Raw genomic sequence first — 72,089 nt, 5'->3', positions numbered from 1 at the left:
TGTAGCAACCTATGGAAAGAGAAATTTCAGATGGAGGGAACAGACAGTCCACAGGAGCGTCTCAGAAGCCTGAGAAAGAAGACAGAGGCAAAGCGACTGGAGTGGGTTGGTGAGGGAGGATTTCGGAGGAGGAGAAATCAGACAAATAACTGAAAACCAGATTTTTTTTTTTTTTTTGACAGGCAGAGTGGACAGTGAGAGAGAGAGACAGAGAGAAAGGTCTTCCTTTGCCAATGGTTTACCCTCCAAAAAAAATGGCCACCGCGGGCCGAGCGCTGCGGCTGGCGCACCGCGCTGATCCGATGGCAGGAGCCAGGTGCTTCTCCTGGTCTCCCATGCGGGTGCAGGGCCCAAGCACTTGGGCCATCCTCCACTGCACTCCCTGGCCACAGCAGAGGGCTGGCCTGGAAGAGGGGCAACCGGGACAGAATCCGGCGCCCCGACCGGGACTAGAACCTGGTGTGCCGGCGCCGCAAGGCGGAGGATTAGCCTAGTGAGCCGCGGTGCCGGCGAAAACAAGATCTTGCGGGGCCTGTTGATCTTGGCAAGGTCTTTCCAATTTACCCTGAGTGAGATGATTTTGAGCAGGGCAGTGGCATAATATGACTTGAAAGACAGCAACAGTGGAAGCAGGGGGACCAGCACATAAGATCTCTCTCTCTCTCTCTCTCTTTCCCTCTCTGTGTGTGTGTGCTTTTTATGTATTTTATTTACTCAGTCTGGGTCTCCCGCTTGAGCCATCACTGCTGCTTCCTATTGTAGTCATTAGCAGGAGGAGCTAGAACTTGAACCCAGCCACTCCAATTTGGGATGTGAGTGTTCCAAGCAACATCTTAACTGCTATGCCAAATGCCTGCCCCAATGGTGATTTTAAATCAATAAGAAAGCGAGGCTGGCGTTGTGGTGCAGTGGATTAAGCCATTGCTTGTGATGCCCACATATTATTTCAGTGTGCTGGTTTAAGGCCTGGCTGCTCTGCTTCTGACCCAGTTTGCTGCTAACGTGCCTGGGAAAGCAGTGGGTGATGGCCCAAGTGCTTGGACTCCTGCCATCCATGTGGGAGACCAAAGTGGAGTCCCTGGCTCCTAGCTCCTGGCTTCAACCTGGTCCAGACCAGGCTGTTGTGGCCATTTGGGTAATGGGCCAGTGGATGGAAGTTTCTCCCTCTCCCTCTCCCTCTCCCTTTTCCTCCCCTCTTCCCATCTCCTTGTCTGCAACTCTGCCTTTCAAATAAATGAAAATAAAATAAGCTCAAGTAGATGTACTTTTCTCCTGTTGTGCTCAGATGCATGGGTGCAATGATGGAAGAACTGGGTTTAACCAGGGTTGATTTTGCTAAGTGAGCATGATGCAGGAGAAATGAGGTGTATCTAAGAGAATGATTTTTAATGAGTGTCCACAGCACTAAAGTGGGCATGGAAAGAACTTAGAGCATGGAAAGGATTAGGAAAATAAATGGGTGGGAGAATCGATACCACAATTGAGAACTGAGGTATTAGGAGTGGATCAGAAAGAAAGAAATTACTAGTTGAGAAATGGGCTGCTTGAAATTAAAATAATTGTTAAGGGATTTCAGCTATTGATTATGACATGATTAAGGGTGTGTCTGTGCTTGAAAGGATGGTGAGAACGAACTGACTTGAGTAGAGGGTGTTAAGGAACTGAGAGCAGAAAGATCACCCATGAGGGTATTTAGATGGGTAAGAATTTTGAGAGGACTTGTTGGAGAGTGTGATACTTAACAAAGGACTGAAGTCTTTAAGGAATTGACTGGGAGTGAGGAGCGGGGCTGAGTAGATGAGTGCCATGAAGCGGGTAATTGCTTGCATACAGAGGGGATAGAGTGCTTGCAGATGGTTGAATGTGACCCCCCAGCAGACATAGTGAAAGGGTTTCCAAAGACACAGATGGGTAAGCCAAGGGGCTAGAGAAGGCCAGGCTTAAGTTGAATAGCAATCAGAATCAAAGAAAAACGGTTGGTATAGGAGTTCCAAGCTCCCTGTTTGATGTAGGAAGTAAGATTAGCTCTGAAGGTCCCAAATCAGAACCAGAGAGGGAGGCTGTGGTGCTGAGGGGAGGGGCGTGCAGGGAGAGTTTCCAGGAGCATGCCGTGTTCTGATTCCCGCCCAACTCCTTGTGATTCCATCCGGTGGAGATGTAGAACCTTGAAGAGACGCTCTTACTCCAACTTGGAAGCTCTCTGTGTTCCTCCAACAGCGGCAGAGGCAGGGGCAGAGGATAGGGATTCTGTCACTGAACTTCTAGGCAAGTGCTTGTTCATGTGTCCCTGAGCCTGCCGAAGGTCAATCATTCCTTCAACTCTGAGCCTGCTCCAGGTTCCAAGGTCCCACTGCGGGCTGCGTGCTCTCAAATGAAGACACGCTAGTCCCTGTCCAGCTGCCACTGTGAGCTTTGCACATGGTCCCTGAAGCTCTCCCACCTTTTCATCCCCCCCACTAATACTCAATCCAGTTCCAGTTTGGGAAAGAATTCTCTCTCTCTCTCATTAAACATGCAGCATATTTTTCCCCATTCATCTCTAGAACAGGGTGATGGAACGATCTAGTGTGACAGACTAGAGGGCGGGGGTAGAGTGAATGATGTTACCTTCCTCTCTTCCCTCATCAGTGGTATGTTCTTTTTTAAAATGAAAAATTATTTATTTGAGAGGGAGGGATGGAGGGAGCGAGAGAAACATGCTCCTGTCTGATGGTCTACTCTCCAAATGCCCACAATGACCACCACCGGGCCAGGCCAATGTTGGCAACTCAGCCTCCCAGGTGGGTTCAAGCACTTCAGCCATCACCTGCTGTTTCTAAGGATGCAGTGGAAAGCTGGTATCTGGAGTACAGCCAGGACTCAAACCCAGGCACTCCAATATGGGATTTGGGCGTCCCAAACAGCAGCAGTAACTGCCTGGCCAAACATCCACCCCTAACGATATTACTTCCAAATCTTGGTCACAGAGAACCAACTTCCCAGAGCCAAGAGGGCCATTCTTTGTTCAAGGATTTCTAAGTGGCTGAATCCTCATGTAAGCTTTTAAAATCCATTTGCAGGAAGTAATAATTCTTTTCCTCATTTTTATTATTCAAAGCAAGTAAAATTGAGTGTGCAATAATGAGAGCAAACAGTGTTTAGGAAACAGCAGACAACAATAAGTAATAGTAAACTAATTTATTTAATAATATGGTGAATGGTTTTAGTTTCATCATGTATCTTCTTCAAAAGCAATATAACTATCTCTAAGAAGCTCTTTGAACTGTTGAATAGAGTCATCAAGCTCCCATTAAGATTTTGGGATTTCAAAGATCCCCAGTTAGAGAGTCCCTGTGGTATAATTTAAATGTGTACACAGAACGCATTCTCTTATATTACTGAAGAACAGATCCTCATATTCTTTAGTTGCCCTGAAGGGACCTGACAAAGATGCAGAGGTCTATATTTGAAGGGTTGAAAGGAAAAGGGACACCATGAGAGCATTAAGTCATTCGGGATAGGCTTAACAGATAGGGCTACTCAAATGAAAGCCGTGAGAGAAAATCAACTACTAACAAGGCAGGAGGTAAGAAGCAAATTTCACCCACTTTATTATATGTTGCTGAGTAGCATCTTTTTATGTGTAGGCCTAGAAACTAACAGAAAAGTCTATAGGTCTGCTGTTCAGTTCCTCTCAGATTATCACCAAAATCACGACTTGTGCTCTTGTGACCCAGCATGAGTTTGAATATTTGGAAGCATGGCTACAGTCTTACTAAAGTTTGTTCTTATCAAGTTGTGATAGATGACAGGGTGCCTTTGTTCAAGCAATATTCTAAGGAGGAATCTCCAACTTGGACTGGGTATTAGGGTGGGCAAAGCAGTCATATTTAGATATTCATCTTGGAGAAGCATTTCTTTTGCTTTATTGAGGCCAAATTAATATATTAAAAAGCTGCATATGTTTACTGCATAAAACTTGATGAGCTTGCACAAATGCACACAGCCATGATACTATCCCAACAATCAGGGACGTAAATTTCTAAAATCTCCAAACACTTTCTGTGTCCTTTTGAAATTTAGTTTATGTAATTTTTGTGTTAAGAATTTTCACAAGAGATTTACTCTATTAACAAATTTTATTAAAATTAAAAAAAATTATTTGAGAGACACAGAGAGAGACAGAGCTCCCATTCACTCCCATCTACTCCTCAAATGCATGCAACCACTAGGGATGGGCCAAGGCCAAAAGCCAAAGTTGAAGCCACCATCCAGGAACTCAATCCAGGTCTCCCACATGGTGGGCAGAGATTACTTAAGCCCTTGGTGCCTCCCAGGGGTTGCATTAGCAGGGAGCTGGAGTCAGGAGCAAAGGCAGGTATTGAACCCACGCACTGTGGTGTGGGAGGTAGGTTTCTTAGCTGCTAGGCCAACTGCTGGTTCCCCCAACAAATTTTGAAGTGCACAATATTGTGTTGTTATTTGTGGACATTATGACAATCACAACTCTATTTTTCTGCTTCTGTGAGTTTAACTATCTTAGATACCTACACTGAAGTGGATTCACAGAATATTTGTTTTTCTGATACTAGCTTATTGCACTTAGCACAATGTCATCCACATTGTTGTGAATGATAGGATTTCTTTCTTTTTTAAAGGCTAGATAGTATTTTATTGTACTTATACACCATCTTTTAAACATCCACCTGTAAGTGGACACTTGGACTATTTATACACTTGAGTTATTGTGAAAGTTATTGTGATGAACATGGGAGAACAGATATATTTCAGAGAGCCTGCTTTCAAATCTTTTGGAGATTAACTCAGTAGTGATATTGTTGAATCATATGGAAGTTTTATTTAAATTTTATTGAAGGACCTACATGTTATTTTCCATAGTAGCTACACCAAAATGGTGTCATGATGATGTAATGGTGGAAAAGTACCTTCCCACCAGCAATGTACAAGGGTTTTAGTTTCTCCATATCTTAACATGTGTTGTCCTTTGGAGAAGTATTGATTCTTAATTTAGATATATTTCTTGAAAAAAGCAAAAAAAAAAAGTTACCTTAATGGAACAAATCACACAAAGTCGATCTTTATCAAACTGACTTGGCATGAAGAAGGGCTTCTCCACCTAGAGGACATAGTTCCAACAGAGCAGAGTGTGGGAATCTGAGCAGAAGAAAGTATGAGATTTTTAACCTTTATAGAAAGAGGGGAGGAGGTAGGAGAAAACAAGATTGAATAAAATGGATCTAAAGCCAAGCAAAGTTTCCTAACAGAATATTTAAGAATATATTGGGAGGGGGAGGTGGAAAGCAGCTGTCTCTTGCTTACTGGCAAGATGAAGTAAGAATAGATTAGCTTGAAACATCCAGAGGTTCACAACATTGAAGCCTGAACTGTTCTGGGGAGCAGAGTGTGTCACCACAACTAACAGTCTGTCAGTTTGGATGCTGGTTAGAGGCCACTGAACTCTTTTGAATTCCAAGAGTTCACCCCTGGACTAATTGTGGTGAGGTTTTTCAAAAGAACATTTTGCCACCTTCTCAAATTCTGCTTTTTTTTTTTTTTTTTATTGTTGCAGTTCTTGTCTGTGACTCCTGTGTTTAACCCTCGAGGAAATTCTTCATTTCTCAAATTGCAAATGCTTGTGTCATAGAAAGCTCTGGAGAGAATTTTACCTGATCTCGTGTCACCTGTGTTAGGTTAGCCTTTGAGAGTACTTCCTTCGATTCTTTGCTTTGCTTTACATTTGCTTTTGGGGACAGAAAAGGTGACTGTCCCAAACTACTTCTCACTCCAAGTTGTGACCAACACTGTGAAATAAACATTTTGAACGAAATTCCTCAATTAAATGCAGCTTCCTTAACAGTTATTATTTCTAACCAGATGAACCTGTGGGTCTTGATGTTCCTCTCAGCTACGAATAAAACTGATTTGTTGCAAGGAGAGAGCAAGCACCACTTAAAATATTGGAATGCTGGGGGAAATCTTGATTTCTTGGAAATGGTGAATGAGGGATTTTTCGAGGTCTGGGGTCCCTTCAGGGTTTGGGGCTAACCCTCAAGGGAAACAGCTCCATGCATGGAGGTTCCCAGCGAACAATGACTGCCCACGGGGCCTCCTCATGACTTTTGTCTTCCTAAATCTAATCCCATGATAAACCTCTGGTTTCCTACACTTGACGTGCCTCTCTTTTACTAGTCCCAAATCCATCAGACGCATTGTGGTGGGCTCATTGTGAACAAACACGACTGACAGTTTCCTTCCTCAAAGTAAACAGGACCAGTACTTAGCCACAGTTCAAAGGGTTTATCACCCCCATGTAGCTATTCTTTTCAGGTGGGTGAGTAGGGCCAGCTCTAACTTCTAACTAAACTACTTTTTGCGCCATCGACATTCCTAGTTTTTACTAGGAAGAAAAAGTACTGCAGAATGACAAAATCAGTGGCCTGTCCTCATAACCCCATTCTTCCACTGCGTTCTCATTGCATTAAGCATCACCTGCCCATCCTCCTTGAATTTTGTTGCCACTTGTGAACACACTTAATGGCAGGAGTGGCCTTGCTTCTGCCCTTATGGACATTAGATTTCTCTCTGTTTTAACTCTGAGGAGATTTCTCCTAATCCAGTCAACACAGTATTTTCTTCGGCCTTCTCTCATCTCATGGTTTCTGTTCTGTTGGTTCACTGAAGGAAAGATCAAGAGACGCGAGGGGCCTCCCCTGGCAGAAGGGAACATTGAAGGTGTATGATGTCATGCCAAGTGCTCAGAAAGGACACTCAAGGAAAACAATGTCCCCCCATCCAGCAGGAATCCACGACTGTCGGAATGAGGACGAGTTCTCAGGCTCTGCAGAAGGCAAACCATTCATATTTCCCATTGTTTCTTCGGGCACTTGCTTCCTTCTGTTTATTGCAGCTTTGGTAAACCAATGAGTCATGCTACCTATTTTTGAGTCCAAGTGATTTCCCCCTTCAGGTCCATTCCAAAAGCAGTCTCATCAGAGTTCTGAGCAGTGGCTCAGAGTTCTGAGTCTTCTTGGGGTTTGGCTCTACAGGCTGGGCCTCCTTTTGTAGTATAGAAACGTATCTGAAGGAAAGGCCTTCAAGCGCCTTTTGGCTTCTTTGGTGGCACACTGCTTAGAAGCACTGAACCAAATCCCCCTCTTTGCTTCGGGACTCTAAGCATCATGTTTGGGGCTTCAATAGCTGATTGTTAGTTTACTCTACTGGGGGGATTTTCTGAAGACAACATCTACTATTAAATGAGGCCCTTTAGCATCCTGTAGGTAAGTGCTGTAAATAGCCAGGAGCGTGGGAAGGTGTTCTATAGGATGTTTTCCCAGGCAGGGGTTCTGGCCCAGGCCAGCAGAGTTTGGAGAGACCTGGAGAGGCTGTCCAGGGAGCTTTTCTGCCTCATGGGTTTAGGAGGAGGGATTCCTCTACAGAAAGTAAGTGGGATGAAATGAGATGCACATTTTACATGCATGCTCTGTTTGTAAAAAGAGGAGATAGATTTCATTTTCAGAAAAAGCACACTTTTTTTTTTTCTTATTCAGGTTACAAGTACTGACCCAGGTTTATGTTTAACTGGCCAAGGAAAACACCAAATTGTTAGAGACTTTATTTCCTGAAGAGATTGAGCTTTGAGATGACTTTCAGAAGGGGTAGGAGCTGATAGTTCTAGCTTGGGGGTTTTCCACTTCAAACCCTTCTTTTTCCCAGGGCTATATTTATAGCACCCCATTGCTCTCCACCAATATCAAAATATCTTTTGGGTCTAGAAATTCTCTCCATATGTTTTCTATGACACATCAGAAAACCTGCGGGTTTGTCATCTCTCCGTCATTAACTTTGGGGAAATCATTTAACTTCTCCGTCCATGGTACACTGTCGTCCATCTGTGAAGTAGGGAGAAAAAGTCTGCTGGAGAACCACAGAGAACTCTTGGTCAGCAGAGGACATGCCATTTCACCTGCCCTTGAATGATGAGTAGACAGGACCAGGGGAAGCAGGTAGGAATGAGAGAAGCGGGCTAGGAGGGGGTATTCCAGGCAGAAGGCATGCGTGAGTGAAGGTGCTGAACGGAACAGGGAACCAAACATTCAAAGAAACCGCGGATGGCCATGTGGCTGAGGCCAGAGTAGGCTGTGGGGCCAGGGGAGAGAGGGAGCCCAGCGGAAAGGAAGGGGGCAGATGAGGGAAACAGAAACCAGATCAGAAGCTGCTCATGGAGTATTTTACCTAATTTGAAAAAAAAAATTTTTTTTTTTGGACAGGCAGTGAGAGAGAGAGACAGAGAGAAAAGTCTTCCTTTGCCGTTGGTTCACCCTCCAATGGCCACCACGGCCGGTGTGCTGCGGCCGGCGCACCGCGCTGATCCGATGGCAGGAGCCAGGTGCTTCTCCTGGTCTCCCATGGGGTGCAGGGCCCAAGCACTTGGGCCATCCTCCACTGCACTCCCGGGCCACAGCAGAGAGCTGGCCTGGAAGAGGGGCAACTGGGACAGAATCCGGCGCCCCGACCGGGACTAGAACCTGGTGTGCCGGCGCCGCAAGGCGGAGGATTAGCCTAGTGAGCCGCGGCGCCGGCACCTAATTTGTTATTAACCCAATAACAATATGGGGCTGCTGAAATGCTTTGGCAGGGAATTGGCTAAATGAGACAATCCTCAAGCCATTGACGTCAGAGAAGGTTGACTGAGGCATGGAAAACATTGGATTTCCTAGGCCCAATGCAAGCTTTAAAAAATGTGAGGTAAACATAATATTGCCACATAAAACATATTTGCCAAATAAGGGCATTGGTAAAAATAACAGGAAAATCTATTCTCATCATCGTCACCATCCTTTTTCATGTTTCCAAAGAGAAGGGGACATTTTAACAGTAAAGCCAAAAGGGAAAGACAGTGTCAGAATAATGGAGATGATTTACATTTAGTTGATCTGGCCTTATGAAGAAAAACTACATCGTTGTGGTTATTATTATTTTATTTTGACCTTGGGAAAGCTCTTTTCATAGCCTGGCATTCATGGTGTGCTGCCTTTTGGAAACCACTGTCTAGGTAATCCACCGTATTCAGTCCTCTGGAGGATGAGGGAAAATACTCTGCAGATGTGGATGACCTCACCAGGGAGAGGGTGCCGTGCTGGAGCTGAGGGTGCTTGGTTTGAGGGGGGAGGACGTCTCTACGAAACTCCCTAAGAATGCCTGCAGCGCAGTACGCTCTCAGTAAATGCCAGTTGAGGCTTAAGTTGAATTTGGCCGCAATAGTAACAGCTAATCTCTACGTCATGAATATGCTGCGTGCATTGTTTCATTGATCATTTTTGAGATAGATAAAAGACGCGTACTTGCTTGCCTTTTTGCAGGCAAGGAAACAGGGCATCTGAGAGGCTAAAAGACTTGCAAAGTGAACGTTTGAACTCTTATCTATTGACTTCAAGGAAAAGGAAGGGAAAATACAGTGAACGATGTCATAGTGAGAGATGAGTAGGTAGAGATGTAAAACGCAAGGGGTATAAACGGGGAGATTTAGTTTAGAGGAGAACAGGGAGAGAAAGAGAAGCACAGAGAAAAAGAATAGTTTTGCGTCCTTATTTCCCTACTGCTTAACTAGGAGAGCGAATTGGCTGATTTATTAAAAGACAAAATAAGATTTGTCTGCATTATGAGTCCATCTCCATGGATGGTATGAATAGAGCCTTTTGGGATTTAGCAAATCCTTTTACATTTTAACTATCTATTACTTATCTTGTCCCCAACTAACATTCAGGGCAAGACCGACTTTCTCACACCTCCCAGCATGTATTCCAACTGTCTCTTGTTCTTTGTGTATGTAGGTAAGTATTTGAAGGACAAAACCTAATTATTCATATGAGCTTTTCATCCCATGTGGCTACATCACCACAGGGTGAGAGTCATGAGACAGGAAGAGATCACAAGGCAAGAGAGAAAGCAAGAGAGACAGCCACACTTGCTTTGTGACAATCCATTCTTGTGAGAACTAGTCCACTCTGCAGTTCCAGCATGCATCCCTTCCAAGGGTGATTCCCTGGTGACTTAACCACTTTGTACTAAGCTCTACCTCTCAAAGGTTCCACCACCTCAACCTCATCTCACTGAGGACCAAGATTCTAGCACAGGAAACATTTCGTGGCTCACTCAAACCATATCCCAAACCACAGGACATATTTGTATGGTAAACAATCTCTTTTTGTTTTGGTAGAATGGTGTTTTGTTTTAAATGCTGGCAATTCAGCTTCTGAATGGATATGTTCTGTAAGTATAAAATACACAGTTAATTTTGAAGACTTAATATGAAAAAGAATGTAAAATATCTTAACCTTTTATATGAACTGCATATTGAAGTACTAGTTTGAGTATGCTGGATTAAATAAAATATATTATTGACATTAATTTCCTCAATGTACTTTTTAAGATGATCTTTTAGGATGTGTTTATATGTTAGGTACAAAAACAATGTAAATATGGGTCACACCAGTAGTTTCTTCAAACACTTTAATGCAGCATGTGATAGTCAGCTTTGTCTGACACATTTTGTCAATAAAAATTGAAATAAAGTGATAATCTTCATTGTGTCCAAACCTCTCTTGCTAGCATTTGTTGAAACAACACTGAGAAAAAGAAATAACAGTGTCAAAAGGTGAAATGAAAGAATTGCAAGACTATGAAGGTTTTAATGATTATGGCTTGAACAAGAAAGTTAGGGAAAGTGACGAATGAAGCCTGGATTTTAATGTGAGGGAGTTGATTGATTCTCTGTTTTAATTAATTCTCTCTGTTCTAGATACTGGCTAGAAATTAATACATTTCTTTTGTGACCTTTATGTTTGATCCATAGCCAATTATTTCTTCATCAATTAAAAAATGAAGTTGGCTTATACATTAGTCTCTATCTAATTTATCATGGTGTTGACAATAAATAATCTATCTAATTAGTTACTTATTCATTAAGAAAGCTCAGCAGCTCCATACACAAGTTTAGCTCTTTTTACACTGTAATCCTATTCAGAAATGGTTTGGAGAAATAAGCCCAGCTTTTGTGGAAATTCAGGCTATAAACACCAAATCCTTCTGGGAGTCCCCACCTGGGCAGGGTATAATGGATGGATCCCCTTGCTGTTTTTGGTGTTCAGACAAAGCTTGGTGAGGAGAAACAGTAAAACCTAACTTTTTGATGAAACTTTGAAATTCTAAGAAATTAGCTCTTAACGGGAGCAAGCATTTTTACTTTCTTGATGAACTATTTAAACTAATAGTAACATAGTATGCTCTTTGTATAAAATCCATGCACATGTCAGGCCGGCGCCGCGGATCACTAGGCTAATCCTCCGCCTAGCAGCGTCGGCACACCGGGTTCTAGTCCCAGTAAGGGCGCCGGATTCTGTCCCGGTTGCCCCTCTTCCAGGCCAGCTCTCTGCTGTGGCCAGGAAGTGCAGTGGAGGATGGACCAAGTACTTGGGCCCTGCACCCCATGGGAGACCAGGAGAAGTACCTGGCTCCTGCCATCAGATCAGCGCGGTGGCCATTGGAGGGTGAACCAACGGCAAAGGAAAACCTTTCTCTCTGTCTCTCTCTCTCACTGTCCACTCTGCCTGTCAAAAAATTAAAAAAAAAAAATCCATGCACATGTCACAGATTTAACCAACCCAGGTCTAAAATATTTGGAATATATATATATATATATATATAAAAAATACAAATGAAAGGATAAATGTAATATAGCAATTGTTTTACCCATCATTAATATTGCATTAGTTTATTCTAATCAAGCTAAAGCTACCTTAAAGTATACAGAAGAATGTGTATAGATTATATATAAATACTGTGTTATTTAAGGGTCTTGAACATCCATGGATTTTGATATTCATGAAAATCAATCCCCCATGAATATGGAAGGATGATATATAATATATCCAGACTATATATGCTAAAGCAATAGTATATCAAGGCTAAGGCCATGATCAGTAAGAAGTTTTTCTAAATGATCTTTAGCTCGCTCAACCCAATACTCTGCTGGTCACCATGGCTGACTTTCTGAGAAGCACCTGTAACTAACTGAGTCTGTACTTCTGCTGAGTGAAGACAGTTTACACATGACCGAAGTGGCTTCTGATGTGCTTTCTACACCATCAGAAGAGTTGTGTTCTAAAGTAGCAGTGAGTCAAATGTCACAGAGAAATGGAAGGGCGAATGTCAGTCCACCCACATCTTGTCTCTTCAGCAATGGATTTTTGCCATTCTGTAGCTGACCGTCTTCCTGCATTTGACACAATCTCCCTCTCCTTTCCTTCCTTCCAACCTTTTCTGCCATCCTTGACTGCTCCTTCTTGGAGTTCTCAGTCAACTCCTCTTCCATCTACAAGGTGGTTTTCCCCAGCTTCTAACCGTGAGCTTCTCTTCTCACTGCACATCCTTCCCGTGTGAGCTGGCAGGAGCAGATGCACCCCAACTCTGCATTTCTAGCTCAGGTTCCTCTCCTGAGTTCCAGTTGAATTGGTACAAATGCCAACTGGACAGTTTCACTTTAAGTTTCACTCTAAGACTCCAAATTTACAAAAGTCAAACTGAAGTTATGTTCCTTTCATATCTTCCCTCTTGTCCTTTCTTCATAGTGTTTTCTTGGTAAGTGGCATCAAAACTCCACCCATTGCCCAAGCAGAAATCCGAATCCTTCTTAACTTCTCCATTGCTTCCCACATGAATTCATTTCCAAATACACAGAGATGGAGTGGAGGAGAGAGAAGGCATCTGAGAAAAAGGATTCAATTCTGCACTTTGCACCAAGTAGGAGGCTAGACGTGCTCAGTTCTGTTCTGCAAAATGCCTTGAAAGTATTGCTCAGAACAGAGAACAGCTGGGGGTGGGGATCGCTTTGTCTGATGCCTGTGTCATTCTCAGTTATTCTGGGTGGCTGGTAGATTCAGTTGTCTCTGGAATTCTGGGGGTCCATTTGGATCCCAGATTTGGGAACTTCTGACTCTATACTTCTACTTGCTACCCTCATGTGAACTTTAATCACCCTGTAAAAATCCAACTTGAAAATAATTGCGTCACAGATGCCATTTTCTTCTTTTTTCTTGACTTTACCTGTAAATGGATAGTGGAATCGACCATCAGCATGATGTGTTGTTACAGAATAAGTGGAGGTCAGGAAGCTGAATGCAGCCTTCAGAGGGAACTGACTCACTCTCGGCAGTGAACTCTATGGGGACAGAGGCCATCTATTTCATTTCACTTCATTTCATTTCTTTTTTCTCTGAATCAGTCTTGATCCGGAAGTACCGACCCTCAGTGAGACTTTTATGTTCTGAAGTGGCAATTACAATTACCCATCTTGCTTAGTTCCTCTCCTCCTCTTCTCTCACCTTTGCCACTCTTTCTGTGTCTTATTTCTTATTACTTTTCTCTTGATGAGACTATCAAACAGACATTTGCTTTGGAAAGGAAAAAAAAAATGGTCAAAGGTGTGGGTTTGTGTTTTGTTCCTCTGGGCATGTGAGGCCTGGCAGGGAGCTACAGGGAGGACTTGGGACGGGAAGAGAAGAGGGTACGCAAAGGTAGGTCACTTTGCTGTGCCTAGAATTGCCTTGCCTGGGAGTGCTGGCAAGATAAATACCAGTGTTCAGGTGAATTACAGGGCTGCTGAGCCAGCCAGGTTCCTCAGGAAAATGTGTGCCCTTTGCTCCAGAGTCTTGGGGGCAATGAGCAACTTCCCTCTTTTGTGTTCCTTCAGGCCTTTAGTTGGAGGTAAAATCCCTGGCTTACCTCACTTACCCTCCGGTGGAAAAAGAACAGAGCATGAAGACATTCTGAATGTCTGAGCTATTTGCTGGAGGTAAGAGGAAGAGGAAAAACTGCCCCTCATTCTTGCAAACTTGTTTTGGTTTCTTCTGAGTGACTGAGATGTTGCTATAAACCTATTTTGTTATGTAAATGCGGCGTCAGCCCCCACTCTGCATGCTGCTTCCAATCCCCTCCAAAATTCCTAAGTTAGAGGAGAGGTAAACAGTAGTTAGAAGATGCCTGAATGGGACCTCCCATTCAGAGGACTACATCACGGTGCAGGTGACAATTTCTGAGTAACAATGAGGCGTGATGGGTGTTTGGGAAAGTCTTCTCTCTCGGGTTTTCTGACTGCATATTTGGATCAACCACTGTGGATGCAGGGTTTGCTCACCTGAGTAAGACAGGATGCTAACTGCTTGGAGGGAAAGGAAACAGTCTCCCCAGGCCTCTACCCTGGAGGTGTTTTCAGAATCCCTGCAAAGTCAGGGTCTGTATCAGAGTCTGCATTCCCAGTGCCTACAGGTAGGCCTGGCACCTGGGCTGCATTTTAGTATCCAGAGACTAAAGGAATAATTGACATCCACAGTACAAGAGTATGCATATATATGCTGTGTGCCCTGGAAGAAGGAAGCAGTCCCTGTGGGGTGGTCAGAGAAGCCTTCTTAGAGTATTTGAGATGGTTCTTGCAAGAGGGAAAATTTAAAAGGTGTGTTCGCTGGAGCTACAGATGGATGGGTCAACTGAGAATGTACCAGTCTGAGCTTGACAGAAATGTGCTGGAGACAGGAGGGATTGTAAATAAAAGATCAGAACACACCCAGAAGAGTACCACTTGGCTCAGGAGCACTGTAATTATTACTGTTATTTCTTTCTGTTGAAGGTCAACAGTGGGGTGAGATCAATTAACGCCACCATTCTTATTTATGACATGGACCCGGAATGACTCCAGGTCTGGTTGAACTCTTGTCTCTGAGCTTGAGTGCAGAGTACCTGCATGATTTAAAGCAGGTCAAGGCCATAACCAAGGAGAATAGAAGCCCATGCTCCACTGAGGGTGTGAATGGCAATGGCTTTATCTGGGAAGATGGTGTGTTTCTCCCTTTGAAGTGTTTTTACTAAATGTTGAAGTATATTCCCTTGTACTTGACTTCTTTGTTTTTTCTTTCTGTGCAATGGCTAAGTTAGAGAGTTCATTTGGTCACTATTTGCAATAAGGTACTCGTATTTTGCACACCCATAACTTGTAAAGTCGTCTTGGAGCAGCATTCAGCTCCCATCTCAAATGTTTGCATTTACAACATAGACAGACAGAGATAACACAAAAGACAAACCCATTTCCTCCTAGTGCTCAGTGTAACCCAAGGATAGACACCAGGAAGTCTTGGTCTTCAAAAAATCCCTTTGATGGGTCTCATCTTCTCCCTCGATCTCCCTAAACAGAATATTTTTTCAGAATATAATAAAATAGATTCAAGAAATAAATCAAAACTCAGGCTGAAGTGAAAGTAGCAAGACAATCCCTGTTTCCAAGGAGCTTATACTTGTAATTCATTGGGGATCTGGTAGAGCTCATCTATACAAGAGGGGGAAAAAAATCTACTTTTCCAACAGAGCAATATTCAAATATATACAAATCAGTTGGATGCAAATGAAGTTATGTGATTTTTGAAGGGACACACAGAAAAGGAGATAAAATGTATGCTGAAGGGCAAAACATCCCAAACATAGAGTGGCTTGAGTGGATGTATTTTTGTCAGTACATTTGGAGACCAAAAGGTTCTGACTCAGAGTGGAAAATGCATAATTTTTTTACGTACCGACAGGGCCGTGAGCTGGAAGGGAGGGGGACAGGAAGTAGGTTGTATACTTTGCTCCTCGTAACCTCTTGTGCAGAACACAGAAGGATTTACATTAAGCTTTGCTTTTCTATCTTGTTGATTGCTTTCAGAAATGTTAGATGAATCAGTCATGCCAACCTTTCAAATCTACGGAGGAACAGATTCGAAGACAGAGCAGAGATTTTTACAGCTCCACTGGAGCTCGCTGGATTAGCAGAGCTTCGATGCTGATAGTATTTCTTATTTAGCTTCCGTGACAGCTTCCTATGAGCCCAAAGCATCTTATAAGACACTATCTCATTAATTTTTCAACATCCTAGCGAGGGAGGTGGTGCCAAGGGTAATTTGTTATCACTGTATGGATTCAGAAATGGAATGAAGCTACTTTTTATGAAATGATTACGAAATTAGGCTGATTCAAGCCAACAAAGTTTTTTTGACTCCGTTTCTAGAGTCTTCATGCTGAACTCTCATCTTCTCATGTCTCTTTGATCAGATGGCTGAAACACCAGAAAGAAAAAGAATAGACACATTTTGGACAGATTACAATCTTCTTAGGTTTTTACCTTTGGGTTTGCTTTGTACTTGAACACTTGAATGGAAAAATCTCTAATCTTCAAAAAATTGTCTCCATCATTCTAAAACCTCAATATTCTTTTTATGAGTGTCTGCATCTAGCTTTCACATTTCCACTGAAGAGCTTTTCTGTGTGATATTTCCTCTTTTCCATCTTCTTGAAAACATAGTGAGCTCCAGGGAGCTCATAAACTGCGGAATTTAACTTCATATCTCCTGGTATCTACCACAGTGTCTGCATAAGGTAGGTATTCAGGAACTATTAATTGAATGCATGGTTCTATACATGTGTTAACAAGGTAGAATGCACCTGCAAAACCTGTAAGTATTAGTTACCTTTAGTTAAAATTCTGCTCAGCGGAGGCTTGGGGGATTTATAGGTCCAGAATACAGCATTGCTCTCTTGACAACGCATAGCTTGGATGAGCTACTTATTTTGTTTTGGTTTTTATAGGCCTAATCTTAGAGTTAAGTATGCAAAGAGTTGAAGGTTTAGGCCTCTTCCAAAATGATTTTAATTTCTGTTTTGAACAGAGATATCCTAGGGCCCGCCAATTAGTCCTACAATAGGTATAGGCTCAGATGGGCCATCCACAATTTTTCTGGAATCTCCCAGTTTCCCAGATCCACAACAGGCTGTCTAATTCAGCAGACACCCATTCATCAGACATGTCTGACAGTCTGATCATGGGAAATAGTTTGCCTTTTATGATTTTTCTTGAGCAGTGATGGCTAAAAACGTTTGTCTTTCTCTAATGTCTCTGAAACACTGACTCCAAGGCAATGATGAGAAATAAAATGAGTTTTTCACCACAAAACCAATAAACAGAAAATCCCATCTAGAGAATTCTGCTTAGATCACAGGTGATCTGACTAGTTAGACCTCCAGGAGCTTAGTGATGGGGGGACCTTCTCCAGCTGTCTAGAAGGGTGGCTGCTGTCCATCACATAGCCATGAAGGGTGGGGGCAGGGGAGCGCTGGGGGTGGAAGACTCAGGCACTGCCCTCAGGTGTTCCCTTGGGGTCGTTAGGCATTGAGTGGTCACCTCTGTCCCGTGTCTGTCCCCATCCTTTAAAGACCGATTTACTTTCCAGGCCAGGGATCCTGAACTTTAGGTGAGCAATAAAATTAATTTAAATAGGTGAAAAAAAAAAAAAAAAAAAAAGGTGACAGGGAATCACTCCTTAGTTTTTAATTTCTGAGTGCTCCTGGCCTCCTGAAGAGACATCCAAGACTTTAAAGAAACTCCCAAGATATTAAAACGTGGAAGAAGACCTGAACCCCCTTTTTTCCACTGGGCATGCAAGATTCAAATTCTCTCCCATAGTATGGAAAGTTTGCTTGGTTTTAGCTTGTCCCTCCAGGAAACTCAATTAAATGGTACCAGGCAGGTTTTTTTTTTTTTCTTCTATTTTGTCGACAATTTCATTTATGGGTTTGGAGTTGAGGGACAAGCCCTATAGGGAATATAGGTTCTAGGAAAAACTTCTACTTCATTTGAAGTTCAGACTTTTTAAAGATTTTTTATGACTTTTTTAATCTGTGCTATAGGCTTCACTCGTTCTGGTGTATTTAAAAAACTGTCTTTTAGTTTCACTTTGGAATCTACCTTTTGAGTTACATTCATTTCCCTTCACTCCCTGTGGTTTGTACTAGTTTTGTGGCTGGGATGTCAATTTGGTCACCTTGACAATACGGCATATTTGTACAAAATAAAGCAACCCTGACTTTCATTTGCACCTTACTGGGTTAAGATAAATTTAGTCCACGCCTATCAACAGCAGAAATCAATTCTTTTTCCCATCATGCCAATGAGGAATGGATTTTCGTGCTCAGGTTTCTACTTCTTCAGAGCAGCAGTAATGATTGTCTAATGACTTTGTTCTGATCCATGTTAAACAATGGCGCCCTTCTGCTTTTTTCTCTTTTTCTTCTCTCTGCTCTCTGACTCTGCTGTCAGTTTTATCTACGTTCAGCAGCAATTGGTAGGGGCCAGAATTGGTTTCCTGATTTGATTAACAAGGATAGATAGAGAGATATAATGGAGTGGCTACAAGGGGCCAGTGCCATGGCGCAGCAGGTTAAGCCACCACCCACAATGGTGGGCACGGGTTCTAGTCCTGACTGCCCGCCTTCTGATCCAGCTCTCTGCTAATGGCTGGGAAAGCAGCAAAAGATGACCCCGGTGCTTGGGCCCCTGCACCTATGTGGGAGACTCATGAAGCTCTTGCTTCTGATTGTGGTCTGGCCCAGCCCTGGGCATTATGGCCATCTGGGAAGTGAACCATCGAATGGAGGAAGGAAGATCTCTCTCTCTTGCTTTTGCCTTTTAAAATAAATAAAACAAATATTTTTAAAAAGGCCTTATGTCAAACTGAGAAACATGAAGGATTATGCATTGAAGAACAGATCATAATGCAATTGTGTTAATTGGCCTCAGAAGTTTTAATCTTTTTCCCCCTTCTTCTCCCTTATAAAAGTAATCAGTTTATTTCAATCTGGGTAGGCCCAAAGTTAATATTCAATTCTTTCCTCATTTTTGTACAATGAATATGATGTGTTATCAAATCTTGTCCAGGAGTGCAGTGGAGGATGGCCTAGGTGCCTGGGCCCCTGCACCCACATGAGAGACCAGGAAGAAGCACCTGGCTCCTCGCTTTGGATCAGCGCAGCGCCAGCTGTAGCGGCCATTTGGGGAGTGAACCAATGGAAGGAAGACCTTTCTCTCTGTCTCTCTCTCTCACTGTCTATAACTCTACCTGTCAAAAAAAAAAAAAAAATCTTGTATTCTAGAAGTAAAAATGTAAAAGCAAGCTTCCCTTTATCGAAAATGCAGGAGAATTCAAAAAGTCAAGGAAATTAACCAAGTATGTGGACCTCTTTATCGATATAATGATGGAAGCATTGTTCTCTCTGAATGAAGCATTCCAATATGACAAGTACATTTTGTGGATATAGTAAAACAAGCGGGCCTTCCAGCTGTTTGTTAGCATTTTTTTTTTAACCCATGGTCTTAGGGGTACTGGGCCCAAGCAAGAATAAGACAGACATTCCCAGAAATGCTGGAAGTGTCTTAGCAATCCTGCAGTTAGGAAACTGGTAACTTCATGATCTGGAAAGGTTTAGGATAAAAGTAGGGAGGGAAGATTGAGCCAGGAGATTCTCATTGACTTTGAACCTCAATTAGATTTTGAATGGATGCATGCTGAGGAGCTAGAACACAAATAGGTGTGGGATGGGACTGTTTGGGGGCCAATGAGAGAATAAGTTTCCTCAAGGTGATTTCACACCCAAGCTAGTACTGAGTCATCAACAAAGAATATGGTCTAGCTTTTAGTGACCTACAATTGCTGGAACAGGTCTGATTCAGGAATCGTGTTCTATTGTTTCTGTGTGTGTGAAGATATGAGAATCACTCTCTGATCCAAAAATCACTCATATCCCTTGGGAAGAGTTAGGAAACAAACTGTGAGTTTGTCACTCAGGTTGTGTGGCTTCAGTTTGCTCATTTATAAAGGAATACCTAGATAATTTCTGTATTTATTTCTAGAATTAGCTCTAGAAATAAATTCCAGAAATTTCTAGAAACACATTCTGTGTTCATTTCTACAGTTTTGGGTGCTATATGCTTTGGTGCAAAGCATTAGATCATTTATCTTCAATTCATTTATTTATAAAGATGAATCATTATTTGTTAAGCATTCACTATTTCTTTGAGATATTTTTCATTTGCAGAATGGCAAGTATTAATTTGGAGCTCAAAGCCCCACCCCTAATTGTGATAGCTGCAACTAGCGAATTGGGTGATTTTTTTAAAAAACAATTCAGGTTAGAAGTTGCTATGGTAATTGCCCCCTGTTTAGTCAATAGCAGAGTTAGTAGTAAAAATGTCAAAAATTTAACAACCCACCAGGCACTTTTTCTAAGCTGCCCTAAAGGCAGACACAGCCAAGTGCTATCAACTTAGATCTGAAATCTGAACTCAATCCCTGTGTTAGAACAGGGCCTGTGTTTGCATCTGACTGCAGGAGACAAGGTGGGACGAGGCAATCTTTTGTCAAAATGGGCCCGACCTTGGGAGATAATAGAAGGAGCTTTATTTTCCCTACTTCTTTCTCAGTGTGGTGTTTTGTTTGTCCTGCAGTCCTGCAAACAAACGCTGAGCAAAGGCTCATGTAAATGAAGACTGTGTTCCTTCAAGGGAGGCCTAGTTTGCAAACAGAATCCTGAAGACCAGAAAGACATGCTGGAGCCATGATGGGTAGGTGCCTGCCAATTCCACCTGAAGAGCACCTTGGGTACTTACAGTTGAATACCTGCAAGATTTGTCTTACGGAAGATTTCTTATCTCTGGTCAAACAGTAATAATCAAGTTAAAGATTCCACTTTCCAGGGTTTAAGACTTGGGAATTGGGACTCATCTCCTCTGAGCATTCTCACAGAGGTGAGATCCAGAGCTGAGTAAGGGGTAGATGGACATTCACTTTTGTAAATTACACTATCCAAGATTTTAAGAAAGGTATTCCCATTAGAAAAAAACAAATACATTAATTTGTGTTATATCCCTGAGAAAAGTTTGTGTATAGTATAACATACAATAGTCAGGGAAGAGGTGCCTGAATAAGGAAATTAATGCATAACGAGATGGATGAATGAAAATCTATGGAATGAGATCAGTCTCGCCATTGATATTCCAGAAGTGTTAATTATGTGCTCAGCCCTTCATCGTAGCATCTGACCCATTTCTGCTCCTCTTGCTTGACTGATCATGGCTACTTTGACCTCTGTTCTATTCACTTTCCTCCAACTTCCAAAATATTTCTTGGACAACACAAACTAGAAGTGAATAGGCGTGAGTGCATGTATTTTATTTCTTCATGGCTTTCCATCGTGACTTGTGACTTGATTTTCTTTTATCTCTGTCCATTCAATCCAATAAAAGTTAGATCAGGATTCCACTCAAAATTTCCCTTGATAATCCAAGACTTAATTTCTACAATTTCAATTCTTCTAGAAATTTGGAGTGTTCAACTAATAACTGTGGAGGAATAGTTATTTCATATTTTATATCTGTTTTGAAATCTCATAATTTTGGAAATTACTCATGTGATTTCTGTAGCATGGAGGACACAGAAAAAAATCTCCTGAGTAGGACTATAGGCTCAAAATACATATGTAGATAGAAGAATCTCATGCAAATAGTAGATTAAAGCTTTCAGAGAACAGGCATCAGACTCAAATAGGTGCTCAGTTAATACTTTTTGGGTAAATAAATGAATGAAAAAATTTTAGATAACTCCTTTCTTATAGTATATCACTGTCCATTTAGGTTCCTTAATATTTAAACATTTAAATATTTTTATTTACAATTTATGTCTGAATTTAAATTATTTTTGACCTCACTCGAAAGGCATTTTTTAAATTTGAGAGGCAGACAGAGAGACACATAAATGGAAAGAAAATTTCCATCTGCTGGTTCATTCCCCAGATACGCCCAGTGGTTGGTGTTGGGCCTGGCCACAGCCAGGAGCAGGAAACTCAGTCCAGATCTCTCAGATGACTAGTAGGAACCCAACTACTTGATCTATCACCTACTGTCTCCCAGGGTATGCATCAGCAGGAAGCTAGAATTGGGAACAGAGCTGTGACTCAAACCAGCATAGGCACTATGATACTGGACATGGGCTTCCTCTTCTTTGAATGTTTATTATCTTATATGTTGATTTAAAGGTGGAGCAACACTTGGATCTGGGCCAGGCTGAAAACAGGAAGCTGGAACTCTATCTGGGTCTCCCATGTGAGTGGCAGAGACGAAAGTGCTTGAACCATCATCTTCTGCCTCCCAGGATTTGCATGAGATGGATGTTAGATTGGAAGTGAAGTAGCCAGGACTCCAACCAGGTACTCTGAAATGGGATGTGGTTTTCCTAAGCAGCAGCTTAATCCATTGCACCCATTGAGCGTGGGTATCTTGACTGATAGGCCAACACTGGCCACAAGAAACATTTTTGAGCATGGCTACCATATGCTATATTGTGTAATTAGTGCTTACTTCACAGTGGAGAATATAGTGAACAGGAAGGATCCTATGGAAGGATCTACCACTTGAGTGGTAGAAATTGATGTTAACTATATCAGGCAATATAATTTAAAAACTGTGAAAAGTCCTACAGAGTAAATCAGCAGGGTGTTAAGAGAGAAAAGCATAGAGGAAGGTGAAAGGCACACTTCAGATTAGATATTCCAGATGGATTAGCGGGGATAAATCTTCACACATGTACTCTTCATGTCCTTTTCTCTGTGAACTTGACCATTGAAAAGTGGCTGCCCAGTCTTGACTACACAGAGGAAGACAGCACCCTCCAGAACTGCACAGAAACAACACGGAAGGTACCTGGGTTGTGAGTGATCATTTGCTCTGGGCTGTGATGTGAAGGAGACCAAAGTACTGTAGATTGTGAGAAGTAATAGGCAAATACAATAGGTTATTATTAGGGGACACTAAGTACTCCTTCAACATTCTGACTGACCAGATAAAGAGCTAAGTAAGATTCAAACAAAAAGTACTATGGAAATTCAGAGGAGGCAAACATGATTGAAGTTGAGACTAGAACATGCACTCGTATATGTCATATAAAAGGCTAACCTGCCACAGCAAAGCTTTCCAGACTGGAATATCTGCTATTCCAGGGCCCAGAATCAATGACACACATGTCCGATTTTTATTACAGCAACATTCTTCCCCATTTGCATATTGCTTTATAGCTTACAAAATGCTGTTACATTTCTTATTGCATTTAATCTGCATAAAAAATAATTAACTGTTAGAATGCCCACTATGTTCCATGCACTGGTGGGTTTGTAGGTAACTTATCAAACTGAGCTTTTGTTTTAGAAGTGATTTCCCTTAAGGACCAATTAGAAAGACAAGTAGTTGTCTCCAGTGAAGATACTGTTATCCTGATTCTTGTGCATCTGTTACCCAGGATGCAAAACATTAAGTCCTATGCCCAAAGTTGCACACACTAGTTATTGCTCTATTTACTGAATCAATGCTACTCAACTCAAACAGCCAGATAGTGCACATATTTAAGGCTTATAAAATATTTTAATGAAGTAACTAATAATTTTATGTATATTTTAAACTTCACTTTTGCAAGTTGGCTGAAAAGAATAAATTGTATTGATCATATTAAGTGAGACTCTCAAGTCTGAGTTTATTAAGTTCTTTTTTTTAAAAAAGATTTATTGATTTATTTGAAAGGCAGAGTTACAGAGAGACAGAAGCAGAGATAGTGAGAGAGAGAAGTCTTCCATCTGCTGGTTTACATCCCAGATGGCTGCAACCAGCCAGAGCTGGACTGATCTGAAGCCAAGAGCCAAGAGCTTCTTCCAGGTCTCCCACATGGGTGCAGGGACCCAAGGACTTGAGCCCTCCTCTACTGCCTTCCCAGGCCATAGCAGAGAGCTAGATTGGAAATGGAACAGCAGGGACTCGAACTGGCATGCATTTGGGATGCCTGCACTGCAGGTGGTGGCCTTACCCATTATGCCACAGTGCAGGCCCCATGAGTTTATTAAATTCTGAAAGCATACAAAGTAAGTGCTTTGCTGGTAAAACATTACGGACCAGTAACAATCTGACATGGACTGGAACTAAGTGCCTGAGCAATAGTTGGATTACACTGCTTCATTTTGTAAAAAAAAAAAAAAAAAATGAAATGAAATCAGTGTTGATTTAAAATTATTCTCATTTTCTTATTATTTGAAAGGCAGAGAGAGAGAGAGAGAGAGAGAGAGAAGAGATCTTCCACTTTTTGGTTTACTCCCTAGATGCCCACAACAACCAGCACTGATGCAGGCTGGAGCCAGGACCTGGAACTTCATCTGAGTCTCCCACATGAGTGGCAGGTTTCCAACTATTTGAGTCATTACCTTCTGCCTCTTGGGGTGGGTAATAGCAGGAAGTTGACCTGGAAGCAGATGAGCCAGCCCTTAAATCAGGCATGTTAATATCGGATGCAGGCATCCCAAGCAGGGTCCTATAGTTGCTATACCAAGTGCCTGCCCATCTTATCACTGATGATTTAAAACAATTAATGAATTTGAGAGGCAAAGATAGAGAGCTCTCATCTACTAGTTCACTCCTCGAATGCCCACACTGCCCCCTGGCTGGGACCAAAGCTGGAGCTAAGAACCCAGTCCAGGTCTCCCATGTGAGTTGTATGGACTCAATCCCTTGAGCTATCATCATTGCCTTCAGGAAGCTGTAGATAAGAGAAGAACTTGGTCTTGAACCCAGGCACTCCAATACAAGATGAAGAAATCTTAAATTAGGCCAAATGATTGTCCCTGCATTGCTTTTAAAGATTACCTATTGTAGTTCTTATTAAAAAAATTATATTATGACTCAAAGACTGATGGAAGATTCAATTTCTTCACAGGTTGCCTTGTGAAGATAAAGACTCCAGAGCATGATGTGAGACAGTGAGAATGCTAGTACATAAAATACAGGTCAGCATGAGAAGAGACACAGGTAGAAGGATATGGATGGGAGGGAAGAAGAAAACAGCATGTTAAGGCTTGGAGAGGGAGGCAAGTGCAACTAAAAGGACTCAGGGTTTGTGAAAAAAGTGGGAGAAAAGAAGGAAAAGTAGAACTAGTGAGACTAGGTTCAGCCAAAACAAAGTGGCATGGAAAGTAAAGATGAGAATTACATGGGTATAAGGTCCTTGCAAACCTGGTCTGAAAAGTATGAAGACTTTAAGATACCAAGATTGACAACGTGGGCAATTTATTCCAGAAATGTTTATTGAGTAGCTATTATTTACTAACTCCTGGAAATTGAATGATGATGAAAAGAAAGGTATAATCATTGTCTTCTTGAGCTTGTAATTTAGCAAATACTTAGTGATATCCCTGAGTTCTGTTCATTGCTCTTACCTTGGCTGGATAGTATCTCTCACTACTGGCCTGCTTCTTTCCACTTTAGGGACTGGAATTGATTCAGCAGTCGAGGATTAAAGGCTGCACAGGGTAGGAGTTTCTAGGTTTTGTTTCCAATGACTCTCACATTTAATCACCTGCTGAAGAAGGTACTGGAAGGTCCCCTACAACCGGGCTTGTGTTAAGAAAAATTAGATGGTTGTCTGAGACATGTTGCCTCCGTTGCTCAGAATGTAAGAGCCCTTATGCATGAGGGTATGGATTGACTTCTATCTGAAGTGGCCTCCAGATCATCACTTTGGTTTCAATTGGTTTTGAAGTGTTGCTGAAAGAATTCTTTTGTTTTTACGTTAGGCTGACGGGTTTGCACTGTAACTATATCTGCTTTTCTACATCTCTAGTTGACACCGGGTTGACCTCTGCTTACCTCATACTTGCTAAAAAGAAACATATCTAATACCATCCACCTCTGAGATAAGAGCAAGAGAAAACAAACAGCAGAAAGACCCTTTAGGAGTGGATGACCTACTGTTAGCTGTGGAAGCCACATGACTAGGAAGGAGACTAGGGACATCTACCCTGGGCTTGTCACCAGGAGGCAGGACACAGCATTTGGGCTCCAGGAGTTTAGAATCTCGTTTGGAGCCGAGGTCTAGGCTTGATTGGTAGAATGGTTTGTGATATGTTAAATGGACAGATGAGAAATGAAACGTAGTTTCTTTGCCTGTGAATCATTTTCAACCCAGGATGTTCCATTCAAGGTGGGATGACCTCAACTACCTAGGTAGATTAAGTCACTGGAAAGTATCTTCAGGGAGATCTTGAGCTAACAATTCCATCTTCCCCGTGAAGTCACCTACTTCCATCTCCGTCTCCATCTCCATCTCCATCTCCATCTCCATCTCCATCTCCATCTTCCTTCCTTTGGTTGAACATAAATTACTCTAAGGTCACCCAGACACTGCTTGCTTGTTCTATGGGTAGGATTTTGATCACTTCCACGATGTAAGATTGAAATAGAGGGACAAAGAAATAGCAAGCACACTGAATTATTTTTGGACAGCTTTAATGGGTGATGATTTTCCTTACCCCTCATCTACACAAATCCCACTGCATTCAATTCAGATGAAAAAGAAGATTAAGAAATAATGCAGACTTTGTGAATAAACTCATTTTAATTTATGTAATTATTTTAATATATACATTATAACAATGACTTCACTGTGAAGTCGATTGGGTTTAAAGACTTTTGAAAATGCTGCTAGGTCTGGAAAGCCAAGTTTGCAGATCAACAAGTGCTTTGGAGTAAATACTGGTCAGTAAGGAAATTAAAAATGACTGCTGTTCTCCAGGAGGCCAGGAAAATGTAAATTTCCAAAAAAAAATTGGTCAAATACAAAAATTTAGAGGAGAGAGAAACCTCCACTGGGGGAGGCTTGTCGATAACAGTTTCCATTTCATCCCTTCCGTCCATGCCGTAGCTTTGTTTTTCTTTTCCATTTGCACTGTTAGGTGACCTCATCTTAAATACGTGACTTTAACTACCGCCCCTATGCTGTTGACTCACCAGTTCTCATCTCCAGCTTTGACCTCTCCCCTGTACATCAGCCTTTTTTTAAGTGACTTCTTATATTTCTACTTGGATATCTGATAGAAATCTCAAAATTAGCTTTTTGAAAATAGCGCTTTTCATTCCCCCTTTCTTCAAAAGCATGTTTATCACTGTTTGCCACAGATCTTCCATCATTTTTCAACACATAAGCATTCCTCTCCTTTGGGCAGATTATCCTCTAATTTAGATTATACCTCTAATTTGTCAGTGTTTCCTATTGGCTCAATTTCTGTAATATCCATCTACTTCTCTCAATTGTTTCTGCTACCATACTAATCCAAGTCACATTTTCTTTTAAGATTTATTTTTATTTATTTGAAAGGTAGAGTTACAGGTAGAGAAGGAAAAAGAGAGAGAGAGAGAGAGAGAGAACTTCCCTTCTCTGATTCACTCTCAAAATGGCTGCAATGGCTAGGGTTGGGCCAGGCCGAAGCTAGGAGCCAGGAACTCCATCCAGGTCTCCCACATGGGTGCAGAGGCTAAAGCACTTGGGTCATCTTCAGCTACTTTCCCAGGCATACTATTAGGGAGTTGGAGTGAAAGTGGAGCAGCTGGGATTCAAACCAGTGCCCATAGGGGTTGTCGGTGTTGCAGTCAGCAGCTTAATTAACCTTCTACCCCACAATGCCGGTCCTCCAAGTCCTATCTTATAGTGCCTTGATTAAGGTACTGGCCTCCTCGACATCTCTTTCTCTCTCATCCATTCCCACACGGCAGGCACTTTACTTTGAATCACAAATCATGTTGCATCATTCCTCTGTTTAAAGCCCATTCACCCATTACTTGTGTTTAGGGTAAATTCCAAACTCTCCCTATGGCTTGCAAATTCACAAGGACGATCTGACCCCTGCCTGCCTCCTCATCCTCATTCCCCAATGCTCTTGGCCACAAAGAGTTGAAGTCCGTGAGAACCAAAGGTGGTGCTGGGGAGAAGACTGTTCTGGAAAAAACAGCAAAGGCCCTGATAGAGGAACACGTCTGTGATGTTCAAGAAACAGCAAGCAGAGCTGACGGTAGGCAGTTACTGCAGGGTAGTGACATGATTTGATCACCGTTTAAATGGAATCCCTGTGCCTGCCATGTTAAAAATAGAACACAGATTGGAAATTTATATTCATTAATAAAAGTTAAAAAAAAAATAGAACACAGAGGGGCAGGAGGATGTAGTAAAGAGTTCAGAGGTTACTGCAATTATAGGGCCAGGCTCATGGTGAAGTAAGATCAGCCCCTAGGGTACGAAATGTAAGGGGATTACTCACCGTCAGGGCCCTGTAAGTGATCCGGAGAGTGAATACTTTCCTAAAAGTAGTATCCCAGGGGCCCAGCTTGCCTCGCCTTTGTCCTAGCTAGAACCGAGTAATGATCTGGTGAGTAGAAGTGGTGAGATGAGTTCACACTCTGGACTTACTGGGAAAGTAGAGTCGTGGTTTCTCATCAGATTAGACCAGGAGGGGGAGAGAAGAAAGGTGTTAAGGATGAAGGCAGGTTTTTGGTCTGAGCCAGCATGGACTTGCCATCAGCTAGGATGGGGATGTAAGTATCAAGGAGCAGATTTGCCGGCCAGGGCAGTGGGTGGAGGCGGGGAGTTCACCTGGAGATGTGAAATCTGACACAGTTTAGACACCTAGTGGAGGGGCGGGGAGCAGCTGGATCCAGGTTCGGCAAGGTAAGGATGAAGATGACCACACCCATTCCAGGACAAGCTCATCTCATTGCTACCTCAAACTATTTTTGTCTTTCTTGCTTCCTCTGAGTCAAAAATTTTTCCCCATGTTTTTAAAGGTACTTCCTTCACTCTTGTTATGGTTAAAAAAATCAGCTTTTTGGAAGTCAAGGGTCTTTCCCAATCACTTTATCTCATGTTGGCCCTTCTTTCTCTTGCTTGTTCATTCCCATCTGACACTTGGTTATTAATTAACTTTCTTGCCTACTGTCTGCCTACCTTAGAATACAAGTTTCATGAGGGCTGGGCTGACTCTTCGCATCCTCAGTACCCAGTGTAGTGCCTGGACACTCAATGGATTCTTGTTAAATGAATCAATGAGAGGTAATCAATGTGTCATCCCAGTTGTAAAAAAACTAATATAAACTTGACCAGTAAGAAATTTTTTTTAAACTTTTATTTAATGAATATAAATTTCCAAAGTATGACTTATGGATTACAATGGCTTCCCCCCCATACCGTCCCTCCCACCCACAACCCTCCCCTTTCCCACTCCCTCTCCCCTTCCATTCACATCAAGATTCATTTTCGATTATCTTAATATACAGAAGATCAGCTTAGTATACATTAAGTAAGGATTTCAACAGTTTGCTCCCACACAGAAACATAAAGTGAAAAATAATAGATGATTTTTTTAAATGATGATGAAATCAGATCAGACCTATTGTCATGTTTAATCCCAGTGAGAGTCAAGTTGGGAATTGATAATTTCTTTTTTTTTTTTTTTTTTACAGAAGATCAGTTTAGTATGCATTAAGTAAAGATTTCAACAGTTTGCACCCACATAGAAACACAAAGTGAAATATATTGTTTGAGTACTCGTTATAGCATTAAATCTCAATGTACAGCACATTAAGGACAGAGATCCTACATGAGGAGTAAGTGCACAGTGAATCCTGTTGTTGACTTTACAAATTGACACTCCTGTCTATGGCATCAGTAATCTCCCTATGCTCCAGTCATGAGTTTCCAAGGCTATGGAAGCCCTCTGAGTTCTCCGACTCTTATCTTGTTTAGACAAGGTCATAGTCAAAGTGGAGGTTCTCTCCTCCCTTCAGAGAAAGGTACCTCCTTCTTTGAAGACCTGTTCTTTCCACGACCAGTAAGAAATTTAAAAGTGGTTGTATATATTGAGTTGCACAGAATATTTGCTAATTATGGTGAACCAAGGATTCTTTGTCACAAGAGTTATGCCATGGGACAAAGATCAACTAATGAGCTTAGAAGTTTTTAGTCTAGGTAGAGAAAAGACATGAAAAACTCCCATGGTTTTTAGTTATCTTTTAAATTGTGTTGATAAACAAACAAAAAAAAATAAGTATCAACTGTGGGTAATATGTTTTTAGTTTTGTTATTAAAAATCAAACTCAAATTCTTTTTATTTTAACAAACTGTGGTTTTTTTTTTTTGCATTTATTAATTTGAAAGTCAGAATTACACAGAGAGAGGGAGATCTTCCATCCACAGGTTCACTCCCCAGATGGCTGCAACAACCAGGGCTGGACTAGGGCCAAAGTCAGAAGCCAAGAGCTTCATCTGAGTTTCTAATGTGGGGGCAGGGGCCCAAGGACTTGGGCCATCTTCTACTGCTTTCCCAGGCCATAGCAGAGAGCTGGATTGGAAGTGGAGCAGCCAGGACACGAACCAGGGCCCATACGGGATGCTGGCACTGTAGGCGGTGGCTTTACCCACTATGCTGCGGTGCTGGTTCCTCAAATTTTTATGGGACCAAGTAGTTCAAGTCTGATTTTTAGTTTTTTTGACAGGCAGAGTTAGACAGTGAGAGAGAGACAGAGAGAAAGGTCTTCCTTTTCTGTTGATTCACCTCCCAAATGGCTGCTACGGCGGCGCCTGCGCCGATCTGAAGCCAGGAGCCAGGTGCTTCCTCCTGGTCTCCCATGCGGGTGCAGGGCCCAAGCACTTGGACAACCTCCACTGCCTTCCTTGGCCACAGCAGAGAGCTGAATTGGAAGAGGAGCATCAGGGACAGAATCCGGCGCCCCAACTGGGACTAAAACCCCGGTGTGCCGGCGCCGCAGGCGGAGGATTAGCCAAGGAGCCGCAGCGCCGGCTCTCAAGTCTGATATTGAGCAATATTTTTTTCCAAGACCCTAATTAGTAAATATCTTCACAGATTCTAATGCAGGGGCTGGTGCTATGGTGTAGTGGGTTTAGCTGTGACCTGCAGTGCTGGCATTCCATATGAGTCCTGGCTACTCCACTTCTGATCCAGCTCCCTGCTAATGCACCTGAGAAAGCAGCAGTAGGTGGCTCAAGTCCCTGGGCCCCTGCACCCATGTGGCAGGCTCAGAAGAAGCTCCTGGCTCCTGGATTTGGTCTAGCACAGCCCTCGCTGTGTGGCCATTTGGGGAGTAAAACGGAGGATGGAAGGTCTTTCTTTCTATATCTTCCTCCTTCCTTTCCTCCTCCCTTCTCGTTCCGTTCCCTGTAATCTGCCTTTCAAACAAACAAACAAACAAATACATACATACATAAATCTTTTTTTCTTTTTGAAAAGAATTCTGATACAATTACATGGACAGTTGATAGGAATCCAAAGTAGATTAAGTCATTGCCAATGTTCAGTCTAGGAACAAAGCCAAGAATAAGAAGCCAATAATTATAACTTGATGAAATGAAAAAAATGAACCAAATTTTGATTAAAAAAAAAAACCCAAACCAAAATCCTGTTTCAAATACTGATTCTTAGCCCTCCAAAACATATGTTAAGCAAATCACTTGATTTCTCTTGTTTTTCTTATCTATGACATTGAATAAAACCTATCTTAGATGTAATTATAGGAGAAAAAAATTATGATGTGTGTTCATATGCTTGGTAAATATCAGGCACTCAAATATTATCCCAATAACAATAGGTTTACAAGACTACATATTTTCAGTTGTGTAAAATGTTTACTAAATAAAAAGAAAAAAGAAAAAAATGGTTTACTAAAACTATGAATATTGAAAGTATATAATTCACTTTAATTTTTTAAATATAAAAGGATACCATTTGAATTGAATTGCTTAGGATTCTTTTTTTTTTTTTTTTTTTTTTTTTGGACAGGCAGAGTGGACAGTGAGAGAGAGAGAGACAGAGAGAAAGGTCTTCCTTTTGCCGTTGATTCACCCTCCAATGGCCACCGCGGCCGGCGCACTGCGCTGATCCGATGGCAGGAGCCAGGTGCTTCTCCTGGTCTCTCATGGGGTGCAGGGCCCAAGCACTTGGGCCATCCTCCACTGCACTCCTGGGCCACAGCAGAGAGCTGGACTGGAAGAGGGGTAACCAGGAGAGAATCCGGTGCCCCGACCGGGACTAGAACCCGGTATGCCGGCGCCGCAAGACAGAGGATTAGCCTAGTGAGCCGTGGCACTGGCCAGGATGCTTTTAGTTGCAAGTGCAAGAATGCTAAATTAAGTTGAAGAAAAATGATGCCATCTCACAAGAAATGTAATGTAGGGAGGTTCAGGCTTTGTTTGATAAATTCTTTCAGGATTAGTGACTTTCTACCTTTTCAATCTGTGCTAGCTTGGTCCATTGGTTCTGAATCTCACCGACACAAGATAGCCCTAAAGATCACATGTTAGGGAGGCAGCCCTGTCTTGGAAAGCACCTACACACCTTTCCCTGTATTTATTTGGTCAGAGCTGGAATACATACTGCAACCACACTCGTATCAAAGGGGAATGGATTTACTGTTGATGTCTTCAAGCAACATTTTCTCCCTAGAGGGAAGGGACCCACTTTCAGCAAGTATATGGTGCTCTCATATTTGAGGGGCAAAATTTCTACTGGCATATGACCCCTGAGATTTGAACAAAAATAGTGCTATGTTAGCCAGGAAGAAAGCAGGGTGAGGGGAGGAAATGGTTGTGGTGTAGGTAACCAACGGTGTTTTTCACACCATCCTCATCTTTTTCAAGGGAGGAGGGAGTTAGTGGTTATCGCAAAACTCAGAACAAGAGTATGTCCTGATGGTTGAAAGGTTGGAAATTACACTTGCAGGCGCTTTATGGTTGCTCATTTGGCCATGTTTTCTGTTTTTCAATGTCATGAACACAAGAAAACTCCAGCATTGGAGAATGGGTGTACTCAATGTTGTTTTTGTGTTTGTTTGCTTGGTTGTTTTGGACTAACATATTTGTCATGTGGATTCGATTGAATGGGCAGCAAAATTAGACCTTGACCTAAAAAGAAGAGAAAATTTAAATAAAGAGCAGGAAGTAAAGAGGAAATAGATATTTAGGAAATAAATGTATTAGATGGCATGGCAAAGAGGATCTCAGAGATTTTTTTTCCCCCAGAGTAATCAGTGTAGATAAAAAAAAAAAAAGTTGAAAAGATCATTCTGCGATAGTTTTTGCTATCTAATTCCATTTTCTGTAATTTTAATATTGGTCCCTGATTCTTTTAGCACAGCTTCATTTTGTATCCGAAGAGTAGCTTGTGTTACTTTTGTTTGATGTTTTTTAATAGTGTTTTAATCATTACATAGAATCATGCAATGCCCCAAGCACATTGGCTGGAAAATGGTTTATAAATAAAATTATTGTTATTATTGTTATCTTTATCTCTTGTAACAATACTCATTAGATTAAGATTATATCTAGGCTAGCAATAGTTCAACATATGTGATTATATGTAATCAGTCTATTTTTTCTGCTTTTTTTTAAAAACCTTGTTGCTCGCCTTCAACTTTGTTCTTATCGCTAAACTAACTATTGTTGGTAAGTCGTAAGTGGCTGACTTGCTTTGAAGAGCAATTCTCTGCAGGTTTCAACAAGAGTTCACTCTTGGTAGGAATGGGATCCAAAGAAACTCCTTGTTCCCAGTGGACATGTATCGAAGGTAGTCACCTAACCAGCGCACGCAGGTGGCACTGACGCAACTTTCACCTAAAGCCTGGAGCCCTGAGTGTTTCAGAGGACAAAACGATGACTAATACTGAGCTATCAGGAAGGTCCATTCTAGCTTGATAGCAGACTAACTTTATTAATACTGAAGCTCTCTGAGAATGGGTTAGGCTATTCTGTGAGGTTGAAGATGGTCTTCTGAAACATTGCCAGGTCGTCTATTTGTGATGTTGTGAAGATAATTCAGATTATTCATAGAATTAGTTGAATATCAATGTGGTATTTGTTAGCCTCCCGAGTGGTTTCCTTTTGTGAGACTCTATGTTTCTATGTATGTAGAAATGCCTTAGTTTGCTTCTGTAATTGCATAATAAAATTAACTGTTAGATCATTCATCTGGTGTCCTTCAAGAGTAAAATGCAATGCACTTTCCATTCCGCCTATTTAGGTATGTTACACAGCATATTGTGATATTTATCAGACTTAAAATTATGGAGCAAGGGCCAGCATTATGAAACAGTGGGTTAAATTTCTCCCTGCAATTCTGGCCATCCCATATCAAAGTGGATTTGAAACCCAGCTGCACCACTTCCAATCCAGCTCCTTGCTAAAGAGCCTGGGAAAGCAGTAGAAGATAGCCCAAGTGCTTGGATCCCTGATACCTGTGTGGGAGACCCAGATGCAGTTCCTGGCTCCTGGCATGGCCTGGCCCAGCCCTGCCATTCTGGTCATGTGGAGAGTGAGCCTGCAGATGGAAGATCTCTTTCTCTCTGTCTCTTTTTTCATTCTGCCTTTGAAATAAGTACAATAAATCTTAACAAAAAAATAAGGGGCAGTACCTGTATGGAGCTTGTAGATAGCTGGCTTTAAGGGTTAGAGCCTCAACACTGGGAGATCAAGGGTTCTATATCTGATAGTCTAAGTGGGTCAAAACGTTTTCCACTTTGCATATTAACTGATCTACACAAATAACATTTTAGTAAATGGGTTTTTTTTTTATTGTTTATTTTATTTTATTTTTTTGACAGGCAGAGTGGACAGTGAGAGAGAGAGACAGAGAGAGAAAGGTCTTCCTTTGCCGTTGGTTCACCCTCCAATGGCCGCCGCTGCAGCCGCGCACCGCGCTGATCCTGGCAGGAGCCAGGAGCCAGGTGCTTTTCCTGGTCTCCCATGGGGTGCAGGGCCCAAGCACCTGGGCCATCCTCCACTGCACTCCCTGGCCATAGCAGAGAGCTGGCCTGGAAGAGGGGCAACCGGGACAGAATCCGGCGCCCCAACCGGGACTAGAACCCGGTGTGCCGGCGCCGCAAGGTGGAGGATTAGCCTATTGAGCCACGGCGCCGGCTCGTAAATGGGGTTTTTTAATCAAAAGCATTATTAGTAAAGTCACGGTATGTGCCCTTTCTGCCTAATAAATGATTTTGTAAGAGCATGTTGTTGGTCTCAGAATTGATCAGATTGGGGTGTGGAGCATTGCAAATGAATTCCCACCAACAAAAACCCAAATCCACGAAAATAGGTCATTGAAAAACTTTACATCATGGAAGGTGGTCTATTAAAAGTGACTTAGTGTAAATAGGAATTCTAAGGCTAATCACTGTAAAAATGCTTTATGGCAGAAATGTTGGTGGACTTTGAGATGATCACAATCAGTTAAAAAAAAGTATACTTGTTGTCAAGTTGCAAACTCAGCTCAAGTTCCTCTTTTTTTCATGAGATCTTCCAGGGCTCTGCCTTCACGAAGTTGGATTCTTCTTTGAGTTTGAGAAAGTCTAGGATATCTCTTTGGTGGTGATGTATTTATTTATTATGTTACCATTACCATTAAGTTCTTTTTTTTTTTTTAAGATTTATTTATTTGAAAGGCAGAGAATTACAGAGAGGTAGAGGCAGATCTGAAGGGGCCGATCTGAAGCCAGGAGCCAGGAGCTTCTTCTGGGTCTCTCACATGGGTGCAGGGGCCCAAGGACTTGGGCCATCTTCTACTGCTTCCCCAGGCCATGGCAGAGAGCCGGGTGGGAAGTGGAGCAGCTAGGACTTGAACTGGAGCCCATATGGGCTGCTGAGACCACAAGCTGTGGCTTTACCCACTAAACCACAGTGCTTAAACTGTTAAACTCTAAAGTCTTAGAAGTTAGATGCTGTAATTACTTTCAAAATTACAAATTTGTAATTTCTCACAGTATTTGCAACTTTCTAATCATACAAATGATTAATATTTAAAAGTCAAGGTAAGGGGCCAGCATTTTAGAGTAGTGGGTTGGGCTGTCACCTGTAATGCCCCCAACTTGTCTGGATGCCAGTTTTGAGTCCTGGCTGCTCCACTTCCAATCCAGCTTCCTGCTAATGGCCCAAGTACTCAGGCCCCTGTACCCATGTGAGACTCAGATGGAATTCCAGGCTTCTGGCTTTGGTCTGGCTCAGCTCCAATTGTTGTGGCCATTTGTAGAGTGAGCCAGCAGATGGAAGATCCCTCTTTCTCCTCTGTCTCTCCCTTTCTCTCTGCAATTCTGCCTTTCAAACAAATAAAATATGTCTTAAAAAGAAAAAAAAAAAAAGGAAGGTAAGTACCTCTAGCTCTCTGTGTGTGTTTATACGTACATATATTTACTACTTTTATTTGAGATTGCTCATTCACATGAGACATGGTTTGTAAAAGCCGACAGATTCTTAAGGTCCTGATTTCATGACATCTGTCTTCCTATCAAGGCTGGCATTGTCTGGGAGAGTACTAAGGAGACTCCAGGCATACCATATGTCCATCCTTTTTTTATTTTTTAAGATTTATTTATTTATTTTAAAGTCAGAGTTACAGAGAGAGAGAGGGAGACACACACAGACACAGATCTTCCATCTGCTGGTTCACTTTCCAGATAGCTGCAACAGCCAGGTCTCGGCTGGGTTGAAGCCAGGAACCAGAAGCTTCCTCCAGGTCTCCCACATGGGTGCAGGGGCCCAGACACTTGGGCCACCTATCACTGTTTTTCCCAGGTGCATTGGCAGGGAGATGGACTGAAAGTGGAGCAGCAGGGTCTCAAACCGACACCTATATGAGATGCTGGCATTGTAGCAGCAGGTTTGCCTGCTACCCGACAACAAACCCCCTACCCCGCCCCCATCTTCTTTTGTGGATCTTCCTTTTTCAAGTCTAGTTGAGAGGTAGGAACCTCTGAATGGTGCTACTCAAATGTTTGCTTGTAAGGCAGGCAATTGTTCCTGATTTCCTGCTGAGTACAAGTGGGCAACAAGAAATAATTTTGTGCTGGGTGGCACTGAAATGTCACTACAAGATATGAGGGAAGAAATGAGACCACAACCACCCCCGGTCCCGTCCCAGCCTCTTTCCTTGTGAGCAGCCAGGGTTTCTTTCCGCATCCTGCTGTGGCTTTGCCTGCTCATAGGCTTTCCCGAGGGAAACAAGCAGCTTCATGTCACTTGACTGAAGATTCTGTTTGCTGTCAGGTTCTTGCGGCTACTCATGTACAGCAATTATGTATTGAGTCTAGTTTCAGAGCACAAAGAAGAGGCACATGTGTTTGTAAATGCTGTTGTAGCTCAATGTTTGCTAAGTGTGCTCAGTAAGTTTTCTAGGCAATAGGAAATTTTTATTCCACTCAAATGGATTTTCTCATTTTTATCTAATTTTTAGCTTTGAGTTTTTCCACTCAATTCAGATGATTTAGTGTTTTGTTTTCATTCTTGAACCAAATTAAACTCCCAAAAGAGGGTTTATGTGTCTATTTTGAAAAGACTTCCCTTGTATTGCCTAGGTCTCTGCTTCCCTATTGTATAATCATAACTCTTTGATTTGGTGAAGAAATCCCTATGTTGATTTAACCTATGTTTGATAAATTCCTGCTCTGAATATCTTCTTGGAACTATTTATCACTTTGTTTTCAGGTAGAGTTGGTTCAATTCGATTTCCCAGTAACCTTCTACTGGCTTTGAAGACAGAATCCCATTTATTAAATTTGAAAGTTAAAAATAATGCTGATATGGGGCTGGCGCCATGGTGAACTAGGTTAATACTCTGCCTGAGGCACCAGTATCCTATATGGGCGCCGGTTCTAGTCCCGGCTGCTCCACTTCCAATCCAGCTCTCTGTTGTGTCCTGGGAAAGCAGTGGAAGATGGCCCAAGTCTTTGGGCCCCTGCACCCATGTGGGGGACCCAGAAGAAGCTCCTGGTTTCTGTTCAGCCCAGCTCCAATCATTGTGGCTAATTGGGAAGTGAACCAATGGAAGGAAGATCTCTCTCTGTCTCTCCCTCTCACTGTCTGTAACTCTACCTCTCAAATAAAATAAATAAATCTTTAAAAAAAATAATGCTGATAGGCACTCACTGGTTTCATATTCCCCCGCCCCCAAGCAAATTAATTGGTAGCTATTAAACTTGTTCCTTGTCATTAAACTTTTAATTACCTTAAAATGGCTATACATAACATACACATTAACTTGATAATTTTACTAGTTAGCTGAATGTATGCTTTATTACCTTTTCTTGTTAGAGTTTTCTGTATGTTATTTTAATTTTTCATAGGTGTTTCTCTTTCCATTTTTAATGCTTTGACTTCTCTACTGTACCAGGCACGGGGTGGGCATCTACATTTTATTGGTAGCTTCATCGGTGAAAGTAACCACATAAACAAGTTGTGGAATATTTGTAGAATCTCAGAATTTTAAACACAACCTTTTGTAGGAACAAGAAGAAGTCTTAATTTCCATTTCACCCACCTAGGGCTGGGTTTCTCACCCTTGGCAATATTTCCCTCTTGTACAGGGCTGGATGTATGTTGGAGGAATTTAGTAGCATCCCAGGGATCTACCCACTAGATGCCAATAGCAGCTGTGAGAACCAAAAATGTATCCAGACATTACCAAGGATCTCATGGTGGGTCATGGAGCAACGTTGCCCCACTTGAGAACTGTGTACCCTGCAGTCATTTTGATATTGCTAGGGCTCGGAACATGATATACCAGAATATGACACTTAGGAATGCTGAGGACTTTAAACAGAAGGACACTGGAAGGCCTCAGAGCAAGATCTTCCTGATCTGCGCCCGCCCTTCTGTCTTTCATCCCTTCTTTCTCCCAAAGTGAATCATAAAAACCAGAATTCTGGGGCTGGCAATGTGGTGTGGTGGGTTAAGCCACGTGTGCAGTGCCAGTATCTAATATGGGTACAGATTCGAGTCCCAACTATACTAGTTGCTATCCATCTCCCTGCTAATGTGCCTGGGAAATCAGTGGAAGATGGCTCAAGTGCTAGTGCCTCTGCACCCACATGGGAGAGGCAGAAGAAACTCCTGGATCATGGCTTCAGTCTGTCCAAACCCTGGCCATTTTAGCCAACTGTGGAGTAAACCAGCAGATGAAAGGTTCTCTCTCTCTAAAATTCACACTTTTAAATAAGTAAATAATCTTTTAAAAAAAATTCTTTTTCCAAAAGATGGGCCATAGAAACTAGCCAAAGCTGGCTATGAAGCCAGAAAATATCACCTAACTCTCCCCTGTCTTTCTGTGCAGGAAGTGGCCGTAGTGATAATCTCTGACCAAGCTCGTCTGGTCGCGGGTCATGAGACTCTCATTCCAGAGAGTTATGCCCTATCCCTGGAAGGCAGGAATGCTCCACAGAAAGGCCACAAAGAATCTGAGCAGACAGGCCTTGCCGGGTTTCAACCTTTGGACCATTGCGTTTTGCCCAATCACATTTCTACACAGCGGCCCATTCTTCACTGAACCTAAGCAGAAAAACAGATTCTTTTCCTGGGATCTTTGAGTCTTCATCTCTGAAGTTTGCCATCTCACATAAGACCTGATTAAATAAGTTGCTATGCTTTTCTTTTGCTAAACTGTACTGTCTTTTGTTATAGGCCTGTGGGCCCTGAGCATTACGATTAGGTGGGGACAAGTATTGCACTTTCTGCTCCTGCAATATAAACAGACAATTCCCTAACTGACTTTACTTGTTGTGTAGTTACGGGGTACTTTCTCTAATCAGAGAATGGGATAGATCCCTCGGTGTTAGGCAGAGAGCTGGAGGCCCCTTCTCTTGAATGCATTATATTTCAGCGAGTGCCCTCAACGGGCCCTGTAGAAAGCACAGAGATTCCTGCTGCCTGAATGAGATCTCTCTGGCCATTACGGAAAAATACTTCCAGGTTTCATGAATCCTAGTCATTGGAGCAGAATTAATAGCAGCCATGGAAGTGTCCTTGTATCTCCTCTTCTTTCTTGCCTCTGTCTCAAGGAGACGCTGCCGAGCCTCATGGCTGAGCCTTGCTTGACAAAGCTTGCTTGTGGGAGCAGTCTTCCCAGAACCCGTCTCCTGGCAGGAGCTCTGACTTCTTGCACCTGGGCAGGCTACTCTCTCCTCTAGAATGACACTGGGTCTTAGGTCTGGAGACTTTTTCACTGTAAAGCAACGGGGAATTGTTTTGTTGTGTCATGTATGAGTGGAGGAAGACGGAACAAGTAAAGCAAAGCGATCAACACCGTTTTGATAGTCTGGAGTTCATTTCTTTGTGCTGGACAAATTCTACCTTTGCTTTGTCCTTTTTCTCTGTCTCCCAAATTCTATACTGGTCAGTTGACCATTTAACTCTTTGGTGTGTGTGTGTGTGAGGGAGTGATGTCTTCCATTCATAGCACCCTGGAAAAGACCACTTGCCAGTGAACATGTCCAAAGACACCCCTGAATCAGGAGTATGGTGTTCAAGGAAGCAGGTGGTTTGTGACTGAAATGGTGAAGAGGGTTGTGGGTCCTCAGTACGATTTGCTGAAATTCCTATTGATCCAGGTATTTTGCTCTCTTGGAAAAATTATCTTCTAAGACAGTGTTGACTCATGGCTTTTCTCTTATTCACATTTCTGTTTTCAAAGAATAACAAATAAGCTTAATTCTTCACAAAATCTTCAGCAAATGCCTTTTAATCCAACACAATGGTAGGTATTTTAAGAAAGTTGGCAAAGGACTGTCACGGTTTTCTAGTTTTCCGTCTGGGTTTCTTTTCCCCTCATACAGAAGCACTCAATCACATGTAATCTTGGCTTGCACCAAGCCACATTAACTTGTTTGCACAGAACTTATATAACTGCCTTTAGCTCTTCCATTCTCTTTTTTTCATCTTGGGAATAAGCCTTACAATTTAAATAACAGATTAAAAACACACACAAGAGATTCATAGATACCAAGTATCTGTGTTCACTCTAACTTCTGGGAGTTGATTCCACACCCAAGCTGTGTTAGTTGAAGGAAGAGAATGGCTTATCAAAGCACCATACATAAACAGGCAGAAAGAGATTCAAGCAAACACCTGATGAACGAGAGAACTGAGTCTCGAAGAGGGTACCTTGCAGAGGCTTGGAACTGTACCATCAGGGGCAGGACAATTGGAGTCGTCTTTGCCCAGCAGAGGACTTGGGGACTCTTACTCTCTAGACATGAGAACAACCTGGAGATGTTTCATCTGTGTGACTGAAGGCCTGGCTTCTCTGCAGATTTCAGTGGGGGTTTTCTTCAGTTATGATCTGGCCTGGTTTGAAATCAGCTCTTCTGTGTACCCAAAGCTCTGAGTTTATTCTGCCCACCTCCCAACTTCACTCCATTTGTTTTAAGTAAACTGTGCATTTTAAAAATATTTTTAATTTAGAGAAAAATTGAAAGGATAACACAGGGTTCTAGTGTACCCCCATCGACTTCCTTAATGTTGACGTCTATTTCCCTGCAGTTCCCACTCCATTGTAAGGGCTCATTTTCTTTTCTGTTCTCAACGAAATGATTGATGTGATTGCCTGCTGATATTGGTAAGGCTGAGGATAAATAAAATGCTTAATATTTGCCGAATTATTTTGTTTAACAACCTCCAGGTGGAGTTTTCTCCATTCTTTAAGAATTAAAACTTTGTGTCCAAATGTATTCTCAAATGACGTATACAAGAGCAAGATGGATTTCTTCATGTCATGTGTAAACAGGGATTAACCCGGCCCTGAGCCCAGTCACTTCTTGCACTTTACATTTGGGCAATATTTATGAATTCTATCATTTCTACACTCTGAAAACCTGAGCATCTTCTTCACCATGACCTCAGCTAGTCTGTTGCCTTCTTTACATCCAATGTGTGTTGCTAAGAGAGGTAAACAGTTGGATAGAGCTGACAGAGCTCTTTTATAGAACACCCTTTCAGAAATATTTTAGAGAAAGAGCCAGTGAGAGTTGGGTAAGGCTTAGGATAATGCCTGCTGCACAATAGTTAAAAACATTGCTTTTCTCTAGATCTCTTTTTGAATGTGGAAGCAATGAAGCCTCTGGAAGCCTGGAATGACAGATTTATTTCACTAAGAAAATAAGGTGATGACAAGGAATTAGGAAAGACTGAACTATGAAAGGCCTCTCTCCTCCGGATAGACTCCCAGAGGGTCCTTTGTTTACCTCTGTCTTCTGGAGGTGGTAGAAAGAGGGCTCAGATGACAGATGGAGTTAGAGAGGGACCATCCACTCTCGTCACACCGGAGTGTCTTTTCAGGACAAGGACATAGGGGTGCCCAGGAAGAACTTAGGTCATGAACCTGGTCAGTTTCGAGCTGGTTCCGAGTGGTAGAGATGCTTGTGAGGAGTTTGGGATTTGCTTGTTTCACCTTGTACAGGTGTGGTGTCTCTCCCTTGACTCTCCTCCCCTTCCGTCTTCCCACTCCTTTGCTCACCTTCTGAAAGGTTTTGTTTGATTGTCTGCCTATGTAAACCTGTAGATGAAATAAGATAAGGCACTAAGGAGGAAAGATGGGATTACTGATATCCGGCGGACTTAGATTTTCTCCATAACCCTTCAAATGCAGTTAATAAAATGATTGTTTCTTCTAATCCCAGGTTGGAGGCTTATATCAATAGGAATAGTGTACAGAGACTAACCATGTGGTCTCTTGGCATAATACTTGTCAGACCCCCAAAAGAAGGGTGGAGCCAGTGTACTTGTGGACATCTGTGCTTTTCAAAGAAAAAGCAGAAAACTTACCAAATAATTCCTTATAAGGAGCTTCCACTGAGGAACGAATTTCAATCAACTGTTCTCATTTTATGTCATGTTATAAAAATCATTACACAGGGCTGGCATGGTAGTGCGATGGGTTAAGCTGCTGCTTACTACACCAGCAACCCAAATCAGAGTGCTACTTTTAGTCCTGGCTACTCCATTTCTGACCTAGATTTCTGCTAATGTGCCTGGGAAGGCAGGGGAAGAAAGCCCAAATAATTGGGCTCCTGCCAACCACATGAGAGACCCAGATGGATTTCCTGATTCCTGGTTTCCACTTGGCCCAGACCTTCCTGGTGTGGTCATTTGGGGGAGTGAACCAGCAAGCGGAAGAGCTTTGTCTCTCTCTCTCTGTCACTCTGCCTTTCAAATGAATAAATCAATCTTTAAAATATCAGCACCCAGATCTTAGGTGTTATGTGGAAATCTAAGAGAACAAAATTTGGTATGGTAGTCAATTCTCTGGTAGTCAATTTTGTTCCACACTAAGAGTTAACTTTCATTAACTTATGAATGTTATGTGAAAGCATAATACAATTTCTAACATAGCTTTTTATCCCAAAGGATCAGATTGACCTTTACTTGGGTGAAAGTTACTTTGTCTCTACCAGCTGTCCATTTCAGCTTCTACTGTGTAAACTAAAGACCACAATCTAATGCTTGTCTTCTATATTAGCTTTTCACAATGGTTGCCAGTGCCTCTGCTCTTTAACCCTTCTAAGATCTGGGTTTCCAGCTGTTTCAGTGCCACACCGCATCCTTTGTCATTCCGGAATTGGTACTGGCCACTTCATCTGGGTCACTGTGGTTATCATCACACTGCAGTTTGAATACTGGTGTTACTGGTTAGCCTGGGATAAAATTCAAGTGTTGTAACACTAATGAAGACTCACGTCTCGGCTTGTTAGGTGGTGGGTAGTGGGGTTGCTCAACACAGCATTTCAGTTCAAAGTGAAGGCAAGAGGGAGTGGAGATTGTAGATCATAGATCACAGAGCAGATGCTAACCCAGAAATGCCGGAGTTCCCTCAGTTTTGCAGAGCAAACTTGCAGGCACACGAATTATCGATGGAACTCACCAACATGTGTTCAGGGAAAATGAAGCCCACAGAGCAATTGGAGGAATCCGTTCAACTAATAAGAAGCTTATAACTCTTTGGCAATTTGTTTAACTTGGGAGTTATTGCAAAGTCAGAAAGGTATTGAGCCCCCGGGGATATTGGCAACATCGCTGGGAGTCTCTCACTGTTAACAGCAGGTTTTGCCACCGGGAATTTTTTTTTTTCTTCAGGTGTTCAATGTTGAGTTTTGTAGGCAAGGCCAAGATTTCTGGAGAAAGCAACATTAATCACATTGGCATGTTAGATTATGATGACTGGTGGCTACACAAACTCCCCCATTCAAATATGAACAAGAACTTCCAATGCAGAGGATCTGACTCACTGATTCATTTACCCTTTTGACAAATGCTTATTGAGGTCCTACTGCATGTTAGAAGCGATACTAAATATCAGAAGACAGATGAGCTAAGATCACTTCTCAACTCTGACTGCTTTCCCTAAAACTTCCACATTTTAATTCTAGGTCCTCATGTCCTGTTCTTAGCTCTTGGCTTTGAAATTTTGTTTCAAATGAATGGCAGGCAGAAAAGTCTCATCAGGATCAAGAGACTGAAAGTATTAGGGATCTTCAAAAAGTTCATGAAAACTCATATTATGAAAAACTATGGGTTTTGAAATGATTTCTCATGAATATAAACTTATCTCTTAATTCCATTTTCCCAAGAAGTTTTTGAAGTACCCACCTGTTTGTAGTTTCTGTTATCCATTGGGAACATTTTCATCTAGGATCTATCACAGGTAATGTTTTCTAGAAATGGTGACTGGGCAGACTTTCCGTAGAGGAGAATTTCGCTTACCCCATTCCATGTAAGAAACTTAAATTTCTTGGGCCTTACAGATATAGCAGTTGGTTAGTTCCTGTCTATTTAGTAAAGTCCCAGACAGACGTGAATTTGTAAGATTCATGCTTTAGAAGAAAAAAAAATCCAGAAAACTAACTATCCTTTGCTGATGGCTCTGAGGTGGGATGGAAGCAAATGACTCCAACTTGGGAGTGGCCCTTAACAACAACAACAAAGCACAAACTCCTTGTTCTTAACTCTTCCACCACCTCTAGTCACTAGCCAGGTCCTAGTGGTCCTACCTTTCCAGTGTTTTCTCATTGTCACCTTTTTTTGACTATTATTACTTTAATACAGAAGCTTTTATCTCTCGTGCCTGTTATCATGACCATAACATTCAGGTCAAAGTTCTCCTCCTCTACAGTCTTTCTCTACTAGGATTCATTTTCCATACTGCCACCAGATGTATCTACTACATTGCCTCTTGAGTTAAGCATATATTTTCCGGTAAAACATCAAGTAAAAAGGTCCACTTACTGTGGATTCCGAAGTCAGAGACACTTTGTTAAAATTTGAACTTGGTGCTTAAAGCATCAGCTTTCTCATCTGAGAAATGGAAGGCTGCCCATCACCCAGGTGGCTATAAAGAGTGAGCTATGTCTGTTCGACATTTTTAGCACACCGGGTAGGCACTTACAAGCAATATTTTAAATAATAATTGTTATTATACCCTGTTACTTCAGTCACATTTTGCTTATGATCTCCTACACGTCCTTTATTTTATACTTTTGCTTGAGTTCAGATAGAATGCTGTTCCTTTCTTCCTGCTATCTAATTGATAATCTGCAGCTAGGTTTGCCATGGAGCCTTTGTTGACCCCTCCAGAAGATACACATTCTCTTTCCTTTAGTTAACTCCTCGTGGTCACTTCTCTTTGGCCGTTCTCTTCTGTACCTTGGTTTGTAGTCAGGGCTTTCCCCAGCTCCTCCTTTGTCTTATCCTAATACTCTGTCAGACTGCAGGCTCCTCAGTGGTAGAGATAGAAGCTTGTCTTCCCCTGGAGTTCTTTTCCAGTTGCTTTGCTTTCTGTCAAAGGGTTGACTATGAGTTTCTGGGTGTTTAGGGAGAGACCAGCAGGTTAGTCCCCTGAGTGGATTATAGAAGTAGTTTGTGTAGTTACCCAATCCCACACACTACCAATCCCCTCAGAAATGTCCTCACTCAGGACAGCCTTGGTTTTAGGAGTTCTTGGATGATTTCCAGAGCTATAAGAAGGCTGGGAGCACATGGAAATCTTTTAGCTCAATCTCTGTATTTCTCTACACCTCTTTGAGAAATCTTCTCTAAAACTCTGCATGGAGTTAATCATTCTGTTCCATCCACACTTCCTGGGCCACTTCATGTCCCTCCATTGAACTGTAGCTCACCTAGTCTTGCAATTGTTTTCTTATGTGGCTGTCTTTCACCGCAGACCAAAAGCTCTCTGAAGGCCAGGAAGTAACTCATTGGTCTTTATATTTCTAGTACTTAACACAATGTCCAGTACAAATGCAATAGTCAATAAATATTGACTAACCCAAGTGTACTTCAAAGAGATTAAGTGACTGAGTTATTCCTGCATGTCTCCCAATTTCCAAGCCCATGGTCTTTCCAGAATACCAAGTTGGTTTGTCTTACTAAATTTTTATAGTCCTCAGTCTAGAGACCTAAGAAAAATGTTTATTGTTATTTGATCACTAAGAGATTCAGTGTTGGCTCTTGAAATCATCAGGAAGAGATTCAAGCAAGAGAAATCACTTACCTCTGGGAGAAAAAAAATCAAGAAGAAAAATTATTACATTGGTAGGCAGCAAAAATAATATGAGTCACATACAGGTGCACAAAGAGTTTTTTCCTCCCATAAATATCAGGTCTGTAGTACTAGAGAGGTGAGGGAAACCCAGTCCCTTTGCTATATCCTGAAGTTAGTGGTTAGAATCACTGGTAGGTTTAATAAAAGCTGTTGAACTTGAGCTTCCGTTGGTGGTTAACCCCCTGCCTTCTTCAGGTTCCTGTGAGATACCTGATGACACCAGGCTCACTACTGTTGTGCAGGGTCTACCCACTCTGGGATATGTGGGTGAACTGAAGAAAGAACAAAATTCACTTTATGTGGGTTTTGCACTCTTGTAGAATTTAGAACTCAGCTATGCATGTGAATAAGACTTCATCCTAAATATTAAATGTGGATAGTAGGCCAAACATAGGCAATCACATCAATCAGAGTAAGGGGCAAGACCTGAAGCAGAGGGGGACATAAGTTGAGACTTTCAGCTTGCAATATTGGCTGAATGTGAATAAGCCATCATATCTTCCCTAGGTCTTGACATTTGTGAAGTGGTGGCCTTCTTGGTATCCAATGGTCCTTCCCACACCCCTTGGGTTATATCACTTTAGAATTAGGACCATATACATGCAGACTGAAAGTGAAAGGGTGGAGAAAGATATTCCATGCTAACAGAAAGCAAAACCAAGCAGTAGTGGCTGTCCTAGTATCAGAAAAAATAGACATTAACACAAAAACTGTTCAAAGATGCAAAGAAGGGCATTATTTAATGATTAAGGGATCAATTCAGTAGGAAGATGTGACTATAGTAAATGTATATGCACCCAGTACCAAGGTACCTTGCTATTTATAACAAATGTCAATGGATATAAAGGGAGACATAGACCCCAATATAGCAACAGTGGGGACTTCAACACCCCACTTTCATCAATGGACAGATCAACTAGACAAAAAGTCAACAAAGAAACAACACAGCTCATCTAAACTGTGGACCAAATGGACGTAATTGATATCTACAGAACATTTCATCCATGGCTGCAGAATACACATTCTTTTCATCAGTGTATGGAATTTTCTCTAGGATAGAACATATTCTATGTCATAAAACAAGTCTCAACAAATTAGAAAACAATTGAAATACCATGTATCTTTTCTGACCACAATGGAATGAAGCTGGAAATTAACAACTTAAGAATCCCTAGAAAATATGCAAACACATGGAGATTGAACAACATGCTCCTAAATGAACAGTGGATCATAGAAGAAATCAAATGAGAAATAAAAAATTTTCTAGAAATGAATGAAGATGACAACACAACATATCAAAAATTATGGAATACAGCAAAAGCAGTAAGAGAGAAGTTTGTAGCAATTAGTGCATACATAAATAAATTGGAAAGACATAAAATAAATGATCTAACAATACATCTCAAGGACCTAGAAAAACAAGAAAACATCAATCCCCAAATTAGTAGGAGGAAAGAAATAATTAAAATTAGAGAAGAAATTAACAAAATTGAAACAAAACCCTTCTCCTCTCCTCTCCTTTTCATCTTTTCTTTTCTTTTTATTCCTTTCCTTTTCTCCCCCCTCCTTTTTTAAAGGCAGAGTTACACACACACACACACTCACACACACACAGAGGGAGAGACAGAGATCTTCTATCTGCTGTTTCACTGCCCAAATGGCTGCAATGGTTGGGGCTGGGCCAGGCTGAAGCCAGGAGCCAGGAGCCTCGTACAGGTTTCCCACAAGGACTTGGGACATCTTCTGCTGCTTTCCCAGGTTCATTAGCAGGAGGCTGGATCAGAAATGAAGCAAATGGGACTCGAACTGGTGTCCATATGGGATGCTGGCATCACAGTGGTGGCTTAACCCATTATGCTTCAACGCTGGTCCTTACCAAACTTTTAAAGAACTAATTCCAATTATTTCCAAACTATTCAAAATAATTGAAGGGGAGGGAATCTTCCCAAACTCCTTCTATGAGGCCAACATTACCTTAATTCCAAAATCAGAAAAAGATACAACAAAAAAGAGAACTCTAGGTCAATATCCCTGATGAACATAGATGTAAAAATTCTCAACAATACTAGATTTCAACACATGATACACAAGACATTTCAAGACATGCTACTGCGCAAAAATAGACATGTAGACCAATGGAACAGAATGAAAACCCCAGAAATTAATCCATGAATTTATAACCAACTAGTCTTCGACAAACAAGCTCAAATTAACCTCTGGAGAAAGGATAGGCTCTTCAACAAATGGTGCTGGGAAAATTGGACCTTTGCATGAAGAAGTATGAAACAAGAGCCCTACCTCACACCTTATACAAAAATCAACTCAAAACAACAGATCAAGAATCTAAATCTATTACCTGATACCATCAAATTACTAGAGAAAAACATTGGGAAAACTCTGCAAGACATTGGCATAGGGAAAGACTTCTTGGAAAAGACTACAGAAGTACATGCAATAAAGTAAAAAAAAATAGATCAACAGAATTACATCAAGATAAAAAGTTTCTACCCTGCAAAGGAAACACTCAACAAAGTGAAGAGGCAACCAACAGAATGGGAAAAATATATTTGCAAACTATGCAACTGATAAAGGATTCATATCCAGGATCTATAAAGAGCTCAAGAAATTCAACGAGTAACCCACTTTCCTGAATTTCTGCCTCCTATTGCTCTGACTTTTCCTTTTCCATTTGCCTCCTTCTTGTGTAACTCTTCACCAATCATATTTTTGCATTGTTTTAAAAATACCCTCATCTTCCTTTTCCTACTATCATTGTAAAAGCCCTGACTCACTTCAGCTCTCAGCCACTCTTCCTTATATGAGCTCAGTTTGTTACAAAAACTCCAGGGACTTGGGTGTGGTTTCATGAGGGGAGAGTTCAGGAGTTGAACTTGCCATCTTCCTAGTGAATCCCAATCCCAGTGCACACCTTTGGCTGCCATCATGCTTGATCTGCCTTGGGATGAGGAGGAGGGGAGACACATTGAGGCTGGGCTACACTGCACACAACAATCCACTTGCCCAAGGTTGTGGCATCATTCATGAAGCATGCAGAGAGACCACCAAGAACACTTGCAGATCAGTGTGTGGTAAAGGGACCTTGAGCTGGAAAGGGGATATTGTGTTCTCAAAAGGGCAGCAGCCACTGGGTGCTTTATATTTTCAAGGGATATTCCTTTTAGAGATTTGAATTCTTCTTCTTCTTCTTCTTCTTCTTCTTCTTCTTCTTCTTCTTCTTCTTCTTCTAAAAGATCTATTTATTTACTTGAGAGGCAGAGTTACAGAGAGAAAGAGGTCTTCTATCCACTAGTTCACTCCACAAGTGCCACAATGGCTGGGGCTGGGCAGATCTGAATCCAGGTGCAAGGAGCTTCTTCTGGGCCTCCCATGTGGTTGCAGGGGCCAAGCACTTGGACCATCTTCCACTGTTTTCCCAGGCCATAACAGAGAGCTGGATAGAAAGTGGAGCAGCCAGGATATGAACCGGCACCCATATTGGAATGCCAGTGTCACAGATGGCGGCTTAACCTACTACTCTAGGTGCTGACCCCTCAGGAGCTCTTAATCTGATTGTACATTTGAGGAATCCTAATGATGAATGGATAAGGAGAGACATCTTGAATAGGTGGCATGGAAGCAGCCATTTCAGAGCTGGCCATGGCTGGAAGTCTTTGAGGCCAATGAGGACATTCACAGATGAGGACTCTAAAAACAACTAGCCCAAAGTCAGACGGCCAAGTTGGTCAGAGTAGGGACTGGAACCAAGTTTGTTTCCTGACATTTGTTTCTTCTTTGTGTAGACTCAGTCCTTTCCCACTGAGACACAGAAGAGTGATGTGTCCAGGGGAAAGATTTCCCTGCTGTGTTCATTTCTCTGTGCTCAGCTATGCATAAAAACTGTGTCTTCCTTTAACAGAGGGCTGTCTCACTTGGGGCTTAAAGCTGATGGTTGCTGTGGCAGGATTCTATGTGAAAACTTCAGAACATCACAATTCACCAGAATTTAGAGAGCAAGAATATGCATCCACCTGACTGAATCAGAAATTGCCTCCATGGGCTAGCATAGAGGGTAACAGTCATCAATTTAAAAAGAATTTTAATCAGCTCCACTGTTAGCTCCCGTTTTTCAAGAATTACTTCTGCTTTGTCCTTTCTCCCTGGACCTTAATCCATTGAAAATTATCAGGGACTTAACAATTTTCTCTGGAGACTGTATTCTTATTTTTTTTTTTACCCCTTCCTCTGTTCTCAGACCACCCTGTGTACCTGCCGACACCCACTGGCATTGCTTAGAGACTATTCTGCCTTCAGCAGATGCCCCTGTCTAATACTCATTTTTAACAAAAATTCCCAGAAAATTTAATGAAGACAGTTACAAACACCCTCCAGACTATTATTTTTCATCAGGTTCCTCCAGACTGATTGCTTAGTAAGTTGACAATATTCTTTAATTAAATCTATAAAATTTCTAGCTCTACGGTCCTTAATGCAAAGAGTCTTCAAAGGGGCTGATGTGGTGGTGCAGCGGGTGAGGCTGCTGTCTGCAGTGCCGGCATCCTTTATGGGCATCAGTTCAAATTCTGACTGCTCCACTTCCAATCCAGCTCCCTGCTAATGTGCCTGGGAAAGCAGTGAGAACGGTCCAAGTGCTTGGGCCCCTGCACCCATGTCCGAGACCCAGAAGAAGCTTCAGAACCCTGACTGTTGAGGCCATTTTGGGAGTGAACCAGCAGATGGAAGACTTTCTCTCTCTCTTTCTGTAACTCTGATTTTTCAAATTAATAAATAAATAAATCTTATCAAACAGTCTTCAAAAAGTTCATAGAAAATGAATATTGTGAAAAACCATGCATGAGATTCAAAATTGTTTTTCACCAAAAGAAACTTATTTTATAACTTAATTTTTCCAAGACCCTTTGAAGTGTCTTCAGATTTGTTTTATAGTTGTAGACTGCATAATAGACCACTTTACTTAGAGCATAACTTTTTGTAAACACCCATAAATGTTACTCTGCCTATAATTCCCACTGAGATTACTAGCTCAGTAGTCTGTTCTTATTTTATTATTGGGAACAAATTGAAGTGTGACAATAATGCAAGCAAGCTATAGCGTTTATACCAACAAGGGCACTGCTGAACATGGTCCGTGTGTCAGGGACTTATATATATATTATTTACATTTGTTTTAGCAACTCTCCTGAAAGATAAGGATGATTCCTATCTACTGGCAAAAGACTGAGGCTCAGAAAGTTTATTGTTGCCCATGACCTACAACTTGGAAGCAAAGTGTTCATTAGAACCCAGATTCATGGTGTTCCTAACCATGTGCACTGAGCAGCAGCACACTGCTGCTTCGTGGTGATTACATTCATTATGAAGGATCAACTTGGGCCCGATGATGTATGCATTCCTTTATAGGGTAGGATACCAATTTCTAAGGTTTGCCAAAACAGTACAACAGTGTAGTAATTGCCAGGGAAGGAAAAGGTAAACGGGGGAGTTCTGGGTTTGGGTAGGTGGTTCTTGCTCAGGGTCTCCCATGTGATGTGTCTGTCACTTAAATATTTCAATGCTAAGTTGGGAAGACCCAAACAGCTGGTTTCTGAACACTGAGGCCTCTCAAATTCCTCTCGGGGCCGGCGCCGTGGCTCACTTGGTCAATCTTCTGCCTGCGGTGCCGGCATCCCATATGGGCACCGGGTTCTAGTCCTGACTGCTCCTCTTCCAGTCCAGCTCTCTGCTGTGGCTTGGGAAGGCAGTGGAGGGTGGCCCAAGTGCTTGGGCCCCCGTACCTGCATGGGAGACCAGGAAGAAGCACGTGGCTCCTGGCTTTGGGTGGGTGTAGTTCCAGCCATTTGGGGGCTGAACCAATGGAAGGAAGACCTCTCTCTCTCTGTCTCTGTCTCTCTCAACTGTCTAACTCTATCTGTCAAATAAAAAAAATTCCTCTCTGCCCATTTGGTATCTTTATGTGCTGTTTCTAGCTGGCTAATTTACAGTAAAAACAGATTTTTATATGGTGGCTCAGCGTTCCAAACATATGCAGGGGGTGTGGAGAGATATGGCCTATTGTGTCTAATCTTAGAAGTCATGCACATCACTTCTGTTGCAGTATCTTGGTTGAAAATGTCACTAGGAAAGGAGAAATAGACCGCCAAGTTTCTGTAAGACCAGTTGTGATCAGCAAGACTGCCACTAATATTTTTGGAAAATACAATCTACTACGGAGAGTGTTGCTATTGAATAAGCTACTTGTCACTGGGTCTCTGCTTTCTACTTAGTATGGAGAATGAGTTAGACCAGATGGCCTTTAACTTTGTTGATAGATCATACACTTGGTGACTTCGTAAAGGGGTAGGTCCATCTGCCACACTTGACAACCTAACTCTCTGTTCCTGACAAATTCTCTGGAAACCCCATTCTTTACTACTCAATTTTAGTCTTTCTTTAAAATGTTGGGCCCAAATAGTTTTCCGTGGTTAGTCCCTGGAGGTCTCCTCGATGCCTATGATTATGGAGTGGAAGTTTGCTTTAATCAGTTCTGCTAGTGATGGAAGTATACAATCCTATTGATCTAATCTACCTGACGTTTCACAAACAAGAGAATGGCATTTCACAGAGTGAGTGAATGGATTTATGTCATATTAACATAGATATTTAAAATGAGAGACTATACAGAGATGAATGATTTAAAAATCATCTCATGAAAGAAGTGGATAAAGGAATTTTAGCCTTAAAAAAAAGAAGATATATGGATATTATTTGTAAACATTTGAGTATGCTTCATGTGGAAAAAGAGGATTAAATGATTAAATGTGTTTGTAGAATTCTGTAGGTAGAGTTAGGGACAGGTGGATGAAAATTATAAAGAGACTGAATTTCCTTCACATTATGGAGGAGACTTTTCCCAAGTTCAAAGCCAGGAAACTGATTGGTCTGGTAACATTTGATGGAAGTATTCAAGAATGGGTTGTTCAAGAGTGGAATCCTGTGTGGGTTGAAGAACTGGGCTCTGAAGTTCCTTTAAATGTTAAAATTCTGTGATTCCAGTAACGCCACAGTATAGACAATATTTATTTTTGTCTAAATGCTAAGAATGCAATGGTCACAATTCCCAAAGTGTCAACTCAACATGCAGCCATTGAGTAGCTGATCTTATTAATCCAAAAGCTGATTTTTTTTTTTTTATTTGACAGGCAGAGTTAGACAGTGAGAGAGAGAGACAGAGAGAAAGGTCTTCCTTCCATTGGTTCACTTCCCAAAATGGCTGCTACGGCTGGTGCTGCGCCAATCTGAAGCCAGGAGCCAGGTGCCTCCTCCTGGTCTCCCATGCGGGTGCAGGCACCCAAGCACTTGGGCCACCCTCCACTGCCCTCCCGGGCCACAGCAGAGAGCTGCACTGGAAGAGGAGCCACCAGGACTAGAACCGGTGCCCATATGGGATGCTGGCACCGCAGGCAGAGGATTAACCAAGTGAGCCATGGTGCCAGCCCCCAAAAGCTGATTTTTAATAAAAGATATATTTATTTATTTGAAAGGCAGAATTATAGATAGAGAGAGAGAGAGGAAGAGACAGAGAAATCTTCCATCTGTTGATTCATTCCCTAATTTGTCTCCAAGACCAGGGCTGGACCATGCCAAAGCCAGGAGCCAGGAGCTTCTTCTGGGTCTCCCACGTGAGTGAAGGGGTCCAAGGACTCAGGCCATCCTTGGATGTTTTCCAGGTTACATTAGCAGGAAGCTGGATTGGAAGTGGAGCAGTAGGGACTTGAATTGGAGTCCATAAGGGATGCTGGCATTGCAGGCCACAGCTTAACCCACTAAACCACAATGCTGGCCCCCAAAGCTGATTTAAAATCATTTCTTAAATGTGGGCTATAAATGAAGCTCAGCCTTTATCTCCGATGATTTGATGTATTAGGTTTGCCTACAGTATATACACGAAAGTTTATGAATTTTGTATTTTTTAAGTAAGGAGAGGGATGGAGAAATTTCTCTTATTTATCTTGTATCCCTTCCTAGAACCAAGTAATAATTGGAGAGTAGATGGATACCTAATAAGTATCAAAAGAACCAACTGATACTTACTGGATATTGATTTTTGATTGATACTAATTAGTGAAGTTATTGTTATTTACAATCTGTAAGAAAAAGCCTAACCAAGAAGGGTTGTAGCATTCACACACTCTAACGATCTTGTTTACTTAGTCACCCCTCTGGTTTGAATGTGTGCATTTTCACTGATTAATAGAAATCATATCCTTGTTGCCTCTAGCATCAGAAAGCTCCCTTCCTGCTTTTAGGCTTGCTGAGTATTGTCAACCTTCATCTTCCCTTTCTCTCTCTTTTTCAAAGACTCATTGATTTATTTGAGAGCCAGAGCTAAAGACAGAGAGAGGGAGAGACATACAGAAAGGTCTTTCACCTGCTGTTTCACTCCTCAAATGGCTGTAACAGCTGGGACTGGGCTGATCCAAGGCCAGGAGCCAGGAGCTTCTTCCAGGTCTCTCACATGGGTGCAGGGGCCCAAGCACTTGGGCCATCTTCCACTGCTTTTCCAGGCCGCTAGCAGGGAGAGCTGGATCAGAAGCGGAGCAGCAGGGACTTGTACTGGCGCCCACATGGGATGCTGGCACTGCGAGCGGAGCCTCAACCCACTACGCCACAACGCTGGCCCCTAAGCTCATCGTCTCAGGAAAGATGCTCATCACGATCCAGGAATTAACATCCTTGAGGTGTGCTTGGTCGTCTTCTGAATCAAGTCTTGTTTATTCAGTTCCATACTCCAAATGGGGTTTGCAAGATTGGGAGGAGGTGTGAGGAGCTTGGAGCTGCAAATATTGCTACTGGCCCTTAGTCACGGAAGTGAGGCCTTAGAGAGCAAACTCTTAACACTGGCCACTTCCTGGTGTGGCAACACCTGCGTTTTTATAGCAGAGAAAATGCAGCCAACTCTCATGTGGTCAACTGGATACAATCAGGACACCTTTGGCTTTCAAAACCAAGTGTGACCTCAGGAGCATGATTTTATTTGACCTGTTAATCACCCTCAATTCTCCCCTGGCTGCAGGCATTTCTAATGCTGGGGAGAGAGACTGTCCAGGTTGCTCTTCCCACAGCAGTCAGTCCTCTGAATGGCAATGATTTTTAATGTTCCCTTAGCACAGCTTAGCACTGACTGGCAGATGCAGGCCTCTGTTTGCCTAGAGTGACACTGTGCTAATGGGTGGTGTGGTTGCTACCCTCTTAAGGAACAGGGCAGGAGAGAGCTCCGCAGAGTTCTGGGGCTAATATTATATGGAGGAGAGGTTGCAAGCCCCTGACAATTAAAACTTTTCTCTCCCTCAAGAATCCAGACCCAAGGTTATCTGAAAAATGCACCTGCCAATCATAAAAAACTGAATAGCATGGATATCTTTCCATAGATCAGTTGTCAAAATACTTTGCAAACGGAACAGGCATGGTGGTGCAGTGGGTTAGGCTGCTGCTCAGAGCACTTGCTTTCCAAATCAGAGCATCGATTCAAGTCTCCACTGCTCTGCTTCCAATCCAGCTTCCTGCTAACGCACCTGAGAAGGCAGCAGAGAATGGTCCAAGTGCTTGGGCCCCTGCCACCCATGTGAGAGACCCAGAGTTCTGGGCTCCTGGCTTTAGCCTGGCCCAGCTCTGCCTGTTGTGGGCATTGGGGAGTGAACCAGCTGATGAAAGAGTTCTCTTTCTCTCTGTGTCTGTCACTCTGCCTTGCAATTAAATAAATAAATCTTTCCAAGATAGTTTGCAGAGATCAAGTACTTTATAATTTATGATGCTCATCCTCATCGTTATAACTGCCCTCCTCATTAGGCATTAAGATATGAACAGGATAGCTGATGAGCATTAATGCCACATTTCAAATGGTCTTACTTGGTTATAAGTAAATCTACTCTCTAAAGGGGTAATCGAGTAATAACATGGCCCTAGATGCCTGTCTTCTGTTCCCAAAGGATCATTTTTGTGAATGAATTTGTAAAAGGTCATTTTGAGCCAAAATTTCAGACAAAGTAGCTTTTGGGCTTATTCCACATTTCTTGCTCTCTGTAGGTTTGAAATTGGGTAGATGTCATGCAAAACTCAAATTGGCTTCCTAATGTGGTGAAAATTACGGTGATTTAGCCATTATGCTACTTTCAATTTGCCAGCCGTATTTTATGGGCCTACTCATGGGATACCCTTTGTGGGCTGTATGTTAAAACCATATTTTGTTAATTAGAGCCCTGTAATAAATAAATCACTCGCTTTTATGGCATGTGAGTTCAGTCTTGATTCAGAAAGTTTGGCATCTGACTCTGATTATGCCGCATGGGATGACTGTAGAAATCTACCCCCCACCACCCCAAGTCTTTTCTTCACCTGTTTGGGGAGGATTATGATGGAAACTTCTCTTCTACAGAGCAAAGGTAAGGGTGATGGGGGAGTAAATGCAGCAAATTGGACAAACACCGTAGCATCAAGGCCCTGGGGAGATTTTTAGGGGCTTGCAAGATTTTGCTACTTTTCATTCTTTTTTTTTGTCCTATTTGTGGGAAAATGTCACACTACAAGCTTCTGTAAATTCTTTGTGAACCAAGAATCCAAATAAGTAAATACGTTCTCTACAAGAGTACTTCAAAAAGTTGGTGGACCATGGAATTAAAGATAAGTTTCTTTTGGTGCAAAAGATTTAAAAATCCATGCATGTGTTTTTCATAGTGCACATTTTCTTGGTAAACTTTTTGAACATCCTCCCCCTTATATAAAGAAAACTTGGGGAAATATTTTTAGGAAAGTCCAATAAACATAAAAAACTAAATTTTACATACTGATCTCTTTATCCTTTGTTTAAATGCAAACTGATGTAATAGATTACATTTGGGTAGCTCCAGAGCAGCTCAGATCTGTGACCTTTAGGGTAGTTTGACCTCTGTGTGCCTCAGATTACCTGTCTGCAAACTGGGATTGGGGGAGATGATTATAGGTTGAGGGAAGTGCTCCTTTGTCTGGAGCTTGCCGATCTCAAGATGAAAAGACTTATTGTTATTTTGAAGAATAAGGATAGACTCTTTTCCTGTACGAGCTGGTGGAAAACCTTAGGAATTTGTCTCCTAGTACAGAAGAATACCTAATGGGGAGAGCACAAGGTTTGCCCATCCCCCCCCCCACTTATGTACTAACCAGGTATCTACTTAGCAGTGTAAGTGCTCCGTGTGCTGAGTGGCACAATGCTGCATGACATCTGACACTTCCAGAGGCTTATAGCCTGCTGTATGCAACTTCAAGAAGGGAGGGGCTGGAAGACTCCTTGTTTATGTCTGATTCAACAAGTATTTATCAGGCACCGTGCTAAGCCCTTGGAAGTTCAAAGAAGATGAAGAGATCTTAATCTCTTGGGATGCTTTAAGAACAGAGATAAGGGAGGTAGGATGAGCACTTCACTTGAATACAAAGACTGAGAAGAGCATCATACACCGAGCTCAGTAGTCGCTCTTTAAAGTTCACAACCTCTAGGGGGCGCTCGTGGGATCCCTACCCCTTTTCTGTTTAGTCTGTTCACTCAACCACTATCTTTAGACCCCTATTTCACATCTTACTGAGCTCTGGTGACTCCATTTTCTGACTTAAAGGAAATGGGAACAGTCAGAAGAGAACATCCCTGTGTTGCCACATCTGTTATACTACCCCAAGTACCTTCTGTCTGCACAAAACGGATGGCCTGTTCCTTTTTCTACCAACGGCCAATCCCTCCTTTATGCACTGGATCCCATTCCCTCTGACTTGAGCAAGGACATCACTTCAGCATCTCTCTCCCGTGTCATCAGACTTCTCTCCATTCTGATGGAACATCCCATTATCATCAAACTCCCTTCCGCTGATCCCGCTCCATTTCCTCACATTTCTTTATAGCAAAACTCTTTCGTACAATTACTGATCTCATTCTTAAAATACTTTTTCAATTATTATTGTTTTTAATTGACACATACAAATTATACACATAAATGGAGTGTGATGGAATGGTACGGTGTAATGGTTTGATACATGTATATATTGTCTACTGTATATATATGTAATGTATATATATAATGTATATATTGTATATATGTGTATATATTGTCTAATGTATATATTGTCTAATGTTCAATCAGGGTAAACATATTGATCTCAAACACAATATTTCTTTACTGTGAAAACATTCAAAATCTTTTCCTTCTAGCTTTCCTTTTTTTTTGAGAGATACACAGTACCATGCTATTATCCATTATAGTCATCTCACTGTGCAACAGGACACCTGTCTAACTATAACTTAGTACATGTGGATCAACTTCTCCCCATCCTTCTCTTCTATTTTTCCTAGCCTCTTAGAAACATCATTACATTCTTAACTTTTTTTTTCTTTAAAGATTTATTTATTTATTTGGGAGTCAGAGTTACAGAGAGAGAGAAGGAGAGGCAGAGAGAGATGTCTTCAATCCACTGGTTCACTCTCCAATTAGCCTCAATGGCCTGAGCTGTGCCGATCTGAAGCCAGGAGCCAGGAGCTTCATCCAGGTTTCCCACATGAGTGCAGGGGCCCAAGGGCTTGGGCCATCTTCCACCGCTTTCCCAGGCCATAGTAGAGAACTGGATGGGAAGTGGAGCAGCCGGGACTTGAACTGGCGTTCATATGGGATGCCAGCACTGCAGGCGGCGGCTTTACCCATTAAGCCACAGCGCTTCCCCTACATTCTTAACTTTTATGAGATCAACCATGCAGTGCTTCTCTAGCTGTGTGAAGCTTATTTAACTTAACACAGTGACTTACAATTCCATCCACAATGTTGCAAATAACAAGATTCCATCCTTTTATGGCTGAATAGTATCCCATTGTGTGTAAGTGTCAAATTCTCTTTATCCATTCATCGGTGAAGTTGTTTCCACTGCTTAGCTACTGTGAATAGTGCTTCAATAAACATGGAAGTGCAAATGTCTCTTGGAGAGAGTGATTTCATTTTTTCTTGGGTATATAGCCAGTAGTGGGATTACTGGGTCATATGGTATCTTGACTTTTATTTTTCTGTCGGCCTTCCATATGGTTTTCCACAATGGCTGTACTAATTTACATCCCCTCCAATAGTATGCCAGGTTTCTCTTCCTATAAAGCAGCACCAGCACTTGTTATTTTTTGTTTTCTGATAATTATCAGTCTAACTAGAGTGAGGTGCTACCTCGTTGTGGTTTTGATGTGCACTTCCCTGAAGATTAATGATGTTCACCATTTGTATGTCTTCTTTTGATAAATGTACATTTAAATCTACAGCCTGTTTTGAAAATGGATAGTTTGATGTTTTATTGAGCTGTTTAAGTTTCTAAGATATTCTGGATATTAATTCTTTGTCAGATGTAAAACTTACAAATATTTCCTCCCATTCCGAAGTTGTCTGTTCACCCTGCTGGCTGTTTGCTGGGCAGAAGCTCTTTAGTTTGATGAGATCCAATTTGTCCAGTTTTACTTTTGTCTCCCATGCTTTTGGGATCTAATCCAAAAAACTTTGTCCATTCCAGTGTCCTGAATTGTCTCCCTGATGTCTTCTTCTAATTGTTTTGAAACAATTTCCTGTCTTACATGTACATCTTAAATCTACTTTGAGCTGGTATTTATGCATGATAAGAGATAAGAGTTAAGTTTCCCTCTGCATATGGACATCCAGTTTTCCCCTCATCATTTATTGAAAGGATTCTCATTTCCCCAATATATGCTTTAGCACCCTTGTCAAAGATCAGTTAGCTGTAGATGTATGGATTTACTTGTAAAGTCTGTATTCTGTCCCATTGGTCTATGAGTCTGTTATTGGTGCAATAACATGCTGTTTTAATGACCTCTGTTTTGTAATATATTTTAAAGGCTGGTAGTATAATACCTCCTGCTTATTTATTTTTACTAAAAATTACTTTGGCTATTTGGGGTCTTTCTTGTTTTCACATAAATTTTTAGTAGTTTTTTTCTCTAATTCTGTGAAAAATGTCAAAGATGTTTTGTTAGGGAATGCATGGAACCTGTAAATCTCTTTGAGTAGTATTCATCTCACCACTTGACTGAAAGTCTTTGGCCAAAGTTAGCTACTTTCATCCTAGTAAGTGCAATGGTCAATTCTTAGTTCCCTTCTGACTTGACATACCCACTGGTCCATTTTTTTTTTTTTTTGAACAGGCAGAGTGGACAGTGAGAGAGGTAGAGACAGAGAGAAAGGTCTTCCTTTTACCATTGGTTCACCCTCCAATGGCCGCTGTGGCCGGCGCCCCGTGCTGATCCGATGGCAGGAGCCAGGTGCTTCTCCTGGTCTCCCATGGGGTGCAGGGCCCAAGGACTTGGGCCATCCTCCACTGCCTTCCCGGGCCACAGCAGAGAGCTGGCCTGGAAGAGGGGCAACTGGGACAGAATCCGGTGCCCTGACCAGGACTAGAACCCAGTGTGCCGGCGCCGCAGGTGGAGGATTAGCCTAGTGAGCAGCGGCACCGGCCCACTGGTCCATTTTTTTAAAACAAGTTTATTTATTTCCATCTACATGAAAGGCAGAGCGATATGTGCACACACAGGAAAACACACACACAGAAGGATCTTTCATCATTGGTTACTCCCCAGAGAGCTGTAGCATCCAGGGCTGGGCCAGGCCAAAGCAGGAGCTGGAAACTCCCAAGCACTTGAACTTGGGACCCAAGCACTTGAACTATCATCTGCTGCCTCTCAGGATGCGTTAGCAGGAGGCGAGATCAAAAGTGAAGGTGCTGCGTCTTGAAACAGGCACTCTGATATGGCATATGGGCATCCCACCTGTCAGCCTGACCCATCACATCCCAAAGCCTGCCTGCCCCACACGGTCCACTTAGACAGTTGCTTCTCTTCCCTGAAACATTTGCCTCTCACAGATAAATCTGACCACATCGCTTTTCTGTTCAAAGCCACTCCAAAGGCTTCTCATCTCATTGTCAAATAAATAAATAAATAAATATTAAAAAATCCCAAGTCCTTGGTCTATTCTGCAGTGCCTTGTCTTATCTGCAGTTCCCTCACCCCCACCCACGTTTCCTCCCTACCCTCACCTCTTGCTAATTTCCTCCTTGTACTCTCACTGCACTCCTCCTAGAGGGTATTTGAACATCTCAAGTTCAGTTCTCACCTCAAGAGAGAGATGTGCCTTTACCCCTAGTGTTTCCTCTGCCTTGACTGTTCTTTATCAGAAATCTTGCATGATTCACCCCATTGCTTCCTGCAAGTCTCTGCTCAGTCTCACCTCTTAATGTAGCCTCCCCAGGTCATGGCCAATTTAAGGCACACTGACCCCATTCTACCCCTGGGCAGTGCTTATCTCTTTTAGACATCTACCAGTTCTCCATTGTGTTAATGCCCTCTGATATACATAAGAGATCTTCAGAAAGTTCTCAGAAAATGCTTATTATGAAAAAATAGATCAATTTCTAAGTTTTTCACACCAAAATAAACTTACTTTTTAATTCCATTTCCCCCACAAACTTTTGCCGTGCGCTGGTCTATCTTGGCATGTATTTATTTATTGCTGATTTCCTTTCATTCAAATGGAAGATCCACGATGAGAACACTGCAGGTCCCATGGTAGGTGTCCAGTTAATCATTGTTGACTCTGTGGATAAATGAATGGATGAAGTCTTAGCAGAATGGACAGGAGCCTTTAAAATCTTTTCTGTCTGGAGGGTGCTTTCAGGCTTCGTAGAAAAGGTGGTTGATGAGTTGGAGTTTAAAGATGCCAGAGTCAGGAGAAGTGTTTCTGCAGTGGTACGTGAGGAGGAATGCGAAGCCCCAACCGGGACACAGGCTGGAGAGGGCTAATGATCATCTGTGAGCTCTGCCCCAGACTTGTGCAGGGAAGTGAGATGATCTGACTTAGAATCTGAAGGTCAGTGTGGCAGATGGATGGGCTGATGGCACACGGGGGCAGTGGGAGCATGGAGGCTGAGAATACATTAGGAAACTTAAAACTGTTATCCATTCAAGACTTGAGATAAAGCATAGCTTTAATTTCCTGTGTCCAGCACGTGTACCCAGAATACCTCTGTTAAGGGGTAACAGCTCTATTTCCAACCAAAGCAGTCAGTTCCTTGATGTGGAAATGTTCTGGCTAGAGTTGGGGGCGGGGTACAGTCAGCTTCATATTCCTGGGTTCTGCATCCATGGAGTCAATGAATTATCAATTAAAAATATGTGGACAAAAACAATTCCAGAAAGTTCCAAAGTAGCAAAACTTGAGTTTACTGCGTACCAAGACCATTCCAAATACATGCAGGAAGAGTGAGGTGCAAATGTTTGCTTCTGACATTTCTTACACCGTCTCTCTCCAGCTCTCATTGTCTGAGAAGTGTTCAGTCTCCTCTGTGTGCTGTGTCGCCTGTGATGGCTGGGTCTGTACAGAACATCTTATTGCTTACTAGACAATGCACCATGACACCTATTTAGAGTACTTACATTGTATTAGTTATTGCAAATGATCTCGAGATGAATTAAAGTACACCGGAAGATGTGGATCGGTCACCTGCAAATATAACATCACCAAATATAAAGGACTTGAGCATCCACAGACTTTGGTATACACAGGGGGTCCTGGAACCAAAATTGGGTGGATTCTGAAGGGCTGTTTTTAATAATCTGTTGTCCAGGTATGTGAGGGAAAGTAGGGCCAAGGTTTGGGAGCAAGCCCAGGTCTTCTTTTTTAAATTTTATGCAATTATTTTTATTTCTTCTAAAGCTACACACACACACACACACACACACAGAGAAAGAGAGAGAGAGCAAGCGAGAGAGAGAGAGAGAGAGAGAGAGAAAGAGGTTGAGAGACGTCTTCCATCTGTTGGTTCATTTCCCATGTGCATGTAATAGCTGGGATTGGGTTAGACCAAAGCTAGGAGCCTGGAGCTCTATCTGGGTCTCCCATGTGGTTGGCAAGGCCCTATATAGTTGAACCATCACACATTATCTCCCAGGCTATACTTGGAAGTGCAGCTGAGACTAAAATTCAACTCTGCAATATGGGATGTGGGCATCCCAACAGCTTCTTAACTGTGGTAACAAAAGCCTCTCCCCCACTCCGCCCACTTAAAAATTATCTAATTATTTGAGAAGCAGACACACACACACACACACACACACGGCTAGGGGAGAAAGCGAGAGACAGAGAGAGAGAGAGAGAAAGAGAGAGAATGCTTTCATCAGCTAGTTTATTTTCCAAATGCTCACAGTGGCCAGGGTGGGGCTGGGATTAGCTGAGGCCAGCAATTGAAACTCAATTCAGGTCTCCTCCATGGGTTTCAAGGATCAAATCACTCAAGCCACTGCCACCTCCCAGAGAGCTGGACTCGGGAGCTGGAGTTGGGTATGAAACCCAAGTACTGCAATACAGGGAGTGGGGCATCTCATCCTGTGTACTGACTGCTAGGCTGAACACCTGCCCCAAGCCTGGGGCAGCTTGGGTCTTAATAATTAGGAGGAGAATGAGGATGGTAATGTGATCCAGTTACAGGTGGAGTTTGAAGGGAACCAGCATCCCCTCTGACATATTTTAGAATGCTAGATCCTATGTTGGGCGGATCCTTAGCCTGATTAAATATGATATTTTCTATTTTTTACAAACTATTTATTCTCATGTTCCATATTTCTAAATTATAACTCTGTCAATTACTGTTTCATCTACTTGAAAGGCATATATATTTATCTTTATATATGTATATATGTATATATATAGAGAGAGAGGGAGAGAGAGAGGAAAAGAGAGAAAACTCGCATCCTCTGGTTCACTCCCCAGTACCCACAATAGTTGAGGCTGGGCCAAACTGAAGCCTGGAACCAGGAACTCCATATGGTTCTTTCTGTGGGTGCCTGGGACCCAAGTACTTAATTTTTTTATTTGTATAAAATAAACAAACTTAATGTATTTTATATTTGCAGTTTTGAGAGCAGAATGATACTTCCCAGTCTACCTTCCCTCACTCCCACCCTCCTTCCTCCTTTCTTTTTTCTTTTTTTAATTTTTAAAATGACCTACTTTCCATTTACTTTTTTAAAAATATTTTTTATTTATTTGAGAGGTAGAGTTATAGACAATGAAAGAGAGAGACAGAGAGAAAGAAAGTTCTTCCAAATGGCCTCAATGGCTGGAGCTGGGCCAATCTGAAGCCAGGAACCAGAAGCTTCTTCCAGGTCTCCCATGTGGGTGCAGGGGCGCAAGGACTTGGGCCATCTTCTACTGCTTTCCCAGGCCACAGCAGAGAGCTGGATCAGAAGTGGAGCAGCCGGGACTCAAACAGGCACCCGTATGGGATGCCGGCACTGCAGGTGGCAGCTTTACCCACTAATCCACAGCACCAGCCTCTCAATTTACTTTATAATCACAAGCTTAAGAGACCTAAATACTTGAGCTACTATGTGTTGCCTCCCACGGACATCAGCAAGAAGCTGGATTGGAAGTAGAGGTGGCACTCAAGCCCAGGCACTCTAATATGAGATATGGGGGCCCCCCAAGTGGCTGCTAAACTCACTGAACTACAATGCCTGCCCTGCAATTTATGATTGTTTGGGCAATATCCTGTTAGTATCTTTTACTTCCACAGCAGATTGTCACACAGCCAGCATGACCACTTATCTGCCTTGGTGATCACTACTGATTGCCATTGTAGAATTGATATATATTGATACGCATTGATCCTGAAAATGGCTGAAATTGTGTTGGCCCAGTTGGCACACAGTCCTATTTATTTTCAAAATTCGGTTAGAGGTTCAGATCTCTAGATTTTTTTTTTTAATTACATTTCAGTTCTCAGTACATTTCGACCAAGAAAAACAAATTTTATGAAAAGGAAAGCAGCTGAGAAAATGGGAAAGTCATTCCCCATATTTCAATCCCAAAATCTTCATAAAAAGGAAAACTCTCACCAGCATAAAAGTGAGGATGAAAAAAAAAAAAACACCAAGAAAATGAAAAAAAAAAAAGCAGATGTGTATGGTGAGGAGAGGATTGTTATTTTTTTTGCCCAATATGTTATTATCTTTTTTGACAGGCAGAGTTAGACAGAGAGAGAGAGAGACAGAGACAGAGAAAGGTCTTCCTTCCATTGGTTCACCCCCCAAATGGCTGCCATGGCCGGTGCGCTATGCTGATTCGAAGGCAGGAGCCAGGTACTTCTCCTGGTCTCCCATGGGGGTGCAGGGCCCAAGCACTTGGGCCGTCCTCCACTGCCCTCCTGGGCCACAGCAGAGAGCTGGACTGGAAGAGGAGCAACTGAGACAGAACCGGCGCCCCAACAGGAACTAGAACCCGGGGTGCTGGTGCTGCAGGTGGAGGATTAGCCAAGTGAGCAGCGGCGCCGGCTTACCGAACATGTTAAAACTGAAATTTGTATTAACACATTTGAACCTATATTGTGGCATACCCATAGTAAACTGGTGATAGGTGTAGTGGATCTGACATTTGGCAACCTGTTCAATATCTTTCTCTTGGTCTCATTTCCCTTGAATTAGTGCCTGACTGTCTTTCTTTAGCCTGGCTTAGTTGAAGGCCTTACCTGCCTCCACCTCCATTGCCCCCTCCACCTCCTTTCTAAAAAGCCAGCTGGGATGTTTTTCCTTTCTTTAACTTTCTGGTTTTGAACACTTTCCCCCTTGCTGGAGGAGGAACATTTCTTAATGGTGAAAGCTGTTTGTTACTTGAGTGGGTGACTAGATTCTAATGGCTCTGAGCTGCCTTTTCTTTCCTTGGACTAACTTGCTGCTTTATTTTCATTGTAGCTTGGCTTAGAGAAACTGGCTTTTCAGTATCACATATTGTTGTGATTTTTCATTGTCTTCTTTCTGTTTTTCTGCAGACAAAATATCTCATTCATAGAGGAAATATTGAAAGCAAGATGATGTTTCTCCCAGCCCTTTCCCTTTCTTGAGTTTCCATCATTCCTATATGCCTGAAATACTGGAAACCAAATGTGTTCCTGGGGCTGTGATGTGCCTTTCAAGACTGCGTAACAAGGGCAAACCTACCTGATTGTTTCCTGCGGAGAGACAGCAGGATTTCAGAGGAGGCGTCTGCTCTCAGGAAAATGTTTCCCTTGAAAATATTCCATGAATAGCCAAGCAGTCTTCAAGCCCCAGCCAGCTCACACAGCCTGGTGGCCAAAAGCTTGACTTTGAAACCAGATTGCTGGGTTTGAAGCCTGTTCTGCCACTTACCATCAGCTTCACCTGGGGAGTGACATGGAACCTCTCTGAATCTGTTTTCTAAACCTTGAAATGGCAAGAATAGCACCTTAGTAATCACAGGGTTGTGAAGGTAAGTGTGTTAATCCATGTGATTGTGCCCGTGGTTGACTTACATTACAAGAAATGCTCTTTTTTTTTATTTGACAGGTAGACTTATAGACAGTGAGAGAGAGACAGAGAGAAAGGTCTTCCTTCCATTGGTTCACTCCCTTAATGGCCGTCATGGCTGGCGCTGTGCCAATCCGAAGCCAGGAGCCAGGTGCTTCCTCCTGGTCTCCCATGCAGGTGCAGGGCCCAAGCACTTGGGCCATCCTCCACTGCCCTCCCGGGCCACAGCAGAGAGCTGGACTGGAAGAGGAGCAACTGGGACTAGAACCTGGGGTGCTGGCACCGCAGGCGGAGGATTAGCCAAGTGAGCCATGGTGCCAGCCTGAAATGTTCATTTTTGTAGTGACTTTTGATCCTCGACATTGTACCTGTCCTGCCAATGGCCTTGCACCCCTGCTCCCGATTTCAAGGATTTTCCAATCGTCACCTCCAAGTGTCATCTCTCCTTTTTTCCTTTTCTTGGTCTCTGTTGTGTTCTACTTTCCCTTCAACTGTGCATTTCATCCTTTTCTCTCTGTCCACTCTCTTAATATGCTACCTCTTTCCCCTGCTTCTGTGCCTGGATTTACATCTGTTGTTATTTCCAGTTCTCTCGATGCATCATGTTCTGCCTGTTGGACCAGACATTCTTTCAGCACCTGATGCTGGCTCTATTCCCCAGCAGCTGCTCCACCCCAGTCCACATGTCCAGAAATGGGAGCTGTCCTGTCCCAGGCTGCCCCGGCACGCTGTAGGGAACTGAGCCCTGTTCACTGATGTCTCAGACATGGTGCTGCCCTTCTCCTTCTGCCCTCTCTATATAAAATTATGCATTATTCTCTGAATCTGAGTCTTTGGCCAGTTCCTTTCCCTATCACTTATTCTGTCTGGAATTTGTGATTTTCCAATCCTTTTTTGACAGGTTATATATTCTCTGAGGGTACACACTTATCTTGACTTCTATGTTCCCTTAAATATTTTGAATATTGTGGACACCAGAAATGACAGGGTTTATTTAAACCCCTGATTCTGAGAATGTTAGACTTTGTGGGCCAATGTAACATCTTCGCTAAATGTTCATTGTCAACTTTCAATGTGACCCCAAGAATTTGCCCATAGAATATTGGTATATATCAAAACTAAAGTTGTGATCATTTTTTTCCCTGAAGCTGTTATACTCTGGACTCTTCAATTTATGAATTTAAAATCATATATTTAAAAAATTCATTTGAGAGGTAGAGAGAAAGAGCTGTCATCTGCTGGTTCACTCCACAAATGTCTGCTACAATTGTGGCTGGACCATAGTTGAAGTCAGGAGCTGAGACTATAATCTGGGTCACCCCCATGGCTGGCAAGAACCCAATTAGTTGAGCCATCACAGCCATCTCCCAAAGGACTCCTCAATTTTAAAGTAAGCCAAAGATGGAAAAAGAAATGTTAGAGAAGTGAGTCAGCAATGGGCTAAATGTTGGTAAACTGGATTATTAACTAAAAGTGGAATGGATGAGAGTTGTTTACATCAAAAGAAAAGACTATTGAGAAGTCAGTTAGCTGCACTGAACTCACCACATGTTGCAATAGAGAGGATTTTGAACAAAAACTCATCATTTCTATTGAAGACAAGTAAAGAAGTTTGCCTAGATAACAGAAGGGAGAATTAAAGTTAGTTACAAAGCTAACCATTAGGAGTAACTGGTGATAATTACTTGCATATATTGCTGATTTGGTGGAGAGAACATAGCTGCCTTAGAAGACTTACGAGCAACGCAGAAGTCCAACTCTCTAAAACAGCTTAAGTGCAGTGTTCTCAAGGCAACAGAACACATAAGATGCATTTTTGGAGGTGCCTATCAGTATATTACAATTTTTGTTATTGCTTTTTTATAATTTATCCAAGACTTGCAGCTTAAAAGACATTTTATACCTGATGGTCCATGTCTGGACTACATCATAAGGGCCTTGAGTATTCTCAAGAGTGATTTAATGTCTGTAGGAACTGCTCAGTCACTAAAAGCATACAAGTCATTGGACTTTGTCTTAATTCCTTACCAATAACACTTGCCTTACTGACAATATTTATCCCAAGAACAATTCCCAGTATTATTTTAAAATACTGATTCCCTCTATTCCTATATTTTTCTCTTTAAAACAAAAAAGCAAGCCCCAAATCTCCCCTAGACTTTTGAAAATTAGTGCAATATGTTATTTATGTTCTAAATAACATAAAGTGAGTTATTTAGAAGATTTGGGTTACAAAGTTCCAGAATAAATTACTGAATATTACTGAATATATGTTATTCAAAGCATGTATTTGATATATTTTCTGGTTTGACTTGGCTGGTTTTCCCAACTCTTCTTAGAATGGTACTTTTTTTTTTTTTGTACTGGGCTTTTGGCCTGAAGTGCTGGCATGCTCTAAGTTGTGTTTGAGAACTGTTAACTTGTCAATCATTAATCAGCTGAAGTTTCAATGATAAAGAAGAGATGAGTGGTGATATAAAGCTTCTTAGGTTTGAATTGGTTCATACTGAGGCTTACTTAGTCATTGTTTCAGCTCCCTGAGGGTAGAAATGGATGACATAATTATTGGTATCATCCACAGTAATAAGGACAAAAAATTTCTCAAGGGATGTTTAGTTAGTAGAGCTAAAAATGGGAATGTCTGTAATAACATAGAGGATAATAGGATGGGTGTGTGGCACTGCGAGTTAAGTCGCATCTCATATCAAAGGTCCTGCTTAGAGTTCCAATTACTCTTTTTTCAGATCCCAATTCCTCCCAACATGCCTGGAAGGCAGCAGCTGCTGGCCCAAGGACTTTGGCCCCTGCCACCTACGTGGAGACCCAGATGGAGTTTCTGGCTTCTGGCTTCAGTCTGGCCCATTCCCAGCTGTAGCGGGCATTTGAAGAGTGAACCAGCAGATGGATGATCTCTCTTTCTCACTCTCTGTCATTCTCTGTCACTCTGTCTTTCAATAAACACATCTTAACAATATAGAGAATATGTTTTAACGTATGCTGTCTGAGAAGAGGGTGTTTGAATTACAGAATTATAAACCTGAGAGCTTTAATTATGGCAGTGGAAAAAATACAAATGTCATTGGAATCATTATAAGGTATTAAAAAAGGGGGAGGATCAGGGTAAAAAAAATACAATCTAATCTGAATGAAAATATACCAACTATGCTAGAAGACATGGAATGTGTTTCTGGATTTTGGGCCTTTCCTAAAATCCAGGAAGCAGATGGTCTAAGGGACAGAATTGAGAGGGTTCTTCTGCAGAGGGTGCTGGGTAGTCTCAACCAGGATACCAAGCCATACACACACTTTTTATCTAGAGTGACATTTGGGAACAGGCCAACTAGATCTAGTTAAGTGCCTGGATGTCCACACTAGGAGGAAAGAGAAGACACTGTGGGTCATTTTGTTCTAAATCTTCTCCCATTTACATCCTAACAAAAACAAGGCATTTCACCTTAAGAGTTAGGCTTATACTTCCTACTATGTTGGGCATTCTTCCATCTCCATTTGGTGTCTGTGTGCTTTTTGTCAGAAATCCCTTCAATGGAGAATGAAATCCTTTAATTCCATAGTTAGAAATTAAATATAGTATTTGGTTGAGGGGGTACTTTGACATCTAGTCACACTGAAATGTAATAAACCAATGAATGAATGAAATACTATATTTAAATGATTAATGCCTTTGTTTCATTGTGGTTTCAATGGTAGTTAAGCCAACCAAGATGGAGGAAGAAGAAAAAGCATGGCAGTGAGGCTGGAAAAGCCAAGTAATCGGTTAACAGTTTCAGCTGAAGTCAATCGGTTCTTTGTATTCTGTACTTTTCAAATGGAAGAATATTGTCCTGTTGTACCTAGGCAGAGACTGTAGTAGAAATATTTCTGCTGAGCTTTAGTGCTTCCCACCTACATGGTTTGTGAAGTTTCATTTTAGGTGGCTAACTCTGTTGTAGAAGCATTTGAATTCCAAAGGATTCACAGATCAAAATGTTGCTAGATCCTCTATCATCTATGGGCTCCCTCGTCTTATTGCCTTCCAGGTTACCCTCCTTACCAAGCATGAAACAACACAGGAGCAGAAAGCTACGTGACTTGGGAAAGGGTCTTGAGATTTCTCATACGCTCCTACTTACCTGATATCTCATTGATCTTTTAATAGTCACATCGTAGTATCATTGTGCTTCATTGCTCAGCTTTCTCTAGACAAACAGCTTATCCTAGTTGAGTGTGCTTCTCTTTGTATGCTGCACTTTATGCTTTATGACTGTTGACTCCACTTTGCCATTTTCTGTCCTTTCATTAACATGTGCCACTTAGTCCAATAACAAACCAATCCTTCCCTTGGAACCTTTTCTTCCACTAACTACATGAGTTTTTGTTAACCTTCTTTGTCCTAAATCATCAAGGGCTATTCATCCATTTGATGCTGGTGCGATCTTCAATTTAGCTACTTCTGCAGGAAGACTAGTCAACTAGTCAAAGGCTTACATAATGGCTAGAATTTGCAATTCAAAGTTAAGCACAGGATATTTTACATTTCTAACTTTTTAAACATGTCATTATCTTTATCACTTATGAGTAAAAAGTGGATCCTATAATTGCCTGGTTGATCAAAATCTTAAAGGCAGTGGAGAACAAATGAGTTTGATCTTAATTTTCAGAATCACCTTGAGTGTTGGGCTGAAAGACCTACGTCAGGAAGACAGAACATGGAAGGACATGCATAGCTCCAGTGCTGGTCCCTGTCATCCTTTATGTAGAGAATCTGTTAGCCCAGACACCAAAGTTTATTTCTGGTTATTCCTGTGAGCCACACCATCACAGGAAAATGAACTCTTCAAATCAGATTTCTACCTTTGTAGTCCCTTTTCTGCTCATCATTTATCTTGGAGTTAGATCCACTCAGTCTTACTTTTCATGGGGACAATATTTCCAGAATTAATGAAATGAATGGAGCTGAGTTGTAAACAAATATGTCTTATTTTAAAAAATTAAATGTAAAGGAATGTGATTAATTCACACCAGTAAGGGATGATGCCAGGAAAGATTTCTTACTTGATCCATAGCTTTGTGAAAAGATCTGGTAGGTGGTTTTACCAGGTCTTTAAAAGTACCCATTGCTAATTTTTAGCCCCGAATATGAAAGTATTTCTCCATTTTTTTTTTTTTAAGATTTATTTATTTGAAAGAGTTATAGAGAAAGGTAGAGGCACACAGAGAGAGGTCTTCCATCTGCTGGTTCATTCACCAGATGGCCGCAACGGTTGGAGCTGCGTCGATCCGAAGCCAGGAACCAGGAGCTTCTTTCAGGTCTCCCATGTGGGTGTAGGAGCCCAAGGACTTGGGCCATCTTCTACTGCTTTCCCAGGCCATAGCAGAGAGCTGGATCGGAAGTGGAGCAGCCGGAACTTGAACCAGTGCCCATATGAGATGCCGGCACTGCAGGCTGAGGCTTTACCTGCTATGCCACAGCGCCGGTCTCATCTCCCTTTCTAAAATTGCCTATCAGATGTGTTTTCTTCCTGTCAGGCGTCAACAAAATATGAATGTGGTCATGTGTGGGGACCACGAAGAATATCACAACCTTCCC

General features: G+C 42.0%; 1 long non-coding RNA gene across 1 annotated transcript; it reads left to right on the top strand.

The window, feature by feature from the left end:
- Positions 1-20,358: 20,358 nt before the first annotated feature.
- LOC127483585 (uncharacterized) lies at positions 20,359-69,453 on the top strand. The gene is made up of 4 exons (XR_007910013.2): positions 20,359-20,476; positions 21,946-22,116; positions 66,007-66,464; positions 69,247-69,453. It is a non-coding gene; the product is annotated as an uncharacterized lncRNA (long non-coding RNA).
- Positions 69,454-72,089: the final 2,636 nt, after the last annotated feature.

The sequence above is a fragment of the Oryctolagus cuniculus genome, chromosome 13 (assembly GCF_964237555.1).
Source record: "Oryctolagus cuniculus chromosome 13, mOryCun1.1, whole genome shotgun sequence".
Taxonomy (NCBI): Eukaryota; Metazoa; Chordata; class Mammalia; order Lagomorpha; family Leporidae; genus Oryctolagus; species Oryctolagus cuniculus.
Note: the sequence above shows the minus strand (reverse complement) of the source record. Positions and strands in the feature narration are given on the sequence as shown.